Source organism: Amphiura filiformis, chromosome 8, assembly GCF_039555335.1.
Source record: "Amphiura filiformis chromosome 8, Afil_fr2py, whole genome shotgun sequence".
Taxonomy (NCBI): domain Eukaryota; kingdom Metazoa; phylum Echinodermata; class Ophiuroidea; order Amphilepidida; family Amphiuridae; genus Amphiura; species Amphiura filiformis.
Genome location: NC_092635.1, coordinates 15,188,746 through 15,249,693, shown reverse-complemented (window position 1 = coordinate 15,249,693; position 60,948 = coordinate 15,188,746). Strand labels below are relative to the sequence as shown.

General features: G+C 36.2%; 4 protein-coding genes across 9 annotated transcripts; 3 read left to right on the top strand and 1 right to left on the bottom strand.

Moving 5' to 3' along the window:
* The first annotated feature begins 21,155 nt into the window (after positions 1–21,155).
* LOC140158680 (perilipin-2-like) lies at positions 21,156–38,003 on the top strand. Of its 6 annotated transcripts, none has more exons than XM_072181858.1 (10): positions 21,156–21,309; positions 27,714–28,016; positions 28,507–28,589; positions 29,690–29,870; positions 30,045–30,256; positions 30,705–30,866; positions 31,541–31,708; positions 32,395–32,520; positions 35,188–35,199; positions 36,754–38,003. In XM_072181858.1, exons 2-10 carry the CDS (start codon positions 27,776–27,778, stop codon positions 36,847–36,849), a joined length of 1,281 nt encoding a protein of 426 aa, XP_072037959.1. In that variant the 5' UTR covers positions 21,156–21,309; positions 27,714–27,775; the 3' UTR covers positions 36,850–38,003. The 6 variants fall into 6 exon arrangements, with proteins under 6 accessions (XP_072037959.1, XP_072037962.1, XP_072037964.1 ...); XM_072181861.1 differs by lacking the exon at positions 35,188–35,199 and adding an exon at positions 33,488–33,565; XM_072181863.1 differs by lacking the exon at positions 35,188–35,199 and adding an exon at positions 33,386–33,442.
* A 4,237-nt stretch (positions 38,004–42,240) lies between these two features.
* On the top strand, positions 42,241–44,104 carry LOC140158223 (zinc transporter ZIP3-like). Its single transcript, XM_072181342.1, has one exon. It carries the CDS (start codon positions 42,576–42,578, stop codon positions 43,515–43,517), a length of 942 nt encoding a protein of 313 aa, XP_072037443.1. The 5' UTR covers positions 42,241–42,575; the 3' UTR covers positions 43,518–44,104.
* A 3,064-nt stretch (positions 44,105–47,168) lies between these two features.
* On the top strand, positions 47,169–53,277 carry LOC140158679 (uncharacterized). Its single transcript, XM_072181857.1, has 2 exons — positions 47,169–47,422; positions 50,801–53,277. Exon 2 carries the CDS (start codon positions 50,832–50,834, stop codon positions 51,765–51,767), a length of 936 nt encoding a protein of 311 aa, XP_072037958.1. The 5' UTR covers positions 47,169–47,422; positions 50,801–50,831; the 3' UTR covers positions 51,768–53,277.
* A 3,546-nt stretch (positions 53,278–56,823) lies between these two features.
* Positions 56,824–58,498, bottom strand: LOC140159432 (carbohydrate sulfotransferase 11-like). Its single transcript, XM_072182907.1, has 2 exons — positions 58,211–58,498; positions 56,824–57,693 (listed from the first exon to the last, which is right to left on the bottom strand). Exons 1-2 carry the CDS (start codon positions 58,496–58,498, stop codon positions 56,824–56,826), a joined length of 1,158 nt encoding a protein of 385 aa, XP_072039008.1.
* Between the last annotated feature and the right edge of the window lie 2,450 nt (positions 58,499–60,948).

Sequence of the window (60,948 nt, the reverse complement as noted above, 5' to 3'; positions counted from 1 at the left end):
AGCCAATTGCAAACATGTTTAATCAAAAAGGCTAAAACTTTCCTACACTGAGCAGTCTCACTGGAAGATTAAATGTGCTAAATTGTCCTTGTCATAAGGAGCAGGATTAGATAAAGGCATACAAACAATACAAACCAATACTAGTACTTTATAATCTTTTATGTCAACAAAGCCGCTCTCCGATTCAAATAGCCTGCATTTAGCTGGCGAAACTTGAAGCATTGGTGAAATGACGGTCAAATAGAGTTTTCAATAGGTTTTCAATATTATTGTATAAATTATTTGTATAAATGTATTGCTTTAAACACCGGGTGTCCAAAGCAGAACCGAAAAGGGCAACTTTTAAATTATGCATATCACGCATGCAGAGGGTTTATTATTTTAAGCAATTTCCCCATAAACCCTGAAAGAATTCATTGAGCCATAGATTTGGATTGTTGAATGTGTCGTGTTTTTAAAGGTCAGGTATATTGCTCGGACAACATCATATCATTGGCAAGGTAATATTATGAGGACAATGAAAATGACTCTTTTTTGGAGAAAATAAGACGTTTAAAATTGATATTCCACAAAAATCAACTTAAGCGATGAGTTCCTTCGCACGAGACAGATTTGGCCTAGAAAAAAATTGACGTCATGAAATGACTGTGCCTGCATTGCCAGAAGGTAAACATTCTCAATCATGCACAGAACGTATACTGTTGTTGTTCACAGAAAAAAATTCTGAATTAAGTATTACAAATTTAATGGTTTTTAAACATATGGATAAAATCAGCCGCTTCTTTTTTATATAGTAAATTGTGATATTACAATTCATATGTGTATCAATATCATGAGAAACATTTGGGCTAAAAAATAAAAAAATAATTTGAGCTTAGAATTTCAGCGTGATCTATCTGAGACTAGCATATAAACCATGTTAAGTCCACAAACTCATGTATCTGATTTCCCTGTGGGATATTGCAATGCTATTAGTTATTATAGTTTCAGTTGGATGAAATATAGGTATGCATGTTTACCACCTAGTTAGTTTTTCCACATATACAAAACAAATTACCAGTATTCCAAGCACTTCAATTATTATGAAACATGATCTTCATTTGTGGCGTTGTCTTTTTTTAAAGACAGTTCTTGTTGGTAATACCTACATTCAATGCATCAAACATGTCAAAGGTCCAGGAAAATTAATGAGGTATCACTGCTGGAGTTGGAGATAATTAACGAATCTATTGCTGCAATGTCTTAACTCACCGCTGGGACATGGCGTAATCCTATAACTCGCCAATGGGAAAATGTCGTGTTGTGTGTTTCCTGGGGGTAAACTCTCGCTTTTTCAACTCGCTTTTTCCTAACTCACCCTTTTTTTTTTAAAACACGCCATGTAGCTAGGCCTACCGGTACCTGCCCCATCGGATGTCCTTGCAAAATAGGCCTATTCTACATGGCATAATTACTTTATTGTTTATGCATTATTGCATGACTTGCCGGGATATTAAAAAAAAGTGGTTCACAAATAAACCTGTCCTTCATTTTCCAAATGAAATGATTGATTTTTGTCAATCTTGTCGATTTATGTCAATTTGTCATTAAATATTAAATTTCTTTGATTATTGACCCCATTCAGCTACGCATGAATGATCGACATACATATTACCAATTACCATGTAAGCCTAACACATTGCTTAATATTTGCGTTTCAAGAGTTACGACTTGAGGGGAGCTTGTATATATTTCGAGATGGGCCATTCTCAGTGACTGTTCCAAATCACATATAAAACTATAGGTCAAAATTCGACTCCAAAAGGCGCCCGTGAATGAGTGCCAAAATGCCCTGTCTCCGTTTTTATCTAAGATTAGGTGGGTAAACTGATTGACAGTCCCCCCTACTTTACCCCCATCAAAATGCAGATTTTGGTATATCAGGTGAAAGCGATCATATTTTTCTCATTAACATATTGAAACTAGAGCGGTTCTCGGCTTTCGCGGTTCTCGACATTCGCGGTTCTCGGTAGTGTGGGTTGGTCCGTATGTGACGTTTCTGTTCAGAACCTTGTGTGACCCTTCCCCCAGAAAAAAAATCATCCGCCACCACTGGTTATAACAAGGGCCTTGTAAATGCAACTGGTGAGACAGAGCCTCGAATGACGTTTGTGTTTTCAGTCTGATTTCAGTTCCCTAACAGGTACAAAGTTTACGCATTATCATTAGGCCTACCAAGTATTGTATGTCCTATAATCTCTTATGTATGACATGGATCTTAACCATGATTGTGCAAGCCAAAAAAATATCATTTCAATACCCCAAACATGCGTTAAAAAAAGACCATGTTTTACACTTGCAACCTCAAGTTTAGACATATAATTTAATTTTCCCTAAACCCTCATGCACGGGAAAAATCATGCCGCCACCATTGGTTATGACAAGGGCCTTTTAGGGTGCACACCAGTAAATAACCCCACTGACTTTCTGTACAGACAGGGGCCGGGAAAACAACTCAGTTCTTCAAAACTTCCCCTTTCTGCAAGCAGAAGGTCAGATGACGACATCCATTGTAAAAATTAATATATGGATTTCAGGATTTTTTTCCAGAAATATTGTAAAAAGTTCAACCTATAACCCATACAGCTAACGCCACCTCACAAACAGCTTGGTGTTTCTGAAATGTAACACATTTTGAAAGTCGTCATAAAAAGTCGGATCCTGCTAAATTTACACAGACAATCTAATTTACAGGCCTAAATGATGATTAAATATGAATCAGGGCCTAATAGTTGCCTTTTAAGCCTTTTCTAATGTATTACATTAAGTCATATTGCACATTTCCTCGTTTCAAATACTGTTTTTTTTCCTTCCAGGGTGTAGCTAGACTTCTCCGTACTCCACTTGCCAATTGTGCTTCTGGCTATTGCATTTAAGCTTAAAACTCTGATTATTATTTGTGCACAATTGATAGATTTTCACATCTAATCTTTTCAGTCACCGTACGCCCTCTGTTTGTTAGCTTCCCAAGTGGACTACTGACTTTGGATTGCGGATAACTTTTTAACACAGGATTCTATGGAGAGTTAGGCCAAAAATTGGTCATGATGTAATGCATCTTTAAATGAATCTGGCTTGTGATTGGTCCCCCAGATATCGTTATTGATTGAACAAATTCATCAGGATCGGTAGAGTAAAGTAGTAAACCAGAGTTCGTAGTATCTGATCCAAGAAAATGCACTTACTGTGTACGTTTCAACAACCACTGTTGTCTTTGTCAACACTTGATGAGGAGTGACTGCAATCTACTGACAACCAACGCTAGAGGATATGTAAAATCAGGCGGTTTTGGCGATTTTAGCCATTAAGCCCCCCCACCGCATAAATCTGAAAGCCCCTCTGAGCCCCCCTCCTGGAGACGCTATTGCAAAATCAATGGAGAGAAACTATACTACCTTGTTTCTTAATCAAATGTAACGGGGTACATCAGGCAACTATGAGAGCCAAAAAGGCCTCAAATTGAGCAAAGAAAGACATTAATTTTCACGTGCATTTCAACCAAGACGCTTCATTAGTGGTGTTCGCCCTTAATGTCATATGACCGTTTTATTTTGTTTTATGTTAAGGGCTGGGGTATGAACGTTTGGACAGTATTTATTGTGGGACATTAGAGCACATCAGACATATCGAATTGCATTCTGAATACTAAGAATGTCCTGATATCAAATAATTTTGATTTTTTGAAATTCGCAATGTAATACACATTTTATGACAAATCATTAAAAATTGATATTTTTGATATATAACAGTCCTCGAAGTAAATTTTATAAATTTAATGATACATTCTTTCGTCGTATTGAAGTTATGGATTTCCCCCAAAAAATAGGTCTTTTTGGGAAATAAAATCCATATCTTCAATATGAAAGGTCAAAATTTTCAATTGATCGTCGGCTTTTCCTCCCAGCTACATACACTTTAAGAATATGTCATTAGATTTATAAAATTTACTTCGAGGACTGTTATATATCAAAAATTTGAAAAATATCAAATTTTAATAATTTGTCATAAAATTTGCATTATATCTTGAATTTCAAAAAATGAAAATTATTTGATATGAGAAAGACATTCTTCGTATTCAGAATGCAATTCGATATGTCTGATGTGCTCTCATTTCCCACAAAAAATACTGTCGAAACGCTCAAAACGCTCATTCCAGATCCCTTAAGTAGGGCCTATATGTCATATTACATGTTTCACATTTGTACGATTTTAAATAATTCTTTATCATGTTTATAGGACATGCTCTGTTATATTTTTATATCCTCTTTTCATTCTTGAAAAGATAGATCATGCTTTTTATTTCACCCATTGGGTATTTCTTTATTAATTTGTGTTTATATGGCGATTTCAAGTGGGATAATAACTCCTGGATGACGTAAGCATAATATTGATAGATTTAAATATCATTATAAATAGGCACTTAATAATAATGATATTGAAATAAATTGATAAATAGATAAATTAATAGATAAATAAATAAAAGATATATAAGCCTAGATAAATAATAAATAAATGATAAACTAGGAGTAAATTGCAAACATTAAATATCTTAGAGCAAATGAGCATTTAATAAGTTTTTGCGACAAATATTTTGCCCCTTCTTGTACGTTTTATCATTATTTTATCTTTTACTAATTTTTTTGGGACATGCTCGCTTATTTATTTTTATGTGTTCCTCTTATCATTTGTGAAGTATTTCTTTATTTTTGTTTTAGTACAAGTGATCACTGAGTATGTTTAACTGTGGAAATATCGGTAGATAAGGTGTTTTTTATTTCACCCTTGAGTATTATTTATAAGTGTATCAACATACATTTCACATGTCATGATTTTTCATTGTTTTATTTTAAAGCAATTCTTTATTGGGGTGCATGCTCTCATATATTAGGTGGGTTTTTGTTCATGTTCCTCTTGTCATTCTTGATAGATGGCTGTTTATTTATGTCGCGTGTTAAGTATTTTTTTAATTTTTGGTCGAAGTGTATAATTATCATCAGACACATGTCACATTTTTATGTATGATTTTGCATTATTTAATTTCAAATTATATAATTTTTAAACGTACTAACGTAGTTCTTTATTTTTGTTTCTGTGAATATCATCCGAAAAGTAGGCCTCCTGCACATTATGATTTTGCCTTGCTTTATTTAACTCTTTACTGGGGTGCATGCTCTCTGCTGGGTTTTTTCATGTTCCTCTTATCATTATTGACAAGATAGCACCTGTTGTACGCTGTTTATTTATTTCGCCCTAAATTATTTCTTTACTTGTGTTTTTAGATTTTGAAGTTTATATCATGATAGCACACGCTATGTTTTTATACCAACCGCGTTTTCTTTTTGAAAACAGTTCTTGTTTCAAATCCTGGTCCGCAATGTCAACATTCAGTTCGTTCATAAAATATGGCTATTTATTTATGTCGCGTGTTAAGTAGTTCTTTATTTTTTGCTCGAAGTGTATAAATATCATCAGACACCTGTCACATTTTTATGTATGATTGTTCATTATCTAATCTTAAAATATATAATTCTTTAAACTTATTTCTTTTTTTCTGTTTCAGTGAATATCATCCGAAAAGTAGGCCTCTACACATTATGATTTTCCTTGTTTTATTTAAACTCTTTATTGAGGTACATGCTCCTCTTATCGTTATTGACAAGTCATCACATGCTGTACGCTGTTTATTTATTTCGCCCTCATTTTCTTTACTTTTGTTTTTAGATCTTTAGTTCTTTATTTTTGTTTCTGTGAATATCATCCGAAAAGTAGGCCTTCTGCACATTATGATTTTTCCTTGCTTTATTTAACTCTTTACTGGGGTGCATGCTCTCTGCTGGTTTTTTTCATGTTCCTCTTATCATTATTGACAAGATAGCACCTGCTGTACGCTGTTTATTTATTTCGCCCTAAATTATTTCTTTACTTTTGTTTTTAGATTTTGAAGTTGATATCATGATATCACACGCTATGTTTTATACCAACCGCATTGTCTGGTTAAAGACAGTTCTTGTTTTAAATCCTGAATACAATGTCAACATTCAGTTCGTTCACCTCACAATGCGGTGCGATGTTATATAACTGTATATATTGCAGGGTTGCCAAACCCGCGATGTAATAGGCCTAGGTCAATAGGATGAGTTTTGAAGATTTTCCTCGCGACAATTTCCTGTCCTATAGACACCAATTGATGGTTAAGAAAAATATTGCATGACTTCTCAACATTGGCTTACGCGACTTCTGGTAGTTTTTTTTCTCATAGAAACCAACGGTTGATAAAAAAAAATATTGGGCGACTTTTCAATGATTTGACCCGCGGTTTGCCCTCATTTGTTTGGCAACCGTGGTCTGTGTTAAGTGAATATATTTCGGTAAGAAAATAATTATCATAGACCATGTAGACAGAACGGACAATAGTCATAGGCGCTCTCCTCCATTTTGAGAAATATACTTTACACACACACTACATTTATAATTAAAATGATCAGCCTTAAAGTTTTACCTTTTAGTGGATTAAGCCAAACCTAAGTGGATGAAATATAAATCAACACTTCTGGCACTGATTGGTTTCCGTAGTTGTTATATGGAATACGAGCGGTCTGTAGCTACAAGATTGTCTGCAAATCGGCTTTTGCCGGGCCTCTCTTTTGCGGCGTTTTTCTCATTAAATTAGGGTCCCGTTCAAATAAAAAATAAACTGGTGTCTAGATGTAATCACAGTTAACGCACCAGGAAAATTATAGAATATACAACAACCTAGTTACACCGTAGACTGCGAACAAACATGCACCTGGCCAGACCTGGCCGTAAAACAAAGTGTTCTCCCTACGGATACCCTTAAGGGTCACACAATTAAGCGTTCCAAAGCGGTATATTTCCGAAGAAATCATCAAAAAAACTGTTGAATTAGTCTTAAGGGCTGGGGTATGAACGTTTGGACAGTATTTATTTTGGGACATTAGAGCACATCAGACATATCGAATTGCATTCTGAATACGAAGAATGTCATTCTGATATCAAATAATTTTGATTTTTGAAATTCGCAATTTAATACACATTTTATGGCAAATCATTAAAATTGATATTTTGATATTTAACAGTACTTGAAGTAAACTTTATAAATCTGATGATTTATACTTAAAGTGTATGTAGGTGGGATGAAAAGCCGACGATCAATTGAAAATTTTGACCTTTCGTATTGAAGATATGGATTTTTTCCCCAAAACACCAAAAAAAATTAAGTCTTTGGGAAAAAAATCCATATATCTTCAATATGAAAGGTCAAAATTTTCAATTGACCGTCGGCTTTTCCTCCCTGCTACATACACTTTAAGAATATATATATCATTAGATTTATATAATTTACTTCGAGGACTGTTATATATCAAAAATTTTAAAAATATAAAATTTTTACAATTTGTCATAAAATTTGTATTATATTGTGATTTTCAAAAAATGAAAATTATTTGATATCAGAAAGACAAGCTTCGTATTCAGAATGCAATTCGATAGGTCTGAGGTGCTCTCATGTCCCACAAAAAATACTGTCGAAACGCAACAAACGCTCATTTTAGATCCCTTAACTGGATGTGGTATGCACGTTTGATATAAAATTGGATCGATTGAGCCCAAATTTATTGGTCGAGCTATGAGTTTTAATATTTTAACACCCATATAGCGAGACCAATAAATATTAGGCGTAAAGCATCAAATTGTATCATTATTATGTTTTGGATCCAATATTTTCACACACTTGGATCCATCAAAACATAATAATGAGACTAATTCGACAGTTTTTTGATGATATCTTCGGAAATACACCGATTTCGAACTGTTAATGAGAAAAATAGGATCTCTCATTTGATATCAATTTATTACAATATCATTAATAAAAACACTGTAGACTTATCATGATTATCACGCTGTATAAATGTCAGTAATTTCATAAGGAATTAGTCCCATTTACAAGAAACATTTACATTTTCTTTTGCCATGAACATGATGTTATACATTTTAAAGAATTCCATTTTCCAAGTATATATCAGGTCACCTTCCTTTAAGATGTATCATAAAATGGTGAAGATTTCTCTCATATTAGAGTTCTACAAAAATACTCATTGCAAGTGATTGATGCTGACTAATAATTTTAATTATTAATAAACTTGTATGTAATCTGCTTTAAGGGGTACTACACCCCTCGATAAATTTGTGTCTATTTTTGCATTTTTCTCAAAAACTAATAACACACTGGTAACAAAAGTTATGTGTATTATAGGGGCAAGGAATCCAATTACTACACTGGAATTTCAGTGACCCAAGACAAGCGGTTCATTATGATAAGAAATAAGGTACCGCTAGGATGTACCGTAGGCTACCTCATTTCCTATCATATATGCTGAAACGCTTGTCTTGAGTTACTGAAATTTCAGTGTAGTAATTGGATCCCTTGCCCCAATAATATACATAACTTTTGTTACCAGTGTGTTATTAGTTTTTGAGAAAAATGCAAAAATAGTCACAAATTTACCACAGGGGTGTAGTACCCCCTTAACCTTTTATATACTTAAGGGATCGGATGCAACGTTTGCATAGTATTTTGTGTGTGATATGAGTGCACATCAGACATATCGAATTGAATTCTGAATACGAAGAATGTCATTTTGATATCAAGTAATTTTGTATTTTTGAAATTGGCGATATAAAACACATTTTATATGGCAAATTATTAAAAATTGGTTTTTTTTCATAGTAAAATTTATAAATCTACTGATATGCACTTAAGTTAAAGTGTGTGAAGATATATAGGCCCTACATTTTTTCCCAAAAGGACCTAAAACATTTGTGTCTTTGGAAAAAAATGTGTATCTTCAATACGAAAGGTCAACATTTTCAAATGATCATCGGCTTTCCCTCCCAGCTATATAGGCCTATGATACATCATTTCCGCTAGTAGGCCTATTTTTATAATAAAAACAAAGATCTTCAACAACAAAAAGTAAAAACCAAAAAAAACAACCAAAAACCCACACCCCACACAAAAACCGCATTCGTTCTTGGGGCTTTGAGACACAGCTTATTTTTAGCCAATTAGCTACATTGTTTTGAAGCTATTTTCACTCAAACATCTACGACATGCGACATTGTTGGAGCAGTTCCCTATATGGCCCATGTGACGTGTACCGTGCATATCAAAATCCCTCAGATGTCTAGACCGAGTGTTAGGCCTACTGTTCCAGAACCTAAACATGCTAATAGGGTTATAGGCCTAGCTCAGAGGGACCTAGCTAATATATAATTACTTGTCTCCAAGGTTATTTTCCGGGGTCATTTTACTTTGCTTGCCTATATAGACAGGGCCTATTATTCAATTGTAGTAAATGCAATAGGTTCCCCCCTGACGTTGGCCTATATACGAGGGTCATTCAAAAAGTTCTACCTCCATCGTCAAATCTCTGATATATATGTACCAGGAAGTTGAAATTACCCATGATTATCTTGGCTACAAAATAAAAGTTATTTGATGAAAATCTAATGTTTGGTTGTAAGATGTGTTGGCTAAAGCGAATACAGATTTGGTACGTCGGAAACGGTCTGAAAAGAATGGCTAATTTTGATCAAAAAGGTTGTGCCCATCTATATGGAAATCATTACAGATTTCTTTCTAAAAATGATTAAATTGCTTTATTTTTGTTCAAATAATTTAATCAATCTATTATGCTTGCAGATAGTACACTTTTACTGGGTATGCCTATCGTAGGCCTATCTTTTGCACAACAAAACCGATACATGTTCAGAATAGCTTGGCATATTGACCCTTTTCCATAATAGGCCTATAGGTTGTCATTGACTTTGATCGGTTGAGCACTTCTTGGTTTAAGTCGTTAAGCCTAATTGGGTCACTCATAAGTTAAAATTAAAAACGTAGGCCTACTCTAGTTGAAATCGGGCAAATTTCATAACATTTGTGTGTCTGTTGAACCCTTCGATGTTTTCTTCTCATATAAAACGTGTTTTATTTTGTTTTTAAGTTTAAATGCATGTCTGAGAGCTCAAATAGGAATGAAATATTTATCGTGAGGAACAAAATATTTATCCTGAGCAAGCAGTTGGACAACCGCAACATGTTTATGGAGATTATCCAAAGCTACAATATGATAAATAAATAAATAAATAAACTTAGGGCCTAAATAAATAAATAAATAGGGCCTAAATAAATAAATAAATAAAATGCTTACTAAATTTTTGGGTTCGGTTTTTAAAGTTTCCTACGTTAGTTCGCAAGGCAAACTTTAAAAAACCGGGCAAAACAGACGTGTCATTTATCGGTACTATTCCGACGTACCAAATCTGTATTCGCTTGAACCGACGTAGGCCTATCTAAACAGGTATCTAAACAACCAAAAATCACATTTTCATCAAATAGCGTAACTTTCATTTTGTAGCCAAGATTTAAGAGTATAAAATCATGCGCAATTTCATATCCTGACACGCAAGATAACAGAAATGTGATGAGGCTGATTTTTATTTATTTATTTATTTATTTATTCACGGTATACAAATAGCCGGCAGGCAGCATAGGCTGAAAAGCGCCGGCTTTACAAAATATAATTTACACATCAAAAATATACATTATATATACACTCAACAATTTACTTAAAAACAAAATGAAAACAGAGATACAGGCAGAGGAGTAAAATACCCGCAGAAGCATATAGGATTACACTACTTTTCCAAATTGAGTTTACTGATGATGAACGGAATGGTGGAATTCTGAAACCTGTTTGTTTTACAGAAGGGTTCAGGAAAAATTCTGCTGTGACGGAGATTGTACTTCATAGATCTCTGCTCGGGAAGTAGGTGACGGTGTCTTTCAGAGTTGAGGACCTGCTGGCCAAACGTCACGACCAGATCTTCCCTACGGTTGGCAAGACTGTTGATGTTAAGCTCACGAAGAGCAGACTCGTAGTCCTGATAGTCATTACCAAGGATGATTTTGCAAGTGCGTTTTTGAATCCTTTCGATCTGGTGGCTTTGGTTTTTAGTAAGCGCTGGATGCCAAACTGCACAAGCATATTCCAAAATGGGTTGGATATAGGTCTGAAAAATGGCCAGCATATCCTCAACTGGAGCAGCATGTTTACGAAGAGCATAGAGCATGAATAAACGTCTACTTGCACGAGATATCATATTTTTAACTTGCATGTCCCAACCCAGATTATTTTGAATTTCCAGACCAAGTAACTTCATGTGATCGACAGTCTGAAGGACCTCACCACCTAGAGAAAGTTGTGGGAGTTGCACAGGATTTTTCAAAAAATTTACATGCAAAACATGACATTTGGCTGGCTTCGGCAGCATATCGTTGACCTTGCACCAATCATCTAAAGCATCTAGATGGTGTTGAAGCTTTTGGTGCTTTGATTTTGTTTTGGCTTGAGTGTTAGTGATCTCTGCCAAGGTGAGATCATCAACAAATTTCCATCGATCAGAAGTAGTTTCGGCAGCGTCATTAACCATCACAGTAAATATACTGGGCCCTAACTTTGTTCCCTGGGGAACGCCACAGGTGATGGTTTTAAGGCTAGAAAGCTGGCCTTTGTATTGAACGCACTGTGTACGGTTTGCCAAAAAACTACTGATCGCAGGGATTATTGAGGGTCTCACTCCAGAAGAGATAATTTTATCTCCAGCAACACTATGTTTATTCGGTCGAATGCTTTTGTAAAATCTATCGCCACTAAAGTAGCATAAGTGGATGGTTTTTCAACACCAGAGATAACCTTGTGCAACATGTCAACAAGATAATGAGTTGTACTTGTACCCTTCGCATTGCCATACTGCTTATTGTCAAGAACCGGAGTAAAATCATCCCTTAACCACTCGGCCAAAAATGACTCAAACACCCTCCCTAAGATTTTAGTCAAGGCAATTGGGCGCAATTCATTTGCCGTCAACGGTTTCTTGACTTTAGGCACTGAAATAATTGTAGCAGTTTTCCAAACAGATGGAAATACACCTTCCTGGAGACCAGCATTGAATATTTTAGTTAGGGGGTCAGCCAACTCGTAAGAGAATTCCTTAATGATCTTAATAGGAATATCTTCTGCATGGATGGCCAGCCTTGGAAGCATTGAGTTTGCTTAACCGATTTTGAACCTCCCAAACATGGATTGTTGGAGGAGCAAGGGCTGGTAAGTAGGAAGGTAGAGATTCCAATCTGAGTGGTGGCAATTGGCAGCAAACATTAGAAAAGTGTTCATTCAGCATATTAGCTTGTTCACTAACAGTGTTACCCAAGAATGACAAGTCAAAATCACCAGATTTGTTGTTGTGACCAGTAATATTCCTGATATTCTTATGCCATTTCCCAGGCTGTGTCTTTTTCAAAACTTCAACATTTTTAGCATAGTAGTTCTTTTTTGCTTGTTTGATTTCATAAATAACTTTGTTTCTTAGAGGTTTATAAAGCATCATGTTACCTGATTGGAAGGCATTATTTCGTTCCAAAATGAGTCTACGAATTGAACCATTTAACCAAGGTTTGTCATTAGATCTGTGCACCACATATTTCTGGGGAAAGTGTTCTTTATACTTTTCTGAAATTACATTCTCAAGTGATTGAGCCATAGTATCACATGAAGAACCCTCTAAAACACCGTCCCATGATTCACTACAAATCCACTGGCCAAATGTACGCATACAAGAATCTTTTAAAGGCCTCGTGATTACTTTTTTGGAAGTTGGCTTACAGATCTGGGTCTTAGGCTTCCACACGACAACGCAGTGCTTACTTTTACCAATGGGAGCATGTTTTTCAGGTTTCTCATAATGATCATGGACATCACTCATTATTTTATCAAGACAGTTGTTTTCGTGAGTCGGAAAAGTGACAACTTGGCGAAGTGAAGAGTGATTACATAAATCTTCATCTTTAAAGTCATTAAAGTCACCAAGGATAATAAAGCTAGCTTTATTGTCACCAACTCTGAGCTTGTCAACTGTTGACACAATGTGATCAAGAAGGGTGTCAGCTCTCGGGTCTCTAGGTGGATGGTAAACAACACAGATGTATAAAGAAGATCCAGCAGCAGATGGGCAGGAAGTCTTGATCCATAGAACTTCTGATGATGGAAGTAGAACTTTTTGAATGACCCTTGTATTCCTCGGCCTAAACAAAAGAGTTGTTATGATTATTTTAAAGTTATTTTCACCAGCTGGAGAATGATGAAAATAAATAAAAATTCCCTTTAAAAGGGAAAGCCAGCCTCAATGCAGAAGAGGTCTTGTAATATAGTTTTGGTCAATGTGAAAGGCATTTTTAGGATCACGGCTTACTACATCCATGTTACATGACAGTCCACCAAACCATCAACGGGGAGAAGATGTACACTGAAACTGCAGAAAACATTAACTCCTAATCTCCTGTCAACTCTTTAATTCATTATTGTTCATTATTATTAATTCATTATTGTTCTCTAAATTGTTCTGTTCTGGTTTTATTTGTCTTTTCAGCTTTTTACCCACGATATTTCAATTTCCAATTTTTTAATACCATAACTTACGAAATCAATTTCTTCGCTTAGGAATGTCCGATTTTATTGGGGAAAACGGCGTTGTGGAGCAAAATAGCTCTTTATGTGAAAGCCTCCAAATTTATAAGCTGTCCAAAAGATGTCTGTTTTTGACATGATACGCCACATTTCTTAAAGACCCATTCAGTGATCCCAGCGCAAGAGTAAAAAAATTAAAATTGTTTATAAATTGCTTAAAAGAGAAGGATAGGCCTAAGTCATTCAAATTGTCATTTGGTATGTTTGAAATGCCAAATTTGGCAAAAAATGAAGAAAACAGCAGTACTGACGAAGTTCAAGCCCCGCCATTCAAATACTTGTAGATAATTTAAGATACTGTCAGTATCTAAAAATACAGATTCGTGTAAAATGTCTTATTTTGTCTTAAATAGGCCTACACGGCTTTTGGCTGAACCATTCGCAGACTTAGCACATCTATGTAATAACAAAGGTACGGTACCAAAATTTTGATGATTTTTACGATCGTCCGGATGAGCAAATCATTGAATGGGCCTTTAATATTAATAATAGATAAGCTGCCTTTAAAAATATTATTGACAATGTTGAGAGTAGGAATTACCTTGAAAAATGTCTCAAAAATACAACATGCCAGTTATATTCCGGTCTGAAACGATCAGACAATATTTTAAACATTAATAACATCATAAACCCAAATCGTGAAAAAATCACCCCGGGTAGATTTTTGGCTATTTCTCCATTTACGATCCTGCCCAAAAGTGTCTGCTTTCGATATACCACGTCACAAATACTACACTGCACTGACTGCAGGTTTTAGTTAAAAGGGCATTTCGTGATCCACAGCATCATCCCCTAACTTTTCTCAAAAAAGTTGAGATTTTTATATCACTGGAAACCTCTGGCTACATAATGTTTATGTACAAAATATTTCTTGCAGATTAATTCGTTTAGCAAAGTAATCGTGAAATTTGAATTTCGTTCTGGTATACCAGAACAAAATTGCAACACATTGTGTACACATAACCATGCATAACTCGTAAAGGCAAAATCGGAATCAACTGAAATTTTTTAGAATAAGCTTTTTTTGTGGATATCTACTGAAAAATGTCATAAAAAGAGGATGCTAGGCCCGGGGGGGCACTTCAATATGAAATGGATATAGGTGTAGGGCTGGCACTTTCGCACTAAGGGGCATTCGGTGAGAGCAAAATGTAAAAAAATATGGGGTCATTGGGTGAGAGCATGATTTTTGGCATTCGGTGAGAGCAAAATGTAAAAAATATGGGGTCATTGGGTGAGAACATGAAATTTTTTTTTAATGGAATCTTTGGGTGAGAGCCGAAACAGCGACGCAAAAACCTCGAAAATCAAATTTCTAGTTCTAAATGGCTTCAAATTTCATTGTTTTTTCAAAATAAGTAACAAAATCAGTGATAAATGAAAGTTGCTGTTCAAATTGAACTTGTAAGGGTCTTTGGGTGACAGATCAAATGGAAAAATAGGGGTCTTCGGGTGACAGAGCATGTGTTCGTAAAAAAATATGGGGTCTTTGGGTGACAGCGATGCTGAAAAAGGGGGTCTTAACAGCCCTACATACGGGTCACCTCCAAAGTTGGGGGGCCCCCCCCCCCCGGATGCTAGGATCACGAAAAACTCCTTTAATTCGCCATATAACATAATATAAACTCACCTTACATGTACATTTTTTATTTTAAAATAATTTGATATTAATTCGCAATGTATAGTTTACTATATGATAGATGGTGGCAAGAACATTTATAAAGGACTGATTTACTCACTGCAATCTTCACTCTTGTGTGTTTTGACTGTAAGTTTATGAATCAAATAAAAAAGATAGAAAGTAGCTTCACTTACGTTATGTGTCATTTTATTTATAACATAGAAGTTATTAAATTAATAAAGTAAGACAATTTATTTATCTATAAGTGCATGTCAAATGGGTACATTTTTCAATACTATAGGCCTACATGCATAAATTATGCCCATATTATAGCTAGGCCCTAAAAACTTTATTTTGCATCGGATTTTTCCCGTTGAAAAGGCAAAACTGATGTTCATGATAGCAACTATTTCATCAATAGCATTTTGAGTCATTTTTATCCATAAAACGACACAGGATAGGATAGATAATTACTTTGACATCAATATGGTCCATATGATGAAGATTTTGATTCTTAGATCTGTTATCAACATGATATCACGCTGTTCAGTGGTCAAGGACCCCGGGTCAAAGACACTGAAATGACATACTTTTCTTCTGCTGACCATATGATGCTGTATATTAACTATTATTGTTACATTTTAGGCCTATACCTAAAACTTTTAAAGTCATATTAATTCAAACATAACTTTGGTAATACTCACTCGTTTTCATTCGTTGAAACGGCAAAACGTAGGGGGAAGTGGGGCAAATTGGTCCACCTAATGTCCCATTTTGCCCCACCATATTTTACTCGGCTATAATACTAATACCCGACAACTTGCGACAAGTGCCCACTACAAAACAAAAGGTACATCACAAAGTGTCTAGTAGACTTACGTTTCACAAAAATTGGTGCCGGTCGGCCTCCGGCTTCATTATTTTATACAGGTGTCTTTAAGGGGGTACTACACCCATTGATTTTTTTTTGCATTTTTTGCATTTTGTGAAGAAATTACAAAAAAAATTGGACAAAGTGGTATGCAAAATGAAGGGCAAATCTTCTCGTTTTATTGGTGGTATCGGTATCAATGTAGCTTACATGCTTTTACAGATAGAAGCCAAAAGGAGGTACATCACTGATGATTTAAATTCACTTCATTTTGGAAAGCTTACTATCAACGGATTTCGTTAAAATGTTGGATATGTGTTGCTAACACATTAGGGAAATAAAGTTGATATGTAAAATGGGAATAAGTGGTTCCTGATTTCTTTTATGACTTCATGAACTTGGTGCTCCACAACTATCAAAAAGGAACTGGTTAAAATGCTTCTATTTTCAATGTTGAGCTATATTTTGTATTTTTAACTTGCGACAGTATTGCACTGAAACTTAATTAAGCCATAGGTAACAGGTTACAACAACCATACTACAGCAATGATGAAAAAAATTGTATTTCTTGTCACCTATACAACCATATTGGGTAGTTTTCCGTAAGCTTACCTTTTGTGATTTTGGTAACTATTTTATATTTATTTGTGAAATCCGTCTCAACTAGGCATTCTAAATTGTACTCACCATTTACATCCCAAGGTATATTAGTATATCCACCATGCACTTCTCGATATATATCCAGTTAAAGACAGAATATCAAAATTATGTCTCATATGATATCACAGACTCTCACATGTGTATTCAAAATTGATGCTTAAATTTGACCTGAACCAATTGACCTATAACCTGACATACGGTGACCTAATAGCCTTTTCTTCTCCTAACAACTAATGACTATACATCCATTGTATAAGTGTTTATTTAATTTATTCAGTGTTATATCATGGTAGGTATTTTGCATGCACCACTATAGATTTTCTATAGAGAGTATAACAAAGGATTTAATGTATTCTATTCATGTACCCTACTTGAACATTTTGTAAAGAATAAATTATGGTTTGTTATGAAACACAGATCTGAGTTACTAGGTTACAGTAAACAAAAAATATATAGGGTTAAAATGACTTACTAAAATGGTTGAAAGTCACTTTATATGTAGATATATTTTATAAGTTAAGGACATGAGGTGATAAACATATATATGTACTTAATAAATTTGCAAGAAAAAAAAGCAGAGGGGTACTGATGAAAATCGGGGTATTATATCGCCTTAAGGCGTCCCATTTTACCCCACTGCAAAATTTTTCTGTAACAGAGGCTGGGGTAAAATGGGACAGCTGGGGTAAAATGGGACGCCATTGATTTACTATGGGACTTTTTTTGTTGGGGCAAAATGGGACAGTTTGAGTTAGGACACAGTAAATCAATGGCGTCCCATTTTACCCCAATTTGGCATATTTCTAAAAGAAAGCTTTTCTTATAATTTTCTTTAAGGCGTCCCATTTTACCCCACTGCAAGATTTTTCTGTAACAGAGGCTGGGGTAAAATGGGACAGCTGGGGTAAAATGGGACGCCATTGATTTACTATGGGACTTTTTTTGTTGGGGCAAAATGGGACAGTTTGAGTTAGGACACAGTAAATCAATGGCGTCCCATTTTACCCCAATTTGGCATATTTCTAAAAGAAAACTTTTCTTATAATTTTCGAAGAAAAAAGTTACAATTGTTGTCTTATTTAATTGAAAGGGTAGCTTAGAAGTTATTTTTTAATTTGAGAAACACTAATCCGGACCATTGATTCAGATATTGAGCCACAAGTCGTGACCTCTGCTTAGACATGACAAAAAAATGGAATACTTATTTTGATGTGTTAAGCTTACGGCCCTCAGAAGTTCCTGTTTAATGAAGAATGGTACTTTTAAACGGTTTGAAATATAAATAGACATTATATCAAAGTTATTTTGTTGCAAAAATGGGCAAAATGTGACTATTTTAAGGTATAAAAGTATTTCCGAAATCACTGTCCCAAATTACCCTGTGTCCCAATTTGCCCCAAGTTACCCTACTTACTTTTCCTTACACATCGAATTAAAATATTTTTAAAAAAATTCAACCACAAAAAGTTTTAACAAAAAGTCATTCTAATACCAATAAAAATTAATCTCTTGAGCATACAAACACGATCCCAGAAACAGGTACCAGCCCGATGGGCTGGCGAAAAGAGAGGAAGTGCAAGTTTTATACCTTCGGCAAGTTTCATTCTCACAAAGCTTCATTCTCATGAAAGCTTAGAAACCGGCCTTGGAAACTGGGTGGGAGAAGTCTTCAAAATTTACATAGGCCTAATGAATATAAAACATTTTTATCAGAGTGACTTGAGTTATCTTATTTTTCACCTTTTACATAATACAACATATATAGGCCTACATTATAAATAACAACTTAAATGTGTAGTAATGGTGATGTAATATTAAATGTTTGAAGACAATGCTGTAATTTGTATAAATCCTAACTCACTAGCTCCATGTGCTAGCTTGTTTTTGGGGCGCCCTCTACGGAGGCGTCCCACAATATTGGCATGTACTTGTGAGTAGCTTCTAATTTCAGTCTTACTAGATTTACTCCGCAATTGTTGTGCTATTTTGCTAAAATTATGCCCTTGCTCAGAAATAAATCCACAATATGCTTGGATTTTATTTTATTATTGTTTTCTGTTATGCACAGGATAAAATGGTGTGCGTATATTCTTTTTTTAAAAGACAAAATTAATGGATTTGTAAAAACACCAAATAAATCGAGACCTTTGACCTTTGTAACCACTTTGACCTTTGTAACCAGTTTACCGCCTCTTAGAACCCGATAGACGGTGACCAACACTTTGGATTACAATAGCCTAATCTGAATGGCATAGTCCAATAAGCTCAAATAAACAATCATAGTGCAAAATTTGACCTAACTTGCAGAGCATGAGTTTTTGTACCCAAAGTTTCAAAGTCAGGCATCTTATCAAGATCAAGATAGTGATAGTGACATAACAATTAACACGCTTATCTTACCAAGGTCTTATCTATCTGCATGGGGTAATTGGAAATTATGGTGTAGCCTATTTGTTTTAAGGATGAAACAACTGGCTCCTTTTGCATGGAAATTAGAACAAATTACTATACAAGCTGTATCAAAAGTTTGGTACCCAGCAGTTTTGATAGTAATTGAAAAGCCTGGTTCTTCCAAATGCAATATCGGGTCCCCCTTAAAATGATAAAATGATCAGACCATAAATCTTTTGTGACTGTTTATGACATTAATCAACAAATTATGCGGATCCTAGATGTGTCGAGGATATTATGTTTATGAACAAAACGTTACGTTTGTATTTTCAACATTGTTAATCATTGCTACGTGTATGTTAACAAATGAAAGTTCTGTAATTATTTTAATTCTTCAATGCTAAGTTAGTAAGTATTCTTTTGGATATCATCAAATTGTAAATCTCTAGTCAGATTTTCAGTGTGTTAACAACTATGTATCAAAGATGTTACGTTCATGTACAAAACATTAACGTTCTTATCTTGTAAACATTGTATACCCATATAGCTACTTTTGAAGAATGAATGTTCTGTAATTGTCTTTTATCCTTCATCTCTATTAGATTTTCAGTGTATTAGCAAGTAGATGATGTATATGTATCACAGACGTTATGATGTATATGTATCACAGACGTTATACATTCATAAAAACTTTTCTTTTGGTCAACATAGGGTAGATCCTCTTCTATACTATCCATCATATACCCCCTGCATAACGAAATTCAACAATATTCAATATCCAAAGCAATATCATCACTACAATATGCCCCAAAATTGAACTCCCCCCCCCCACATAATCGCAAATTGACACGACAGCTTCATTCCAATTCAATTTATTTCATCCAAAACGGTCCTGTGATACACCTTCCCCAATCAAACACATTTGTCTTGCATTTGATCATCTTCTACTCTTCCCTAGAAAAAATCATTATGATACCAAATCCCGGGACCAAATCTAAACACCATGCCATGGAATTCACCATATCACGTCCAAGCTCACATAATTTGGGCGCCCCATTCCTTTTTTAAAGGAATTTTTATTTGTTAAGGTTTTGTTTGAAGGTACTGGATGCTGGAGATTATGTAACTGGCGCAAATAGCCATAGTAGCTGAAGGCGCCAATCGCGCCATTAGGCCAATTACAATTGATTCTTAGTTTCCTGTTTCCCGCCCGCGTCCAAAGTAGAGAATTGCAAAATATTTAATTATTTTATTTATATTTTGGATTTTCTCTTTAAAAATAACTTTTAATGACTACCATTTGCTACTTTCTGACTTTGATCATATCATCTATAATGATGAATAAACATAGAACCTAATTGTACCATTACTTATATGTATAAAATCAAACATAGTAGTAAAATAATTAAATGCATGCTCCTTGTCAAAATGGCTTGATGTAGGTTGCGACCACTTATTTTAAAATAAAGAAAATAAAAGATAATTAATAATTAATAATTAATATATACAAAATATAGTTGATTATTATAAGGATAAACTATAAAGTCGCCTCATCCCTGGTTTTCAACCATGAAACAGGAAACTAAGAATTAATTGTGAAGGGCCTTAAACTCAAAGAAAGAAAGAAAGAAAAGACTTGAGTTTATCTGGCGGTCCCGGTAGTAGTATCGACAAACTTTCCGCACCGGGCTTTCCGCGGAATATTTATTTTTAGTGTTTGGGTATTAGATTATTGCATCTTCTTTGTTTGAACTTACCAAGTTGAAGTTCTTTATCAATAGATATCATTTATGACGCAACTCACCCAGCTGATTGCGTGCAGGCTCCAGTTCATTCATTAATATAGTTCAAGGTAAAATTTTAAAACGGTACCAGTTATTGGTTGAAAGTGTTGGTCACGAACCGAGTTCTGTACAACGCAGTTTTTGATTGGTTAAATGGTACACATCACGTTGCGGTCAAAGGTGAGTCGTGAAAATGAATCATTGGTATTTCCCGTTTCCATACATGACGGAGTGTTGAAATCCTATAAATTCGCACTGAATTTATGTGAGCTTTTCATTATCAGTATCGAGAGTATTTAGGACGTGATAGACTTGGACAACCTAGATCTTTAAATCGTGAGTAAAATACATGTTTTTCAATCATTTTATGGGAATAAATTTGTAAATAATATTTATTATTTATATTGGTTGTGTTGTATACATGGTATTCATAATGTTTTTTCCCTTTAAAATTTTGGTAAGCTTGCACGCACGTAATACACGTACACACTTTCACTGAATCACTCTCGTCGAACGTAGTCTAGATTTGGTTTAAAAGGAGTATCTCGTGGTCCTAAACATCTTCTTTATAATTTTCATGAGTTTATGATTAATTTAAATAATGACATGCATTCATGACATGTTTCAGACATGGATCTTTTTTCCCAAAATTTCAGTTGATTGCGATGGGATGATTGAGAGTGATACAATTTACAATCAAATTCAAAATGTCAGATTGTAATTATGTAAATTTATTTATGTAAACCTGTTATTTCAGACGAGAGTGTCTTGATCGAGCCAGATGACATTTAAAAAATGCAAGAAATATTTTGCACACAAACATTACGTCGCCAGAGCAGAGAGGTTTCTACTGTTATCTTTTTTTTAAATCACAAAATGCCCCTTCAAACTCAAAGGTTAAGTAATTCTTGGCTACCGCTATAATATTTTAAACCTTTGACAAGCGCGTACTACCATTATATTACAGAGGCGGAACTAACACAGTAAAAGATCATTCATAAATGTCCCTACTCCAGAACTGTAGTGTAGCTTCTAATTTCATTTGCACATTCACTCGGTCAGACATCCGGGAACATTGTCCCTTCGTCCCCTTTGCACAAGCGCTCGCATAGCAACCAGCTCGAGAAAGGGGAAATGCACATGCTTGTGAGTTGCGCACACTGGTTTTACAAGGCTATTTCCCCTTTGTGACGCCAGCCCAACCAAGAGAATGATAGTTACGCATTTGAATTGATGCTAGAGTACAATGTATGTTGAACTTGCAATCATTTTTCGGTCGGACAGTGTTGACAATTTTTTGCAACGGATGTTGTTTATTCTGTTTTAAATGTTGAAATTTGGATGAAATTGAAAGTTATTTTGATGAGCCAACTGTATCTTTTGGGTAAAATTTGCCTTTACATTTGTATTTTGAATAGTCATAAAACTTGGCTGGTTGAAGTGCAATTTTTAGCAACATTTGTGATGCAATCGCTCGTCTTGATTGACTGTGTTTACTTCTGAACTTCCATTGCTTTACACGGTGTCATGCTTCAGCGAATCAGACTTTTGAACGCAAAGGTCTCTAGCCTCGAATGTGAAGCTATCGGTGAGCAAATTCTTGACAAGACTTCTCAAACAAAAATTTACACAATTCGGCAACATATCAGATCGCCTGAGTTTTAGCAGCCTATTTGCTCAATAAGTCTAGCCATGAATTTTCTCACTAGTTAATGAGCTTCACATTCGATGCCAGAATGTTGCATTTGAAATCTAGTCGAAAATTATACCTTTTTGGATTCCTTATGACCAGGCGAGTAGTTTGGTAAAGAATTGGGATGATTTTTAATTTTGAACCCTGTTTGACCTTAATTGCCAAAAATGTCTGACACTTTGAAGAGAAATTTGTTCAGGCATGCCACAAACACTTTGAAACCTTTGTTCCAAAGATTTGGTCACCAAACATTAGTCTCTTAGGACTATACTATGACCAAAAGCAAAATTTTTCATGCCATAGCATGTAAGCATCCTTTAGTAAGCATGTCATGATCTTGGTATTGCATGACAATTTACAAAGCCGATTCTATCTGCAATTACAGATCTAATAATATTTTCATCATTTTCTGAAATTCTGATGATATGTGGTTCCTGTACATGTAGAGGCGCCATCATATTGTATGGCAACCGAAAGTCTTATTTTGTAAGTTCTGGAAGTCATATGTGTGAGTTTTTTCTTTGAAAATTCACTTAGAATAAACGCCCCTTTTCAAAATGCAACGCCCCGGACTGTTTAATACGATATAAGGAGTTTTTATAATAAAGTCTAGATGGGCAGATTCACAAATTCATGCAGAAATTTTAACCCTGGCAGAATCACTGACCTAAATATTGATGCACTTTGTTGTTTGGACAGTAAACATGTCTGGTGCACTACACGGCCTTATCAGTGTGTCAACCTGGGTCTTGATAATCTTGATCAGGGAAAGCAGCTTTGAGAAGTGTGATCCAGGGCGTGATCATGTTGTAGAAACAACTCGGAACATCTCATGGGATCTACATGTATTTAGTAGAAGATGGTCGGAATATAGTTGGATCATGATACAGTACAAGTACGGTAGCGTGTGATCGCTTGTCAGACTACATACGTGTATAAGGCCAAGAAAAAAGAATTGTTTGCTTGCCCTCCAGTGGGATATTTGGGGTGGGTCGATCGATCGAAAAAAAATTTAATGGCTCACTAGTCACTAAGTCTGTATAGTCTGTAGTACTAGGCAATGAACATTGGTCATGTGGAAAGATACATCAATACTTCAGACCTTCAATACGGATGATACACCATAGAAATTGATTCAATTAGAATGACTGCATACTTACAGGCATAAGACTCCCAAGTTTGTTGGAAACATTGCTGCATGAATGGATAGTTACAAATGTTAATTGTTATATTGAGTTTACAGTAGGCCTACCGTAATGATTTTCTTCTTAAAGAAAAATGTCATTGCCCAAATTTACCTTTGAAATGAAATTTAGACACAGAATAAAAAAAAATATTAAAATTATAAACTAAAAACTAAAAACAAACAAAAAATTTTAAAGGGCTGACCCTGATTTTGGCCAATTTTTGGGTCAGTCAATCTTCCACAAAACTTTTGTGACGAAAGATTGTAAATACCAGATTGCTAAGCCCATGTAAATAAAACTATAATTAGTACAAACAACTTAGTGTGACCGCAATTCTTCTTCATATCTGCTGAAATTCATAATGTTATCGCCAAAAAATGTATTGATGATGATCCACAAAATATAACATTATCTATCCAAAACAACTCAATTTAAAACACATGTTTACGAGTTCGTGAAGAGAGAACATGTTTACTCTCTCATCTGAGATATCAACTGGTCAACGGAAGCAGGTTACTTACATTTAGGTAGATAGAGAAGCAGGTTAATTTCCAGTAAAACCGCTTCCAATGCAAGTTTATATATTTCCACAAACATATTTTGACACCCTAAACATCAAACAATGTACATTTTGCACACACATGAATTCATTGCTTGCCTGTGAAAACGAGCATGATTGCACTTCTGACTACAAGTGCCACTCCCCGAACATCGCCAAATATTCAAAAACTGAAAGCATGATTTATCTGCATTATATCATAATATGTGGGTCTTTAAAAAAACCTCACATGGCATGACCTGTGTGTCCATTGAAGTTGTATAATTTATTTGCAAAAAGATCAGCCTTGATGTGCAAATCAGCAAGGCCATAATCATGATCTCTTAGCGAGGGATTTCATTGGACCTTTATTGTTAGCTTTTTTTTGTTTGTCTTTTGTCTGTCCATTGTATCCACTGAGACCACTGTCCATATTACAGTTAGCAATATGATGAGAACCAGTGAGTTTTGGTTCATCTTACTGATTTAACCTCAATCACAATGAGCGTTAAAAAACGGGATACTAAGAAACAAGTGTGGCAAGATATTTTAATGTCCAAGGAAAAACTCAAACTTGGACCTCTATCAAGGACTTTGATATCTAGTGTTATTATCAATGGTGTTCTGGATTTTAATCGTTTTGGAGGAGCATTTAATTTTGAGATGCAATTTGCACCACCTAATCAGTTCATAACCCCAAATAGGGTGAATGCTTTGATGTCAGTACCAGAAAAATGTAGTATGCCGGATAGTATGGAGGTGGATGATTGTGAAGAGGCTGGTAAGTTGTGATACATACTTGATGGAATCGTTTCCAATCAGTGGACACTAGGTCTATTACGGTATGTTATTAGTTTCATTATTATGTTTAGTAGAGCATTACACATGTGTAGCACATGTGACATGTGGGAGGCTGCTTTGTGCCAGTAGAAATATTGATCTCAGGAAGTGGTGATTTCAGGCAGAGAAGTTAGTCATTGTCCCAGGTCATCATGATCAATCATTGTACAGTAATTTTCTCATTGATTTTATGATTCCAAGGAAGTTCTGCCTTTGATTGTAATATGTACATGTACAGTGCATGTGGATGGAAATTTGGTAAAAAGATTTGAGAAATTCTCTTGGTTTCAGATACATTGTATTTCTATAGATTTTAATTGGACAAATTAAATTAAATTTGTGTTCTTCAAATTAAATTTAATTTAACTTAAGGGAACATATCAACTTCAAGAAAAAATTTCAAGCTGCTAAAACTAGGGATTTTCCAGATTGAATAAAAAATGTTTGCTTTGTGAAAATAATTGTGGTAACCGTACTGTTTGTTGCCGCTCGGTTGCACAGCATTGAGTTTGACTGCACAGCAGATCGTGCATTGCAACTTTAAGTATGTGCAGCTGATCAGAGGAACAGGGCAACCCTACACGTATGATGGTGCCTGGATGTTCTCAATATGCCTGTCTGGGAACCCAATTATATCAGGGTCTTGCATTTTACACCATATAATATTATAAAGAAAGAACACTGTAAGCTACTGTATGACTCCAGAACCAGAACAATCTTTGAAGTCTGACTGATCATCAATTAGACTGTAGACTAGAATGTAAGCCTGCATGGAACTTACATTTAACTTGACAAATATTTCTGAAACCTGTCTGCGAGAATGTTCTACTTAAATCTACCTACCAACAATATTAATTTTTATCGAACTGCACTTTGGCATTTGTCTGGTGGCTTCATCAGCTAATATTTGTTTAGAATCAGAATTTGATACTTTCCTGTGTACATTCCAGTCTGAAGCAATAGAACTGTACAATTTTGCAATGTCCTTGTTCAGAGTTCATGTGGATTGCACACGGGCAGTTAGTATTGCTCAATAGCTGATCATGTGACAAAAAGTTTGGTTTTGACTTCTGTTTACTTGTTTACTGATAAGAGTCATTGCTTTCATTCAAATTTCAGATCTTGTGATTTTAGATTTTGTCTCCCCCCCCCCAGGGTTTGCCTTGCTTGCACCATGCTGTGTTCAAGGGGGTCCTGTAAATGTGTCCCCAATTTGGCAATTTTCAACACTTGTGCCCCAGAGTCTGCATGTATGGCCCCTTCCAGGACCCCAAGATGTTATCGCTGCCCCTTACCCACCCCCCCCCCAGTACATAAGGGTGGTACAATAATGATGTGTACACCTGGGGTGGTGAATAGGGGGGGCAAAGATTTGGGTGGGACAAGGGGGTAAGCATTTTTTGGCAAGTCAAAAGGGGTGGGCAAGGTGGTTTTTGGCACAAATGTTTTGTGTATTTACACCCTAAAAGGTATAGGAAAACATTATTTTAGGAACACATTTTAAAAATAAACATCTCAAAAAAAGTAACTGACCATTATTCAAAAACGGGTGATTGTATTACAAATCTGTAAAATGCATTGGAAGCAGAATTTATTTCTGCACATTTGTAGTAATTGACTAAATATAGACCTCACAGCGTACATTTAAATCAATGTAGCCCAAGATCTGAAAGTTGCAGTAAATTCTATTGATTTTGCATTCAGTGTAATGGAACGAAATCTGTGTAATGATACAAAAAAATGTATCTGAGTGTTTTTGTATTGTAAAAATTTGTATGTAAGTGCGACTTTCAAATCGGGACCTCACTACATTAAATTGACCTGTGTTTTATTGTTTTCTAGGCTATCGTATCAAATGGGATGTCAAAATGCGCAGAAATAAATTCTGCTTCCAACGCATTTTTCAGATTTGCAAAACAATAGTCCCTTTTTGAATAACGGCCATTGTTTAAGGGGGGTTAGTTACTTTTTTTGATATGTTTTATGCAAATTTCCCACTTGCTCCACTTGTATTTGGACAAATTAAATTAAATTTGTGTTCTTCAAAATCTTGCCTGTGTAAAGGGGGTGGAGATTTTGGCACATCAAAAGGGGGGGGTAAAGGTTTTTGGCACATTGAAAGGAGTGGGCAAAGATTTTCTGGTATGGTGAGGGGGGCAAGCAATTTTTTGCAGGCCATATTAAGAATTCACCACCCTATATGGGGTGTTAGTACATAAATATTGCACAGCCCCTACATGTATGTTGATTGTTGAAACCAACAGGTGAAACATTACAATAACTAAAAGTTTACATTGTAATTAAAAGTGAAGTTTTCAGGCTTGTAGAGGCTCATACACTTGTAATAAATGTGTTTCTATTGGAAGATGTACATTGTACATATGCCAAGTTTCAATTTGTGCATATTGTAATTGTATCACTTTTCATGTATATTATAATTACAGTTTTATTGATCCGCATTTTTCTCTTTATTTATTTTCAGTAGAACTACCAAACTTACAGGTTTCTGAAACAACAAATCATCAAAAACCAAATAACGACAAAATGGCTACAGAAGTTCAAGCTTCACCAATGGCAGTTGTAGTAGATGGAGCAAATGAGAATTTTGTGAACAAGGTGTCAAGCCTACCAGTGGTGGCTTCTACCATGAATCAAGTGTCCAGTGTATACAATTGGACCAAGGAGTCCAGCAGCATGGTCAAGTACACCTTGGAAGTTGCAGAGAAGTCAGTGGCAGTCGCTACAAGCACTGCCAAACCAGTGGTGGATCGATTTGGCAAACCAAGTAAGTGTTAAAAGTAACAATTTGTAAATTTTAAATTAAATAAGTCATTCCTTCACCCAAGACCATAAAAGATACAGAAACTTTTTTGTCAATGGTGAACACACAAATCCAAATATTCATCACATGCACATTTAATAGCCATTTTCTGTGTGGGAGTGCATCTGTGTCAGTGTGTGTCTGGGATTTGTGTTGTGGGGGTGTATGGGAACTACTGTATGTATAAAGAATTAATTTTCAGGCATTTGATTTTTGTTGCTCCTGCTCTATTTTTAGCAATAATCTTTTAGTTGATTTTGACAGAAATTTGATAAATAAATTTGATTTGAATTAGTTGACTACAAAAGACATTCAAAATTGAGGGATGAACATTATAAACATTCTTAAAGTAGAGGTACAAATTTTGTGCATTTCCCCCCAATTTATATTTTAACAAAATTCAAAACTCCTATAAAGATTTTTTGATCATAACATCACTTGTTGTTTATTGCAGTTTCTATGGCAAATGATATTGCTTGCAAGCAGCTAGACAGCCTTCAAGAGAAGATACCTATCATTGGTGAACCAACGGAAAAGGTACACATACTTGAGATTTATGTATTATGAATGACTCTTGTGTAACCTCAAACATCCTATAATCTTGAGTCATAATTTCCTTCTTGAATTGCATAAGATATATCAGCCCATATTCTTATGTCATTTCAAGGTCATATGATATAATAGGGGGAAGTATTATTTAGAGAAATTAACGACACTTGTTTTTGTTAAATGTCAGCATTCAAGTGACATAATCATTCTTTTAGTAATCAACTTTTATAGCTTCATGTAGTCTTCCATAATTTGCCAGCCTAAAAGTAAAAGATTGTGTTGTTTTAATTTCCCCATATTTGATATCTTTTAGAAGTTTTACTTTTGCAGTAAGGACCATCAAGTCAGACCTTTTAAAAATCAATATATTGGCAACTCTATTGATTAATAGATTTCCTCCCAATTTTAATCATGTTCATCTATACATGATAATCATCTGCTATTAGTTCATACCTCAGTTTTTGATTAATAGATTTCCTCCCAATTTTACTCATGTTCATCTATACATGATAATCATCTGCTATTAGTTCATACCTCAGTTTTTTTCATTCATTACTGGCATGGAAAGCTATTTTCTCCTTGGGCCCCAGCAGTACAATATATGTGACCCATCACATCGAAAAGACCACCTCGAGGCAGAAATGAAAATGGAGATTTAAACACTAGGATAAACTGCTGCTTTTTAGCTTGAAAATGACACCTTACTTGTTGAAATCAGATACAGTAAAAATGTTTTATGAGGCAAAACAAGCTCAGAATTCTTTTTATTTTCTTTATATTTTTTCATCTTCTTTCATTGTTATCTGCCAATGAAGCTAGCCGCGAAGTGGTCTGTTTCGATGTGATGGGTCACATATATATAAATCACATGACCTACATGTAGGACAATTGCCCAATTTCAGTCCTTTTTTCCTGATTTTTCGATACTTTTTTTCATAGTTGATATACCGGTATTGATTACTATTATTATTGATATATCGACTGTCCTTATTTTGCAGTACTTTGGTGCTGTGGACTTAATCTCAGGCCTGTATCAAGCCGTACCTGTCAATATTATGCTATTCCTCTATGTTTTTCATTGACTCCAGGTTGTGTCCACCTTACAAGATGGCACCTGGCATGTGATTGAGAACACCAAGAAAATGGGCAGTGACCAGGTGAACAACCTGCTGAATACACGCATGGGCAAAGTGGTCACGTCCAGTGTTGATATGGCACTGACGGCATCTGATTATGCCATTGAGTATTACTTGCCACCTGATGAGGAAGGTAAGAAAATGTTTTGTCAATGCTGCCCTTTTACGTTCCTTTAGAATTTCATAGGATACACAATCTTGCCTGTGTAGGGCCAAAGTTGGGATGTTTTTAAGTAAGAGTCGATTACATTAGTGAAGCTATGTATGTATTGTATAAATTTGAGCTTATTTTCCCGTAATCTTTCAGAAAAACTTGAGCTAGAAGATGAGGAGGATGAGGTTGAACTTCCTCCAGAGAAGGAAGGACAGGTGTCACCAACTGATGTCAGCATGAAGAAGATGGGTAAGGTGTCTACCAAGCTGAGACGTCGTCTCTACCAGCGTGCCCTCAAGAACATCCAGTATGCACAGAAGAGAAGTCATGAGACAGTTGAGAAGCTACAATTTACTGTCAATCTGGTAAGACTCAATTAATCTAGCCAATGACATCTGTAATTAGCCTGGAGACATTGGCAACTAATACAAATCAGCTGTCAAATATCTGGCACTGTTCTCCTAATTACAAATTGATGTGCAGTTGTTACATGCATTGCAGTTTATATGATTCAAGCAAAATGAATGTGTTCAACAATATTTTAAAATTTTACACACTTACTGATTCAAGGAGAGTATTTAGTCAAAAGTCACTACAGCTCTTCACTGATGTGAACTTCAGTGTTATAATACTACTTCACAATGTTGTATGAATATTAATATTACAAGTTAATTATGTCTACAAGACTGTCAAAATTGAACTTAACAAAAGGTTTATTTGAATTGACCCTGACCTTACAACATACAAAACAATGTATTATTTTCTTAACGTCTATTAAATTGTATTTGATGTGAACTTATGTGATTAATACAGATTGACTATGCTAAGAGCAACATTGATGGTGCCAACCAGGCCATCCGTACCAGAGTGGAGAGCACCCAGAATACACTGTGGACCACCTGGGATGACTGGACTACAGAGGAAGGTGAAGAAGGTCAAGGAGAAGATGCTGGAGATGAAAATGTGGAAGCAAAGGTGAGTTGTGAGGAATTATTCAAAATTGAAGGTGGTATTATGTCAAAACAAATTACACACAGAGTACCTACACAGTACCGATGCTGATTGCTGCTACTCCATAGGATCCACCAGCAGTGGTACTGCGCTGGTACTACACTGGTAGTGCAGAGTACCACCTGTGCAGGCTGCTGCAATAGAAATCTGGTAGTGTATCTATTTGTATGATTTGGCCATGATCCTGGTTTTATGCAGGTCACATTGATTCAGTGTGATAAACAAGATTATCACATTAAGATTCCAGAAGTCAATTTATAAATTGGTAAATTGATTAGGAATTTAGGGAAGTTCTTTAAAAATTTGTTATTGTTGACATCTTTATACAGGGTAGTCATTAATATGCAGATTAGGACAGTCTGGTGTTTCATTCTGTGCCTTTGGAAACTGACTGTGATGTGGATGTGCAGGTGTGCCTATCTGGGACATGGGTCTGATAGACTCAGCACTGAGCACTATCACAGTTCATTTGGCCCACAAATGTACCATTGGAAAGCATGAATCTGAATCTGAAGTGGCTATCAACTAAATAGAAGTTATTGTTTTATTTTTTTCCTCAGGGGTTTTAAAAGATGCTCAATGGCTCAGTGACTCTATACACTGACAGTAGTCTTTTTCTTTTTTTCTACCTTGTATAGAATGGAGAGCAGAAAACCCTGGCGATTGCACTTAATAACCTTGCCGGACGCCTGAGAGTCCTGAGTCGTAATGTGGCAGCCAGTGTCAGTGTCCTCCCAGAGAATCTTCGCACCAGGGTAGAAGAGGCTAGAGATCTTGCCGAGAATGTATACAAATCCTTTGAAGAAGTAAGTCTTTTCAAGTGGGTGTATGTGTGTGTGGAGAGAGGTGTGGACATTTTTGTCCTTGGTTCTGAAATTTGGCCGACAAAATTTGGTATTGTTTCAATTGGAATCCAATTGACATATTTGACTTAAATTAGTTCTTGAAAGTTGCAAGTTGCAACTATAAGAAAGATATTGCCTTATAGAATTTCAGTATTGCCGAATTTTGTCCAGATCATTTTAAACAAACATGCTAGACTGGAAACATGATAGCCTATCTCTAATAAAGTTCTGGAGGTTAAGTCAAAAGTGTAATCATTATCATCATTGTCTTTGAGCAACCTTAGATGCACATTAAACCATTTAACAAATAGTTCTTTGTGAATTTAATAGCGATTATTTGAAAAAAATACTGATGAATGATTGTGCTATACACCTGATCCCAATCCCTAACCAGCTGAACTCAAATCCTAATTAACCCAAAATACAAAATGTAAAAAGTATTCTGGAATAATTCCAAAACTTAATCAGTGCAAGGTTGATTAATTTGGAAAAAGAAAAGAAAAGAAACCCCAGCTAATTGGTCTTGTCTCTTATTGAACAGCCTTCAGACAACCAAGTCATGAGTAAGTCTTATACAACAAAATTTCACTAATCACTTAATTGATTAATCACAAATTAACCATTTTACTTGTCATTATTGTTAACAGGCCCAATATTTCAGTGACCTGCCAAGCAACCTGTTGACCCGTGCCCGTGAACAACTAGACAACCTGCAAGATACGAGCAAGGCCGTGGCAGATTATCTCATCAATTCACGGCCTCTGCAGTGGCTGGTAAGATACAGTTTAATCGGTCAATTCTTGTAATGGGCTATTCTATTTCAAAAACATACCCCCTGTGGAAGATTTCATTGCAAACTCAATTTAAGTTGTACCTGATGATCAATCCAACTGGAAATTGTTGAAATTTATCAAATCCAGTTGAGTTTTGTACAATTCAGCCTAAAATAAGAAAATTTTGTTTGGATTTCTAAAATCTTCCCTAATCTCCTCTAGTCTCCCCTAAGTATAAGCTTCTAAAATCTTCCTCAAGTATAATAACTTTCTATCTTCCAACTGTTTCCACTTTTTATAGATGAAAATAATTGGATCCAGAATAATTTATAGTGTTGAATTTGGTTGGAATTCCAAAATCTTCCGGAATGGGGATGTGTTTTCCAAATGGAATAGCTCAAATTTTAGCTAGACATGACACATGAGACTAGTATGCATTATTAGAGTAAACCTCTTGATAAGGCAATCACTTGTCACAATATGTCACATCATGAGTAATTGACTATGTTACACATGTGCAGCTCTGATAAGTAACTGATATGTATACTGGTAGCTTGGCATTTTTTTATTATTATTATTATTATTAATATGGTGTAAATAAATATTTTAGTTTTGTGGACACATATTTTGTACTTTTGATGTTGAAGGTTGAGTGGTTTAATATTTAACTTAGCAGCTGATAAAACTTGGCCTTGTAGGTTGTCCTATCCCTTTGCATGCTACAACATGTGACATTATTTGGATAAAAATCACAAGTCTGCGGTGTTTCATCGAGTATTGTAAATGTTGTCCAACTTTTAAGATAATCTTTTAAAAATTGCATGATGAACAAATCTATTGTTGTTGACTTGTCTGTGATTTGTAGATGGTAGAGATGACCAGAATAGTTTAGAGTGCAGTTTTGAGTTGGTCATAGATACATGTAAGTTGAACTACTCCTCTGTCTGTCCATACTTGTCCTATACAGGGCAATCCAGTGCCTTACGTTACTTCAACTGGGATGGTGCATTGATTCAAAGGAACTTTGGTGTCGGGATGAAATAATGTAGGATGGAGTGTTGCATGGGTTGTGATAAGGAATGATTAATTGCATTGAAAGACATGTAGGGTTGAGAAAATGTCATAAGCAAGCACAAGCTCTTACATATTTCCCTTAGTATAGTGAATTTCAAGCTTTTTCATATATTTGCAATAATTTTGCTGTTTATTTCTGAAGAACATAAACAGTGATAAACCTGTTCAGGTTTTAGATTGACAAATTAATAAATAGAGGAGGTGTCAGAGTATGGTGAACATTGAACTGTCCTTGGGATATGGGCGTTTTCAGTTTTGGTGCCCATATGCCACATATACATGTAGCAAGTCATGTTTGTATGTAGATTGTATCGAATCTACCACATTTCAAAGTTTTTAAGTTAACTTGGGGCCAAATGGAGCTTTTGAGTTTCAAATTACTATTTAGGCTAATGGTAATCATAGCAGAAAATATATATGGAATTAAACAAACATTTAATGCAAGTGCAAAAACTTTCTGTTTATATCACTTATCAAAAATAAACAGTACAGCAAAGAGAAACATAACACACTTTAGAGTTAATAAATGCTGGGCTGGCATACCCAATTAAACATGTCTCAGTCATTGTGCTTTCTTGTGAGGATTTGGGCAACATGTTTTAGGAATGGAAACTCCTTGCTTGTCCATTAGTATGTTCAACAAAGTCATAATATTTACCCATCGCTAACCACTAACATGAAACCCTGTAATTATGTTGAGTGTTTGAAGAGGTTGTTGTGTTTATGGATCATAGAAATTATTTTCTTGTGAGAATTGTCGCTAATCCCGCATCCAATTCAGTTGGCCATATCTTGTTGTATTTCATGAATCGGAACTAATAAATGATTTTTACCCATCGTTAACCACTAACATATGAAACCTTGTAATTATGTTGAGTGTTTGTGGAGGTTGTTGTGTTTATGGATGATGTAAATTATTTTCTTGTGAGAATTTTCACTAATTCTGCATCCAGTTCAGTTGGCCATATCTTGTTGTTGTTGAATCGGAACTAATAAATGAGATGTACATACTTATTTATTCTTTCAATGTACGGTACACATACTGTTAAGATTCATCACGCTTTCCTACTAGTAATTCTAATTAGCTTGACAATGCACACACTCAGTACTGCACACACTCATATGCAAACTTGCACATAATGCTATGTTGAATACAACCAAGCAAAATAAACTCACCAGTGCAAAGTTACATACTAGCAAATCATGATGAGCAATAAATTTGAGTTTAACTAATTCATCAAGTCACACACTGTTCATCCTTGCATGTCATTTTATAGTTAGCTCAGGCCTGAAGTATGTCAGTTAATGCATTTATGTAATGTGTGTTAGTTGGTCAACTGGGGGACCTTCCCCCCTCCCCGAAATTTTTCAGGGATAAAATGGGACAAAAGATTGACAAATGAGGACGAAAATTTGGCTTTGCCCTCACACTAAAATCCTGGCTACGCTACTATACTGTGCGTCAACACAATTAAATTTACACAATGAATTTACTCATACTTCAGACATATCTGAGTATTGTTTATACAGTAGTTAGCTTGCTTTTAGTGTTATATGTTTTTTTCTTTCTATCTGTGCATTTTCTTCTTCTAGGTTCCCAACCAGGTGAGAGATTATCTTGAAGATTCAACATCGAATGAGTCAGACGCCATTAGTAAAAAGACAGAAGAAAATAACCATGTACCACAAGATCAATGACTACTTCCAATGAAACACCCTAAGAAAAAGCCCTGCCTACTTTGGGCTTTGCTTTCAGGGTTCCTAAACCCACCGGTCAAACCCACTACTACCGTCAACCCAAGTAAGAAAGAGACACATTGTAATGCATTAGCCATCTCAGATCGAGGTGTAATGGCTCTTGGAAATGGAATAGGATGGCTGCTTGCTAAATGCAATGTGTCCCTTCACTTGGAGGTTAACTTCAAAATTGGGATAGATTCAATGCAGACTGGTCCTTCTCATATCTCTCATATAAAACATGATGAGATAAGTGGTAGCTGTAGCACCTCAATGATGACTACCATGTATCTAGCCATGCCACCTGAATTGCAAGAGGAGGTCTACCTTGAGTCACATCCCAAGCTTGAGGAGTTGGAAGAGTAGTGTTTGGGCTTTTTGATGAGACGGGGTGGCAAAGTGGCTCTGAGCAATATGAAATATTGGCTATGTTCATGTGTTTATCTAATGAAAGATAAAAGAAACCTTTTAAATGGAAGTTAGATTAAGTATTTTACCCAAACCAGTGTCAAACTTTTTGTACCTATTTTGCCATCTAAATTCAAGAATGTAGAAATTTTTTAGCAACACAAGTATTGATGATGCTCACATTCTGCCAAATATACAAACTTGTTGGTATAGTTGGGTTTAATAGGCGAGATTATTGCCAAAGGCTTCTTTATAATGAAGCAACAGTGGATCATCATTGCTCAGAGCAACTTTGTGAACATATATCGAAAACTGTAATAACTCGCGAGATATTTTCTATTTTTAAGCTATTCATAATGTACTAATAGCTAAAGAAATGACTTCTAGAATAGGTGACCCTTTCTATCTTTATTTGTTTTTGCTAAATGTTTACTGTTGAGTTAAATGGATAAATCCATTACTGAGTGTTGCATGTTCATTATTGCCTGCTTAGTGCATGTAGTATGTTTGCTCTTTATGTTAGTTTGCCAATTTTTGCATGCAAAATAGCTTTCCTAAAATTCATTTACATTTTGTGGCCAAAACTTTAACTGTGCTTGTTTATTTTCTTGAATGGCTGAAGAAGTTTCAAGTATTAATTATTATTTTATTTAGCTTTAGTCTTAAGTTCAGTTCTAAAATTCTTTAGAAGATCACCTAGAAATCAATTTTATTGGTGCATATTTATGTTAGCTGCATGTAGAATGTAGAGATTTCACTTTAATATGCAATTGATCACCAAATATTACTAACTTAGAATTGACAGTAGGAAGACTGTTAGGTTTGATATAAAGTACATTCAATTAAAAGTTTGAATATTCAAACTTCATTATTCCTCTTTTGATCAGAATTTGTGATATTACAGTTACTAACTTTTCAACTTGTAGCATTTTGATTTACTTGAATGCAGATCTATGATTAAATGCAATCCTCTGTTTTATCTTTTTGTGCCTTCCCTATATGTTGTCTCTTTAGGTTGTTGATATGGATGTTGACCGCATAGAATTTGACTACATGGCAGGCTCAGATCAAAATGATGTGGACTTGAGTACTGATTCCAGTGATATGTAGAAGATATTGACCTCAGATTGAACTCTTAACCTTTGAACCTTTAGATTGACCCTTGATCCCTAAAGAAGCTAATAGCATTCCTTTAAACACTAACCACTCCAGAATTAAAATGAATGAAAAACTTTCTTTGTGCGTGTGAAATGTGTGTAATATTGCTGTTAACTTTGTAAACAATTCTTGAAGCAAAAGTGCTGTATATCAACAAGCTTGCTTGCTTAATTTTGGCAAATTTAATTGTTGCCCCCAACAAGACTAGTATGAATGTAGGATTCAAGTTGTGAATTTGTGTTGTCCCAGGGTCACATTAATGTCATTAAAATTTCCTATTGCTGTAGTATTTATTTAATATTTTTGTATTAAAACCTTTGCAATTATGCATATAATATTAAAATATATCATACATAAAACGAAAAAGTGCTGTGAAAAATTAAGTGAAAGAAAACTGTTAAAACAAAAAGTGCTGTGAAAAATTAAGTGAAAGAAAACTGGTAAAACTTTTTTTGTACATGTTGTGGTAGGTATTGTAATCATCTGAATGTTGGTGATTGAATTATTTAAAGTTATAAAATATGTGATTAATTCCAAGAGATTATTTAATGATTCCAAGTGAACGTAATGATTCCAGATTCCAGAGAGAAATTTACCAAGATTAAGAATAATTGAAGCAACAGAGAAAGGGTGAAATGGTACTGATGATATTTTTTATAATGAAGTAAAATCAATTGCAAAATCTGATTGACGTGGATTGTGTTCAGTGAGTGATAAATAATAATTTCCACTGTGTTTGAATGCATAGAGCCTTCTGTATCATTGGTGCTCATGTTGCCCTTTCTGTGTGATATCTTGGAGATGATCATGATCAATGTGAAGCTGAATGCTTCCATAATTAAAAGAACCAAAAATAGTATTGTCAAATAAAACAGCAATAAGCTAGACAATGAACGTAATACAGACCAAAATAAATAATAGTTAACTTAGTAATACAAAATGTAAGTTTTATCTCAAGTGGTCCTATAATAATATAAATGTAACAAAAAATATCTTAAGATACCCAGATTGCATGTTTTCACTTTTGTCAAATCTTTCATGTGCGCACGGTGTGTTGTAGTTATTTGGTGATGGAGAATAAAATATATTTCAATGCAACAATATAATTATCAAGCTTGATTTATTTCTTGACTCGACTAATGTTAAAGATGATGAAAAAATGAGCACATGAACTAAGAACATTAATAAATATTAAACCTCCACTTTTACCAGTTCTTCAGTGGTCATGCTCTGCTCAACTAAAAGCTGTTGAAAAATAGCTACCTACTCTAGAATTCTTGAGAAACCATAATTGGTACACTTGCTCAAAAACAGTGTGTAACAAAATTATAAATGGCCGGCTGTTTAGCAAATTTGTCCTGTCATGTGTTTGAACTTTGTGCAAGCAAAGAGGTTAATCATAATTTAGGCGATCACTTGTTGGCAGCTTCTACAAGATGATAGTTTTTTGCTGTTAATGTTATCTATTCCAGTGACACCTCATTAATTTTCCTGAACCTTTGGATGCATTGAAATGGGTATAGCATTTTATTTGAAATCAATATATCAGGGCTGCAATGGTAGTTCTTGCCCCTCCAGTGAACATTTGCCTAATCCTATACCCAGGAAAATATGCATGAGGTGTCACTGGAGTTGGAATAGATACCTGTGTAGGGGTGTCTTGACATGATATCCTCCGTACTCCACCCGGTCATTGGGTGAGAGCATGAATTTTGCTATTCGGTGAGAGCAAAAATATAGAAAAATAAGGGTCATTTTTTGGGTGAGAGACGGAGCTAAATAAAGGGGGGGGGTTAGGTGTGAACATAACCTTTTATTCAGTGGCGTAGCGGGGGGGTAAACTGCACCCATTAAAATTTCAGGGATAAAATGGGACAAAAAGTTGACAAATGGGGACGAAAATTTGGCTTTGCCCCCTTACACTAAAATCCTGGCTACGCTACTGCTTTTATCCTCTAACCAGTGGCGTAGCTGGGATTTTTTCCAGGGGGGGCAAGCCTGTATGGGGCGGGGCCCAAATCCACCAAACCAAAATTTTGCCGCCCCTTCCTCAAAGAGGTTGACCCCAATTTTTTTCGGTGGTTTGAAAAAGTGAAGAGCAAAAAAAAAAAAAAAAAAAAAAAAGAATACAAGGGATAGCGACTTCATTTTGATATAATATAGTTCCATTTCTTATCAAAATTTTAAAAATTGTTCAAATTCTATCCGCACCTTATATCGTTGGCCTATATGGATTCTCTCTTTCTCTTTCTTTTCCCCTTTTTTCCATCTCTCTCACTCCTTTATTATTTTGCCATGCGCTAGGGGGGGGGGTGGGGCCCAAATGGGGCGGGGCCCAAATAGGCATTGCCAGAGGGCAATTGCCCCCCCCCGGCAGCTACGCCACTGCATCTAACATTGGATTTCATGGTTTCAAATGTGTTTGCTATTTTAAAATAAGTAACAAAGGTGTGCGGATAAAATGAACATGATGAAAGTAGCTGTTCAAATAGAAAAATAATGGGTCTTTGGGTACCATGACAGCGATGCCGCTGAAAAAGGTGGTTTTATAAGCCCTCCAAAGTCACCTTCAAAGCGGAGTGCCCCACCCCATTTTGCTAAACAAAGGAAAGTACGGTTTAAAGTGTAAAGAAATTAAAATGGTTTATAAATTGCTTAAAATTGAAGGATAAGTCATTCTATTTGTCATTTGGTATTTTTGAAACGAAACAATTTGGCAAAAAACAAAGAAAGCAGCACTGTATAGAGAAGTTGAAGCCCCAATCAAATAAATGAAGGCCTACGTCTACCGGATCCACGAAGGTAAATTTATAGGCCTGCTGCTGTCAGTATATAAATTACAGATTCATGTAAATGCCTTATTTTGTCTTACATAGCCAACACGGTTTTCGGCGGTACCACTTGCAGGCTATGACAATAACTCTGGACAATAACATAGGAACCAAAATCTGAATTTTGATGATTTTTACGATCATCCGGATGAGCAAATCACTGAATGGGCCTTAAAACCAGGGTTTGTTTGCATGTTTTAGCGCCACGCACACGACAGGGCCTCTAGAAAGTCCGTTGAGCTTGCGAGGGCGCAAAAAACATTTGAAAACATACATGCATGAGAGCAGGCGGTGACGGGCTGGTATCTACGGAAAATTAATGATGACCCCCACAGGACTCTACCAAACCAACTTTTTAAGCTTCCTTTTATGGCCCTATAACACATTTAAGATGTTAACAAAAAATAATTCCCGGCACTCCGGCCATCAGAGGATGATTTAAGCACTTCCCACCACGCCACTGTGTTGACTTGCGTTTTGCGGTTACACAGCTGTGTGAGTGAACATGACAAGACTGCTTGCACATTGCATTGACGGCCATGGTTAAATTTGAATTTGGACTGATATATTTACAATAAAAACGCATTCACAATGCTGGTCGATTTCACATTTTATGTTACCTACAGAAGGTGTGAATTATCCTTCATGCATACATCACCAGTTTAGATCTGAAATCGACCAACTAATAATGACACACGACACGCACAATTCTTAAACAACGTCTTTTGCAAAGAATTCAATGGGATTTGAAAAGTAAAGTGGCAGTTGAAACTCTGGTGATAACACGTTTGCCGTGCATGATGGGGCTTCCTTAAATCATCCTCGCCATATTCAAGGTTAAAAGTGGTAAATTTTCAAAGTTGCTCAAATCTGGTTAACAAGCACACAAAATTATTCCGCCCATTGCAAGGATTCAGAAAAAGTATAGTTTGACCTACCTTTGACATAGCGTTCTTGAGTTATAAGCAAAAAGGTCAAATTTTGGGGTGGTCAGTTTTTTCGGCCACACAGGTGCCAAAAATTATAAATGCTCTGATTTCAACGAAATTAGTCTCAAATTGCTCGTCATGTAAAACAAGTCAAAGAAGGAATTGTTTGCACTGTCTAAAACAACCTATGTTATGATGTTTCCCAGGTAACGAAACATCCTACATGGTTACAACAGTTCCTTATTTGATTTGTTTTGACATAATAAACAATTCGAGACCAATTTCGTTGAAATCGGAGCATTTTTAATTTTTGGCCCCTGTGTGGCAAAAAAAACCTGACCACTCCCCAAGATTGGACCTTTTTGCTTTTAACTCAAGAACGGTATGTCCCAGGTCGGTCAAACTATACTTTTTCTGAATCCTTGCAATGAGAAGAATAATTTGTTAACCAGATTTGAGCAACTTTGAAATTTGACCACTGTTTTGACCTTTAACCTTGAATATGGCCGGAGTACCGAGAATTATTTTTGTTAACATCTTGAATGTGTTATAGGACAATAAAAGGAAGCTAAAAAGGTTGGTTTGGTAGAGTCCTGTTGGGGTCATCATTAGACATTGTTAGATACTGGACTAATATTGCCACAAATTTTATTGTTTGCATTAAAATCGCGCAAGGCAATCCCGGGGATGGAAAGTCACCATTGCATTGTGTAAAGTTAAAGTCAAAACTGTACCGACACCCTTAGAATGGCATGGGTGGCAGTGCTTCGTAGCTAGGACAATAGTTTTGGTCATGGCAGTAGCTTGCTGCTGCCGTTTCACCTGATGATTCTGGGACAATTTAGCGGCAGTGGTTAAGGGGTTATGGTCCGGGGTTATGGTGCCCCATCTTGAAAAAAAATGCACAAATAGAGGTAACCACTAATTAATTTTGGTTATACGAAGTTGAATATCGGTCTTAAATTGATCTTACAAATGATTTTGTGCTGAAATGAAATGCTGAAATTTTTTTTTTTACTTTCATCGCTTGGAGGGGCGCGGGCGCAGAATCGATGCTGAATATTCGCTAAATACACATTTGTACTGGTCATTCGGGACCCATTTTAAGTACATTCCATTTATTAAAGCATTTAAGTTTTATTAATTTTATGTTGTTTATTTATAGCTATTCAATTATATGCTTTGTACTATGGAATATGATACCAGCATCTTCTAATACTAGGCCCTAGGCTAGTTATATATTAACGATTCGCATTTATTTTCCAACATACTATACGTGATAAACTGCATGACCATTGCTTGTAAGTCAGATCGAAAGCTATCGCTAAAGGATGTGGAAAACCGGATGTGGAAAATGTACCGGTCACGGAAGCTCGTATACCAGGCGATCTTAACAATTCGATCTTCGTTTTTCCCCCGGTTTTTCCGTCCGATCCGTCGTTTAATGTGAACGCGCGTTTCAACTTGGTCACACGAGACCGGGGAACACCTTGGCGGTTGGAACCACATGATCATCGAGCTTGACGGAAAAACAAAACACTGTTATTATTTACTCAAAATTTTGTGACGCACCACCAGAGTTTTCCGGTCATCGATTTCTATTTTCCAACTGTTAAAGTACAATTTTGTTCACTAACTGAGGTCACTTAAAACTATAGTCACAGTCCACGGTAAATATTGCATCGCACGCCTAAGTCTTCAAGTTAGCTTCTCTTATGTCACGAACTGATATGAAAGTTGTTTACTTAGGAGACGTGTTGGATATTATCATCATAATCCACAGTAAGTACTGATAATCAATGCAATATTATTTTTTCAAAAATACTTAAGACATCTGACTATAATGAATTGAGTAACAACTACGGACATATTGCCTGTGTACCGACCAACTATACATGTACATTGTTGTTTTGTCATCATGGAGCTTGTTACAACCAAACTATTTGCTTCCATTGCCATATTTGTCTTGGCACTTTTAAGTGCATTAATACCAGTGAAACTTCTACCACCTCTAGATCACAAAGAAACCAGGCGAAGTTTGAGTAAAACTATCGCCAGACTTAATTGCTTTTCTGGTGGCGTTTTTCTAGCGACATGTATGTTGGATCTTCTTCCAGAAAGTCGGGAAGCATTTGAAGACGGTTTAGAAGCATTACCGGCGAGTGCGAGCATATTGAAAGCATATCCAGTTGCTGAAGCCTTTGTCATATGCGGAGTTCTTCTCATCTTGATCATTGAACAGTGTACAGTGTCTTGTAGAACCAATACCAAGTCAAAGTCATTGAAAGTGGCTGTCGATTCTGATGAGTATGAATCTGACCAATCAGAGAACGATCTTTTGTATAGCGGTGCAGACGCTAATGAACACCAAGGGAATAACCAATCTGAGCATCTTACGCAGTCTTCCTTCAGGTCATTCGCATTGGTCTTAGCACTCTCCATTCATTCCATATTCGATGGTTTGGCAATAGGTTTGCAACCATCGTCATCTCAGGTCATGCAGATTGCAATAGCCATTGGGATCCACAAGACTATCTTTGCGTTCAGTCTTGGTGTTCAATTTGCCCGCAATAGCAAGTCATTGTCTTCAACAATAAGATACCTTACATGCTTTACATTAGCTTCACCCGTTGGGATATTACTTGGAATACTCTTCGATACTGTTGCAGCGGATTTTTCGGGAAGGATGGTACTTACAGGTCTATTGCAAGGATTGGCGACAGGGACTTTAATGTATGTGACGTTTTTTGAAGTTCTACCGAAAGAGTTTACTCATAAGAACGACCGGGTTGTGAAGAATTTATGTCTGGTAATGGGAGTGGCAGTAGTTATTGGAACATTGTTTTTGAGTGAAGAATGATTTTGCATTTCTTTCAAAGTAATTGTGAAACATTATGAACTATTTATTATATAAATGTGTTAATTAAACTACGTGCTAAACAGACGAGCTCAGACGGTGCAATACGGTATTCGAAATCCGAGTTCGTGGACGGACTTATGGGAAGAATAATGATACTGCATGGGTATCAAGATAATCGTTCAACTTATATTGATACTAATCAAGTTTCATCACTGTGCAGATAATTTAGAACTGAACATACGTAGTAATTCTCACACTATCACCATATTAAGGTTAGCAATTATTTAAAACTGTTGCGATTTGGTAGTTCACAGCATCTTGCGAATGGTAGTGAGTTTTCAAAGTATATGATTTGTAGAATGAACTTTTGCAAAACATCAAAATGTTATTTTTCTATAATATATTGATTTAAATAATGAAAATCTACCAACAATACGTCGTGTACCCTTAACCCATAACCCGCCAAAAGTCGTATTCAAAACCATTCAGTCTGGGGAAGTTGTTCTGAATGTTCTCGCACCCTGGTGCCAGTGCAGAGAATCTACAGAGGTCTCGATCCTGTATTGTTGCCAAACGACAGTGGCGTAGCCAGCTCTCTCGGTCGGGGGAGGGGGGGGGGGTCATAAAGACAATGTCTTTCCGATTTTCATGGGGAGGGAGGGGTATACGAAAACAAAATCCCGGTTGCATCGTTTTGACCCGGGTTTTTTTTAAACAGATAATGTAAAGTCTTTGAGTCACTCTGCCCCTAACCCCTCCCATTACAATAGATTGGTCTTAAAATAATCATATGTTTAATTGTTGTAGTTGCTCAAACTCTAAATAATGGGTTTTTTTGCGGCGGGTGCCTCATGCCTTTCGTCTCGTTCAAAAAACCTCATTTATAGAGGCATAATAATGCTTGTAAATGGAATTCTACGGCATAACTTTCAAACCAAAACCGCCCGGTACTCCCGGTATGTTATGTTGCTTTTCCGATTTAGAGAAAGCTTTCGATTCAGTTGAAAATTTTCTTAGAGCACCTTTGAAAAGGTTTTATTTTTGGCTAAAATCTGCTTTCATGGGTCCAATTTTTTATTCAAATTATCAAAAGCTGTTTAATGAATATAAAGGAATTTCCTCTGTTGGTTTGATAACACGGTGTTCACCAAGGATGCCGATTATCAACAGCTCTCTTCGTATGTGTGGTAGAAATATTGGTAAATATTGGTATCATTGATAATATTGCAAATAATTATAACAAAGTGAGAGCTAAAATGCTATGCAAATGATACAATTTTTCTATCCGATTCTATATATATATGTGGAAATCTTATAGACAATATATACAGAGAAATTAATATTAAATGAAGAGGTGGGATCAAAGAAAATAGCTCTGACCAGCCCCGGTGGCCTGCGCCCGAGCAAAGATATTGATATTTGGGATCGCCGTCCATCATAGGACTGCATGATAGCTCAGATGGTAAAGTATTTGACTCGCACACCAGATGTCGCCGGTTCGAATCCGGTTTCAGTGTGTCTATGTTAAAAAGAAGAGAACGCAATTACTTGGTAAGATAGGAAGTCTCAAATATAGTGACGAACATATTTGTATCAACCCAACCCTCCCCCCTCAAAACAAAAAATTATAAAAATAAGTTATGCCATGACCTATAGCCCCACCTTGGCATCTAGTACATCAGAAATGAAAATAATTATAAACAACTTGAAATATATTATTTAAAATGACGAAAAGGTTTGCTTCATCGATCCAAACTCATATATTAGAGAACAAAACATACATTTCCAGCAATGAAGGGAACTATTTTAAAGGTTTACGGTTTTTACCGTACATATGCCAGTATTGTATATTTTTTAAGATTTATTTTATTGAACAATTCCTATTTGGGTTCTTGTGACATGTACAAAACATAAGATTAAGGGTATCAAAATTATATCAGTATACCAATAATTTAAACTGGCACTATAAAATACTCTAAATGTAAGTATGTATAATTGTATTATGTTTAAAGCGCACTGACCATGTTAGTAATCATGGTAATGAAATGATCTACATGTATACCATCACCAACACTGTGCCTCTTATCAACTCTGTCAAATCACGACAACTACGATTCCTGGGACATATCCTGAGGATGCAGGAAGATGAACCATGCAGAAGACAACCTATTACATGGTAAAAGAAGACTTGGAAGGCAATGAACATCCAACTTGTCTTATGTGCACAGGGCCGGATTTTTTTGTACCCTATTTTGGCCCAAAACATGGTGTTTTTGGACTAAAATGGAAGATGCACACTACACGGGCCAATTTTGGGGGCCCCAAAAAATTTGGGGGCCCTGGGCCCGGACCCATCTGGCCCTATGGTAAATCCGGCCCTGTTAATGTGCAAAAACTGCTGGGGGATTTTGACAACTTTTTACTGCCAGTGCCAGATACCATTACCACTTTGGTTTAGTATACATGCACAAAAAGAAACTCGTCAGTTATATTCATCCTTGCTGTTCAATAACTTGATAATTTTTGATTATTCTGAAATATACATTTTGTTAATTGAACTTTTCTTTCTCATTTGACACCCTGTTCGTGAACATTGAGCATGAATTGACCAAGATATGCGCCTCCAAACTCTCAAACCCCAAAATGAAAAGTTGCAATTTTAACGATTCAATTGTGCCTGTTACACTGTGTGCTTTATTTGATTGGCCCGTGGTGCTTGTGTGCAATACAACGATGCGTTCCCATTGAAAATCGTTGAAAATGCAACTTTTGATTTTGGGGTTTGAGGCTTTGAGGCGCATATCTTGGTCAATTCTTGTTCGTTTTTCACGAACAGGGTGTCAAATGAGAAAGCAAAGTCCAATTAACAAAATGTATATTTCAGAATAATCCAAAATTATCAAGTTATTGAACAGCAAGGATGAATATAACTGACGAGTTTCTTTTTGTGCCTGGTGTACATGGTATACATGGAGAAACGTTGTAGTCGCCTGCTTCGCAGCCGAATGAAATGAATGAATGAATGAATGAATGAATGAATGAATGAATGAATGAATGAATGAATGAATGAATATATTTCAAGTTTACAGATATGCGTGAAGTAGATTTGTTTGGATGACCTCGTATAGTTCAGTTGACAATGCAGGTTGTTCAAGTGTAAACATGTGAATTAAATGTTTCCAGGTAAATGGCTTGGGATTTCATAAGAAGTTTGCAAACTTTATCATCTATTTATATTAGACCAATAAACGCGATATCTGTTGCTTCTTAATGTCCATTTATGATCGCGATGATGAGCACTGACTGCACTGTACATTTACGCATATTCATACATATTTCAAAATCTCAAATATCTTGAGAATTTCGAAACTAGGTCATGTAATTATTTCCATTAAAATTTTATTAAACACATCAAACTACAACCCAGATGTTTCGATATAGCCTATATTGTTATATTTGAAACCAAAGTGCGCAACAATTTTTAATCGTCTAGGCAAAGTGCCAATGGGTGTTAGATATGCTCTTTGGGACAAACAAAAGTTGGCAAACAATTGCCAAGTTTATTGCTCGGAAATGATAAAAAAGCATTGATGTTGTATTGTATGGACGCACCCTACCAAGTTTTCCTCGGAGCGATGAGCAAAAAGTAGCAAAGACAACAAAGAAACGTGCAAAGGTGTGGACGTCATCCTGAGATAGAGCACCAACTTGTTAGAACTTTTAAAATTGTATCACGAATTGGTAAATTGCGCGAAAAGCAGGAGGGGCAAAACAACAAAAAATCAAAAAGAAACGGGGGAAAACAGCGTCAGAACGTGACGAGATATTTTATAGGACATTGTGAGGAATGCCGTGCTTCTGGAAACATTCGTGACTGCGTTGCAGCATTTTCTGTTGATTTTCAGGTAAGCATTTTATACTGTTTTTCATTTGAAACGTCTGCGCGTATTATCAAAAGACTAAAGATATAACTGATATATATATTCAGTGATTTGCTCATCCGGACGATCGTAAAAATCATCAAAATTCAGATATTTTTGGCACCTTTGTCATTGTCATCGATGTGCTATAACTTAGCCTGCTAGTGCCAGTGGTTTCAGTCGAAAGCCGTGTATTTAAGACAAAATAAGGCATAATGAATCTGTAATTTAATATACTGACAGTATATAAATTAGCTACATGTATTTGAATGGGGCATCAACTTCGTCAATACTACTGTTTTTTGTTTTTGTTTTTTCGTTTTTTTGCCAAATTTTTCATTTCAAAACTTTTTTTTACACGGTCAGAACTATTACGGGTTTTGAGCCTACCTGTGATATATAGTTGCAAGGATTTGTTTAAAATCGACTTAACCCACTTTTTAATTTCAAAATCAAAGGCAAAATTGTGCAAAAACTAAGTATTTGCATTTTTTTTAATCAAAGACTACAATTTCAAGCACTTCCTTTCAACAATTAATAGCGACATACTAGTACTTGTAAGGTGTAAAACGAGTAAAGGTTCTAGGGCTATTCACAGAGTGGTTTTTAAACACAAAGAGTGCTTCTTAAAAGATGTCGAAAACAGACAATACATAATAATTATGTGAACTCAAAAGGTGTTTAAAAACAAAGTTATATCACGGCTCATGATTGCTACTTGAACTTGTGCTTCTCTGAAGCGCGACAAATCACGGTATTTTCTTATGTGCTATACCCGGGGGGTCACTCCCATTGTGGCCTGTACACCATCCGCGATAATGAAAACGCGTAAAAAGGGTATAGTTTTTCGTGGGTAGGCACGATACGCGCGTAACGTGTTTAGGGTGTCAAAAACATGAAATATTGGAAAAAAAAGGGTAGCAAAATTGCAATTGCTAATACGCGGAAATGAAATTTAGGGTATGAAATTTGATGCAAGCAGGGATATGAGACACATATATCCCTGATGCAAGGAAGAAAATCCGTGTTTAGGGTATCGTTTTAGCCAAGGGTTAAATCCTTGTTTAGGGTGCTTTTCAAAAGTTGATTATCGCGGATGGTGTACCGGCCACAATGGGAGTGACCCCCGGGGTGCTATACCATTTTCTCATAATTTTGCGGCCAATTAATACGCACTAATTTAACGCTTTCACGGTCCTGGCCTTGGTAACGCTCGAAAAAATGGCCACTTTTCTGCGATCATAGTAGAATTATGAATATGATTTAATAGTTGTACCCACTACACACTGTAGTTCTGAGCATAGACTGTTCTGAGTGAGGGAACCGGGGTTCCGTCTTTTTTTCGTCGTGTTTTGAAGTCGACAAATTTCGTTTTGAAGTCGAGTATCATTATACTACCGATACCGCCCAAATGCCAAATCTCCCTTATTATTGCCGAAATTACCTTACAGTATTTGAATTTCGGCAGAAGCTTCTTAGTGGCCGGTCGAGAGAGGAGAAAGTGTTTTTTTGGCATGCCATGAGGGAGGCATGCACTTTTTGGCAGCCATTTTTTGAAATTTGGCACACAATGCAGAGCCCCTTAAGGGGGTACTACACCCCTCGATAAATGTGTGTCTATTTTTGCATTTTTCTCAAATAACACAGTGGTAACAACAGTTATGTATATTATAGGGGCAAGGAATCCAATTACTACACTGGAATTTCAGTGACCGAAGACAAGTGGTTTGTTATTTATGATAAGAAATAAGGTACCGCTAGCACGTACCTCGTTTCCTATCATATATACTGAACCGCTTGCCTTGAGTCACTGAAATTTCAGTGTAGTAATTGGATTCCTTGCCCCAATAATATACATAATTTTTATTACCAGTGTGTTATTATTTTTTGAGAAAAATGCAAAACTTGTCACAAATTTACCACAGGAGTGAATAGTACCCCCTTAAACTGTTAAATTGTCAAGTGATTGGCGAAGTAAGCTGATTTCGGCGGTTAGGCAATTTCGGCGCAATAATTAAACACCTGATATCTTAAGGCCTGTATTATCAGTGGCGTGGCCAGGGGGGGTTTGTCTCCCCCCCCCCTTGCCCCGTCCTCTGATAAAGTGCTGGCTACGTTCCCGTTGCGTCAGACATCGCGTTTTTGGTTAATATCAGCAGCAATGTTCGTTGTTCTTAAAGCGTCGTTGTTTCAGCTCAATGGTCAACATTGTTCGGAGTTTTGTTCGCCAAATATTAATGACGTCAAGGTCATTTAGGGTCATTCGGGGTCACCTGGGGTTAAATTACCAAAGATTGTTGCATGATCATTACTTTGATGGGAACGACCAGGGCGATGCGAGACAAAAATGTCAAGGTCATTCGGGGTCATCTGTGGTCAAATCGCCAGATTGTTGCATGATCATGAAATTTGGTATGGGAACAATCATCGATGCGATACCAAAAATTAGGTCAAAGGTTATACAGGGGTCAAAACTCAAAATTGCTCCGATTTGGTTAAATAGCAATATTAAATATAACAGATAGGTTATATTTGGATTAGTATTTATACTTAAATATTCCTCAGCTCACAATGATTCAGAAAATATATAGTTTGACCTTGTTATAATAATTAAGAAAAAGAATGGTTTTCAATGTCACGACATTTCGTTACCTAGGTAACGTGGGAAAATACGTCAATTGGGCTCAACGGGCAGTACCGTAACTCCTTTTGGCGTGTTACCATGGTAACGAAATATCGTAGAAAGGGCAAACTATTTCTTTTCTGAATTATTATAACAGGACAAACATTTTCAGACCATTTTCAAAACTGGGTAACTTTGCTGTGTTTGACCACTAACCCATATTCCAACCGTTGACCTTTTTCGCCAATAACGCCATACTGATATTGGTCGTATATAGGTAGGTCAAACTATATGTTTTCTGAATCTTTGTAACCTGTAACTTAGGTTTTAATCAAATCGGAACAATTTTGAGTTTTGACCCCTGTGTAAACTTTGACCCTGAATTTCTCGGAATGCACCCGTTATATTCTTATTCAATAAACCTCAGATGTCAAATTAAAGCAAAAAACATGTTAGTAGTCAATCCCAGTGGCGGCGCTACGGGGGGGGCATTTTCTTCTCCCCCCTTACTTTCCTTGCCCCCCCCCCCCACCTTTGAGGCAAAAAACCCAAAATCACGTAAATTTCCACTTTTTGCGGCAATCTTATGCAAAATCTGTCGATTTTGTCCCCTCTGGAATTCATTTTGACACCTCCATGCCCAAAAACGCCGCCACTGGTCAATCCTAATTTTACACTCATCCTAAGCAAGTTCTACCCGACTATTATACGCACTGATGGTTTTTATGTTTCCTTTTCAGAAATAACTGTCGCTTACGTTAACACGTCACCATGCGTCATATTGTTTTCGTCATTTTTGCTACGGTGGCCTACGCTCAATCTAATTCGGGCACACCAGCTGAATCTGGTGGTGGTGGTGGTCCAAGGGGTGGAGGATCAGGAAAAAAGTCATGCTCTGGATGTAATTGCGATAATGGACGTGACGGTATCCCCGGGGTGCCAGGCTTACCCGGGTCCCCAGGGAACAACGGCTCGCCTGGTCCCGTTGGAGAGAGGGGATCTCCGGGTGTATGCGATGCCTTAAGTGGATGCGCCGCCGGACGAGATGGTCCCAGGGGATTTCCTGGAGAACCCGGTCCTGAGGGCCCAGCTGGACCAATGGGCCCACCGGGAAAAGCTGGACCACGATCTACCGGTACCGGTACATCATCTGGCCCGGGATCTGGTGAACCAGGTCCAAGAGGTATGAAGGGAGCCCGCGGTCGTCCCGGTCCACCTGGTCCCCCGGGTGAAGCACGAGTTATTGCACCTGGACCTGGTGTCATTCAACAGCAAGGTGCTGTTAATGTTGTGAAACCTGTACCTGGAGCACGAGTTGCTTTTAGTGCTGTAAGAAACATGGTCATTTCTGGAAGTGCTGGAACTATCATGGCTTTCGAAGACGTCATGACGAATGTTGGATCTCACTACAATGCCGTCACTGGTAAATTCACATGTGGTGTTGCGGGCACATATTATTTCTCTTTTAATATTCAACGACAATCCACTTCTTTGAACCCTCACATGTCTCTGCGAATGAATGGTGACATTGTTGTATCTGTTTACAACAATGCGATAGGATCTCGAGATCAGGTCAGTAATTCGGCAGTCATTCATCTGGATGTTGGCGACGAGGTGTGGATTGAATTAAGCAGCTCAAGTAATGGAGCTCTCGGAGATAGCTGGAGATACAATAGCTTTTCAGGTTTCCTGCTCTTCTCTGATTAGCTGACTTTAGTGACAATAATATACAAACTTCGTCAATATGGATCTGACACGGATTAAATTTGAACGTGCTTTTTGTAAACCCTTAACCACTATTATACGTGGTGCGATCATTATTTGGTAAAATGTTCTCATGACATAAATTTTGTGCTAATCCACCACAATTAGTCTGTAATGTCGGCATTTTCACTTATCCTCGAAACACGCATTATATTAAATATGTCATGCCTCTGTTACTGTAAAACAAGCTTAGCTGACATTACAGCCTATTCGTGATGAATGGTAACATTTGTGATGATTTAACACTTGCAATACAAATATCAATCATTGTGGTATATGGATTAATGCGACTTAGAAAAGGCACAAAGCAAATCATACTAAATTTCTCTCAAACATGTCGAAGTAAATACCAACGTGCAATCGCATTAATCCATATAAAGTTGTTAAAGTAAAATAGAAGTTGAGTACGTCTTTAAAATCAAATTTAACAATTAACATTCAAATAATCTTTCCTGTTTTTTAAATTGTTATTTTTGGCGTAACCAAAGATACACCCATTGGATGTAGGCCTATAACAGTTTGTTATGTCCATGTTGTGTTTTTTAAAGAAACTTCTTGTTTCGCACCAGTTAGCGATAGAAATGCCTTTTTTGGCTTGTTAAAACTTTAAATGAAATAAGCACACCCAACCCATATATTCTGTTCACAAAAGGTATCCGGACACTTAAAACCAATACAATATGTACAAAACCTAAATGACCAAATAAAATAGTCAATCGATTGAGAATTTTGATATCTCATTCGACACGTTTCCCCAACTTATACCAAGTTGAATGAAAAAAGAGAGCATTTCAAAAGTGGCAAAAGATTTACATATTCTTTTTTCACGAAACACGCTAATTATGAACACGGCTAGTGAGTGTTGATAGGCCCTATGTCACACTGTAACGAAACCGTTACAAAACCCGGTGGGAATCTCCCTGGATGAAAATCTCAAATATTTCCCATTCAAATTGGTATAACTTCAGGGAATAAAAGTCGTATCGTGCCGAATGAGGAATCAAATACGCAGAACAAAATTATCCATGTATAATTTTTTGGCAATAAATTTGTAGGTTTAGCGTCTTAACATATGCTTATGTTTTAAGTGTAAGGATTATACTTTTCGTACGCAGTATAGTTGTCGTTATCTTAACAACATGTTGTACTAACATTAACAAGTCAAAAAACAAGTATTTGATTTTGCCCACTTAAAGAATTTTAAGTTGTTACAATAAGGATTTGATGCAACGCTATACACAACGCCTATACGTTGCTGGAACTGAAACAAAATGAGTTAACACGACTCAACATCAATCAATGGTCTCTGTGTAAACAGATTATGTGCTAACAAAAAAGCACATAAAAATTCGCACCAATACCACGTTACAAGTAGCTTTGAGACCAACTTAGCCTCAATATTAAACGGATGCGCAAATAGGGCCTACATTAAATAAAGAATTTGATGCCGAAATCTGCACGTTTCCTGATGCATGTGTTTATTTTATCTTTTACTTAATGATATACCGCTACTAACACTGTTCAACTAACACTGGTCAACTCAATTATAATAAAATAGAACTATCCACTTTCAAAACGCTGACTAAAATTAGTTGGTTAAACATTTTACCCAACATTGGTAAAATTTTAACAAACGTTGGTATAAATTTACTATTCTTGGTTAATATTTTATTAACAATTTACAAATATCGGGTTAATCGTTTAAACCATGACGAATTTTAATCAGCGTTTGGAGTGTTTTTATACTTATTTCAACGTTTTAAGGACCGATTAAAGCCATATATTTGTAGGGGTAACATTTCCATAAAATGTTAGTTTTCACTGTCAGATCTCATGTTTGTCCCCTTTTAATTTTGGTCCGAACAGATGAGGCGCTCACTTGAGCAGTACAAAGAAAATCGGCATTCAATACCAACCAGCAAACACAAAACGTTATACAGAAAACGTTTATATGTCGGGTTATATAAAGGGTATAAAACGTTTTAATAACACTCAGAATGCCTTTTTGAAAACTTTATGCAAAACGTTCTAACATACTGTTATTAGGTGTTGACAAAATATTTTGCGAAAGTGTTTGCCAAAAATATTTTGCAATAACATTTTGACAAAAAACGTTTTATAAAGGTTTTCGTGGCCTTTATATAACCCGACATTTAAATGTTATTAAAACGTTTTACCCATATCCAAAACACGTGTATAACACGTTTATACGTTTTAAAAACATTTTGCTGGGTAGCCACTCCGTCGAACGTGACTGATGTCGGTCCTTTTGACGTGTTATATTATGACTTTCTCGCGAACTGACCACCACCTCAGCTATGACCTCTTTGCTTAGGCATATAACTCGAGAGCGGTATGTCGCAGGTAGGTTAAACTATACTTTTCTGAATCTTAAGATGAGAGGAATACTTTGGCATGGTTTTAAACAAAGTTTGACCAAGTTTGAAATTTGACCATGTGTTGACCTCTGATGGACCTTTACGCGCTCTCGAATCACTTTTTAATTTTGGGAACATAGAACGCAAGAAAAGGTCAGGTAGATTTTAAGTTTAACAATGCATGTAGGCCTACGTACTTGTAACTTTTACTTAAACAAAATACAGGGGTGTGAGAGTTCAGATTTTTAGCTGATTGCAGCTATTTTTAATACCAATTTACGTGTTTTCTTTTATTTTCAGCCCATATTTGGCGTTTTTACCCTTACCTGATTTTACGCCGTTTTTACCTAATTTTCCCTTTCTTTTGTCCGAAGCCTCTCACACCCCTGATAATAAAAAAAAACATTATAAAATAATGGATATCACTTGTTGGGTGTGAAATTGTCCAAAATAATGCAGCCAATGCACTCACCTGCGGGGCTCTTGTATTAGACGACGCATGAACATCTTTAGACTCGACTGCGCGTGTTTTATTTTGTACAATTTTACTCCCAACAAGTGATACACATTTATTAACCTATAATTGACTGCACACTATAGCAAAAGCCTCTTATAAAATAATCAAACAAAGTCATGAGCTCAAGAATATTGCAACAGTTCCATAAAATAGGGGCTTCCCTCCAAAAAGTGCAAGTTTTTACTATGCAGATATACCCCCTTTTATTTCGAGCAGAACAAATGAAGTTAAAACAAAGAAACGGTTATTTCATTCCGGCGTCTATCATCAATGCGTGTATCAGTCCATTATCATGATTATAGACTCTTAAATCCGATTTCTCGAAGCTTGGCTAATGGGCAGGCTTAAAGTCGGCAGGCTAGCCCTACCAATGTGGATCCACTTTATTAATTTATCGTTCTAGGTGATGTACGATGTTGTAAGCACTATGGGACTAATTGGGTTTAAACCTGATGGCTTAGAAAACCTGACCACTAGCCATGCTTCGAGAAACCGGCCCTTAGAGTCTATGATCAGTCCATCGATCATTAATGAGGTCGATCGGCTCAATGTGCAATGATATAAATAAGACGCATGACATAATGACACATAATATTGCTCGTGGTGTATATTTTGCTTCTGATTCTGTCTAAAAACTAACACTTTTGATATGCCCCCGACATAGTACGTCCCTAACCCTGTCACATCGAAACTTGTACAGACGAAAACACTATTAAAATATAGGGTGCGTTTAATGCACATTCTTGAATCTTTATATCGAAAACAATATTGATAAGTCTGGCCTACTACCACGAGACTTGTGTTTGAAGTATTTCACCACAAAAAAGGCTACAAAACAATACAAAGCTACAAAACAATACAGGGTGTCTTAATAAAAACGCTACAAAACAATACACGGTGTCTCAAAAAGAACGCTACCCAACTTTGACATTTTTCAACGGTCAACGTCACGATTTAACCTTACCTATAACATTTACATATTCTTAAACTGCATTGTCTTTGAAAATGTTTGCCGAAAAAAAAAGTATGAAATAAGCATTTTGCTTCGCTGAGATATGTCAATTTAGGCAAAATTAGCCCAAATCAAAATATAATCCACGAAATGGAATTTGAATGAAAACACCCGAGTTGTTTTTACGAAAACTATTGATGTGTTGCAAACTTGCAGTTCTAATTTGCGTTGTCATTGTGCCTTAGAGTAGACCTTCAATCGTCATTTTATTAAATTGTACTGATCTTCAAATCAATTTACAGTATAGGCCTACTACTACTCATAAAAATTGTACTTATAGATGCACTAATGAGCAAATCAATATTCACAGTTCTGCTTAATTTCAAATTAACCCGATCTCGAAGTAGTGTATTTTCATAGATTATTGGCAATGAATAGTTGTATGTGTTTTAGTCCCAAACCAACTGATATCTCAACAATGCAAGATGCTAATTACACCATATTGTCGGCAAGCATTTTCATAGACGATATAGTTTAAGCATAATATGTAAAAAGTGTATCCGCGGATTGGCTGAATGGCTGAAATGTGACGAATATAGGTTGATTTTGCATGATTCCCCTGCATGCACTGGACACACTTCTGGACATGTACGTCTTTGTGCCCTGAGCCATACTCTCTTAATGTAAAAGAGTGAAAATCCCCGTGAAAATCAATCCAAAAGAGTGAAAATCAATCAAAAATAGTAAAAATCACTCTTAAAAGAATGAAAACCACTCCTAAATTAGTGTAAACTAAAGCAGGGTATGATAGGGAAATTACTAAAAAAACCATACCTTGAAAGAGTGGTTTCCTTACGTTTGGAGTGACTTTCACTCTTTTGGGGTAATTTTCACTATTCTCACTCTTTTGGAGAGTGACCGAGTTATTCACTCTTTTACATTAATAGGGTAATGTGACTATAATTCGGCATTTTCCTCCCGAAAACTGCAATGGTGACTTAAATTACATTTTGCTATATTACATTCACACACTTGTTGCGCAGTTATAACATAAATATGTTTGAGTTAGATATAGGGTTGGGTTAACATATTGTAACTTGTAAGTATATCACACACATCAATGTACCCAATTATAGCACCATGTATTTAGTGTCATTGCACCCAGTGTTTCATATACTCTGGTAGTTCATATCCAAATAATTCAAAATCAGGATAATACAGCTGATATAATTTCTTCACGTCGTCGCGCGGTACTTCAGCAAAATACTTATCAAAAGTCGCTTGATCATGGCTAACGTTTCTTTGCGTTTGTTTAAAGTGAATCAAGTGATCCACATGCGTGTTTTCCAATATGTATTTCGCATCCTCTTCCGCGGTTTCCAATTTGCCGATATAATTAAATCTTACACTACACGGTAAAACCATCTGATACATCGGCTTAAAATGACCATCAAGACTTTTTGTTCTCGGATCTGTAAGATACTTGACGAATTCTGGAAAAGTGACGTCATGTCCCTTTAGTTCTTCGTCCGTTGGATTTTTCCTGTATCGTTTCACTATAGTTCTCCCAACGCTCTTGTGATAGGATGGATTAGGTTGCAAAAGTTTACTCCTATATCCTGATATTACCCTTGCGAATGGATTTCTCACAAATATAAAAATCGTGTAATTGTCAAGACGTTTTGAGATTTCTTCGATTGTTGGATATGAGTTGAGTTTCTTGAGACTTGGATCATGTGCTCTGCTCCCAGGTACATCTTCTACTCTTTTATACTTTCCTTGTAAAACTAAAAAAGCCATTTTCCAATGAGTAGAGCCTACTTTTGATATATAACAATACATAAGCTTATATTTGTCATTGACTATGAAGGGCCACAGAAGTCGCTTGTTTTTTGTCATGACCGTTGTGATGTCAGTATTTAACGGCGGCTTGTCGGCGAGTTTTTGACATGCCTGTTTCAGCTCTGAGCGCCGATGTTCCTGTAATGTTTCCCATTGTAATTTAGTCATCATTATTGGGATCTGTTGGGAAAATGTGATGTAAAGATTAAAATAAAACACCATTCCGCTACAAAAAAAGAATTCTGTTTAATTAACGGAAATCAACGATAGGAGAACGCATGATCTAATCGCACATAAGCCTACTTTTATACGTATAATAAACCATAAACAACATGCCTGGAAAATATAATTCTACATTCAACTAACCTATACCACACACGAAGACAATTCAAATTGGTAAAAAGAATCTAAACATTGGAACTGATTTTATGTTATCTGTGCTATATAAAGCACCCATGCACTTCTGTTATATCGAAAATTGACTATAAGAACACTCCTTTGCATCGCAAGTTCATTTTAAAAGTGTTTAAGGGTTCTTTTGGTTAATATATATTAGCTTACAGGCGGAGTTAAGTTTAATTTTAGGTAGGGTTATATGAGCGAAAAGGTATGCCTGTATTATAGTAACTTGGTTATAACTGTTATGTTGTTAATGACTAATAGGACGATATAGCATGATTTCGTTCAGATGACGTACCTCAGGTTCATCTGCACCGTTCTTTACTCCATATCCATCAGCCTCTGCATCGTTCTTAACTCCGTGTCCTTCAGCCTCTGCGTCGTTCTTAACCCCGTGCCTATCATCATCTATATCGTTCTTAACGGCATCATCATCTTCATCTTGGTTAAGTTTTAATGAGTTGTTTGAGTAAGATGCCATCACATTAAAGGATTCTTGCTCCCCGTCTTGCTCCTCATCTTCTCTACCACTTGCATACTTCACTCTTCTTTCAGGGAAATCGAATTTTTTTAAGTCTATGAACATGATAAAAGATATATACAACGATTAACATGTATGGTATATATGTAACAGAATTTAGGAAATTCTTATCAATCGTAAAATGAGTTTATATACAAAATATGCAAACAATTCACAATCCGTCACGATTGCATTTCCGTTGTACAAACGTACTGCGAGCAGTGGTAAAACTACTATGCTATCAAGATTGTGTCAATGTATACCACTCTTGTACTTCACATATCCATACAATTATAGCTATATACCCATGTAAATATCCGAATATGTTGTGTCCATGAGGTTCATCTTTCATGAATAAATTAACAGTGAACAAGTGTACACTAAATTATTTATGATGAACTTGGACCACAATATGATAAATAGCTATAAATCGAGAAGCACAATTATTGGATCCGATTTTTGTTTGTTTCTTTATTTGTTTTGATTCTTTGTTTGATGGATTGATTTTGACATTCTATAATTCCATCAAACTACCTCCATGTTGTACAGGGTGTATCAAAATGATTGGTACCCATCAGCTTTATCGTCTAATGAAATGCCTGTTTCTTCCACAATCAACATTGGATCCTCCTGAAATGATTACAATAATAGATTTAAGACCTTTTATTATACATAAATCTACAAATAAGGTGGATGTTATACAGCATTTTGATGGGACAGTCTTGTCCATATTCACTGGATATTGATGGGTACCAATCATTTTGATACACCCTGTATAGGCCTACTCATGTATGGCCTAAACTGGGCATTTTGTTTACATCATCATAAATGATCAGTTATGGCGTCATCTTGCTCACATCGCCGGCTCACATCACAAGTGTTTGTACATAATTTATATATTTTGAATATTTACCTACGATTTCTTCTGTTGATTCATTCCAAAAGCCGAGCATAAATGTGAAACCAAAAAAATAGAGACAGAGTGCCCCAGCAAATAGTTTTCTGGCGCTACACGAGCAAGCACCAAATGCCATAATTTCCAGGCGTCGGACCCCAGTCGCCAACTTTTGAGTCTCGGTTCAAATCCTGCTGTTGCTGCAGTACTCGAGCAGGAACCTGTGTTCAAAGTAAAATGATAAATACGTAAAATACAACTATTAGTACATTAAGGGCACAAATGCCCAGGAGCTTCCGTGTTGCTGTCAATTTTCTATCATATGCATAAATATAGGCCTATATATTATGTTCTAATATGTTACAAATGATTTTAAACTATTGCTTATTTGTTTAGAAAATGCTTACTTTAGCTCCGCGTAGTCTCGATTTCCACATATGAAGTAGCCAACATTATAACAAGCTCGAATGATTAAACAACAAATAAAGTAGGCTACGGTTTTATTATCGTCCCTGATCGTATCTTTTTTGAATCCGCATCATTTTTTTACTTTTCTTAAATTTTTATTGCCACCCGCAAACGCGAACGCAAAATCGGAATCAACTGAAATTTTGGGAATAAGCTTTTTTCGTGGATATGTACTTAAAAATGTCATAAACAGAGGATACTATAGGATCACGAAATACTCCTTTAATATCGGTGCATAACTTGCAGGGGCGTAGCAAGAGCATCAGGGGCCCATGGACAAGGAGCAGTACGGGCCCTTTTAACCAACATGACCAGGGCGGGATTTATCCTACCTTATGGGGCCCTGGGCCAGGCCAAAATTTGGAGGCCCCAAACTCACGTGCCGAGGAAGGCATGTGCACTCATGTCAGTGGCCCAAGTTTTGGTGTAACTAAGGGGGGACTAAGGGAGACTAACATATTTTGTTCAATTCAATTTCAGACTATTTTGGCCCCAGATCAACATGAATGTTGCTACTTGAATTTGCGCGAAGCGCGGAAAATTTTACAATTTTGCCCTATTTTGACCAAAAAACATGTTGTTATTGGGGTTAAAAGAAAGATGCAGAGGGCAATTTTGGGGCCCCGAATTTTGGGGGCCCTGGACCCGGGCCCATCTGGCCCAATGGTATAAAAATCTGACCCTACTCTCCATTATCAGTCCTTATTTAATTCTCGCTTTTCTGCTTGGGGCCCCTGAACCCTCAGGGCCCATGGACTTCGTCCACCCTGTCCCCCCGCTTGCTACGCGCCTGATAACTTGGCTACATGTAGGCCTATATTAAACAAAATTCTTCAAACATATAAGCCATAACATCAGACGTTCATTTAATTCGTCATTAAATATTCACTTACCTAACGATCGACACGGATCTTATCATTTGTTATATACAACTTCAAGTCATTCATATATCAAATATCCGCCATTCATTTATATATTTATATATTTTGCTACCTTGCATGGGTTAATCATATCGATATTGGTATTCACTTACACACACGTCTAGTGTAATAATTCTGAAAGCAAACCCCACACCTAACACTCAAAAGAATTTTACCATAGGACATTTCAACTGAAAATTTACAATGGGCTATTCCAGATAAATCATGCCCAC

What these genes read in the sequence shown, in the direction of transcription:
- LOC140158680 (XM_072181858.1), top strand. Translation starts at nt 27,776, where the DNA reads ATGGCTACAGAAGTTCAAGCTTCACCAATGGCAGTTGTAGTAGATGGA. An exon ending in GGATCGATTTGGCAAACCAA is followed by an intron (nt 28,017 to 28,506) that starts GTAAGTGTTAAA and finishes TGTTTATTGCAG; the next exon opens with TTTCTATGGCAAATGATATT. An exon ending in TATACAAATCCTTTGAAGAA is followed by an intron (nt 31,709 to 32,394) that starts GTAAGTCTTTTC and finishes TATTGTTAACAG; the next exon opens with GCCCAATATTTCAGTGACCT.
- LOC140158679 (XM_072181857.1), top strand. Translation starts at nt 50,832, where the DNA reads ATGCGTCATATTGTTTTCGTCATTTTTGCTACGGTGGCCTACGCTCAA.
- LOC140158223 (XM_072181342.1), top strand. Translation starts at nt 42,576, where the DNA reads ATGGAGCTTGTTACAACCAAACTATTTGCTTCCATTGCCATATTTGTC.
- LOC140159432 (XM_072182907.1), bottom strand. Translation starts at nt 58,498, where the DNA reads ATGTTCATAGACTTAAAAAAATTCGATTTCCCTGAAAGAAGAGTGAAG. An exon ending in ACGGTGCAGATGAACCTGAG is followed by an intron (nt 57,694 to 58,210) that starts GTACGTCATCTG and finishes TTTTCCCAACAG; the next exon opens with ATCCCAATAATGATGACTAA.